The following is a 72,089-nucleotide window of genomic DNA, read 5'->3' as shown; positions in this document are numbered from 1 at the left end:
TTTTGTTAGTTGATATATTGTTTGATTTCAAACAATGAATACTCTTTTTTTGTGTGCTATTGACCATTGATTATTTAGACACTTTACAAATTAATCATAATTATTTTCATAGAGAGTTAAATGAAGTGTTATTCTACATACTAGTAAATATTTATTATTTGATATCGAACTATATATCAATTAACAAAAACATGTATCAAACAACAAATCATGTAACAACTAACCAATTATTTATCAAAAAAATGTATCATTTAACAAATCATATATAAAATTGTGTATCAGTTAACTATCAATGTGTCATCTAACAAACCATGTAACAGTTAAAGAACATATATCATCTACAACGATATGATATTGGAGACCCGTTAACACATTGTTTACCATATAAGTAAAAAGCTCAGAGGTTACTTCATTTTATAACTTGATAAATATATTTTTAATAAAAAGTTATCAGCTAACAATCTATATACTGTTTAAAATCAAAACTTATAAAAATTGTAGATTTCCAATTTATTGAGATACTGTAGTCGCAATCCCTTATTCATTCCTTTGATTTTGATTCTTGAATCATAATAAAATATTCCCAAACTGAATCATGGTGGCAAGAACCAGATGAGAAAGAGAAGTAAATTACAGAAGATTGGTGTTGCAAACATATTTTGCATTGGGGGACATGAAATGAAAAGAAACCTCGACGAAATGAAAAAAAGAGTTTGATGAATTAGTTTAAGGATTGGAGAGAGTTGTACAAAAAACTTGTAAGAATTTGATGTGGAAGATTTCAACAAAAAAGAAAAATATAGGAAGAAATGAATGAGGAAGAAGAGAGTAGGGCTAAAATCGGTAGAGCAGACCAAATATTGAACAGTAAAGAGGAGTTTCCAAGCACATAGGGTAGTTACCTAATTTGATTCACTTTCATGTATATTTAACAAATTAACTCAATAATGAATAATTTTGTATTTTTAGAAAAACATGGTTTCATTTGTAAAAGACGTTTGTTTATATGTAATTTACTATTAAAATATAATATTTTATTAATAAACAGTGTTTATAATATTTTGTTGTATATTTTAATTGTTATAGAAAAATTATGCTTTTATTTATTTTTCTAATGTAAGGACTGTAAAAAGATAAAAATTTGAAGCTTTATTTTAAAGTTTACCATTCGACCTGAATCTATTAAAGACATATACCTAATCTCTGGTGGGAGGTGTATCCCACGGATAAACTCTCTCCATGGTATAAGTAGTAGAATTTGAAGCTTTATTTTAAAGTTTACCATTGGACCTGAATCTATTAAAGACATATACCTAATCTCTGGTGGGAGGTGTATCCCACAGATAAACTCTCTCCATGGTATAAGTAGTAGCCCACATCCGTGTATGGTGACCAAGAAAATGTGCCTTAATTTCACATGACATGTAAATCAAACCTGAAATGTGGTGATATCCCAAACTCTTCCCCTCACCACTTGACCATAAACTTCCGGTCAAAATATAAAGTTGTTCTTAGAGATGCTTTAAAGCTTACACCTCATTTGTATCTTCACATGCCATATTGATTCAATATTCTCCGTGTCTCCAGCAATCGAAACACAATTTTAATTAATAGTTGATATATGACTTATACATAAAAGGCTTAGTCCTTCTAAATAGTAGTATTCATGATAATAAATCTAAATACAGTTGGTTGTACCCTTCTTGGGATAGCTATTACAAGTAGAATTTTTTCTTTCTGATGAAGTTATATCTCGGAGAAATTATATTATACCTCACTTTGCATGTTTACCTTTCTTGTAGAGACTTTTTTTTGTCATCAACTTAAAATACAGACTCATACTGATTATGTAAACCACACATGTACTTCTTCATCTATGTGAACAACAAAAAACGGTTGTTTCCTTATACTTTGTGCCAGACTATCAGCCTCTTTGTTTTGTGTTTTGTGGTATGATATCACTCAAATTATCCTAAAAAGTGAATTACTCTCTCAAATAAGAGGTTCAGATGTAGTACTTAGGGATCGAATCCACAAGGACTCTAGGATTACTTGAAAGTTCAATTAATTAGAAATAAAGATAGACTTAAGGTTTTATATGTTTAAAAGCAGTAAATATTAATGTGAACAAGGAAGTTGTTCAGTAACTGAAATGAAGGTTGTTTCTTAATGAGGAAAATAGCTAGATCTAGGTATTTCTCAGGTATGAATTTATGCAGTTTGAAAGTGACATTAGGGATTTAGTCCTTTGAACTCAATCAATTGGTACGACCAGTAGGGTCTCCTTTACTAGATCCCGGATCTCAACTGTCGTTTGTTGATCTCGGAAAAGAGTCGATCGATACGCCTTTCGTCTAATCGATCGATACACCTTTCAAACAATCGATCGCTACAAAGATGGTTGTATCGATCGATGGTAATTCTAGCAAGCGTTATCGATTTGGTTGAAAACGTTCTCTAATTATCTAGACCACCTTTCGCATGTGTCAAATCAGTTAGATCACTTTAGTTTATTTCAGGGTATTGAGAGTATACAGTTGGTTATCTCTTTAATCCTAAGATCTAGATTTAAGGGTGATCAATCCTAAATCTAGTATTAAGAATAACTAAAGTGAAAGAACTAATTTAATCACCCTAACAATTGTCACAATCTCATCACATGATCCACCCTTATGAGAAACCTAAATCTAACAATTAGGTTTACTCAGAAATATTCATGAGAGACAAAGTCATGATGGTTTGAATAAAACTTAATATGAAATAAGGAACACAAAGAGTAATGAGTAAGATAAAAAAGGGAGTTCAAGATTTTCTCTGTTTTGCAGTCTCAGATCTATCTCTCCAACTCTAACTCTTCTCCTAAGGTAGCCAAATTGCTTATCTTCTCCAATAGGTCTTTAGGCAAGTCTGCCTCTAAAATGATACAAAACCCTAGTATTTAAAGCCTAACAGGCGGCCAGGGATTAATTGTGTAAAATAGCACACTTTGTGATACTTGAAAATCTTCTAAATCGTGATCCATCGAATGGCTTAATGTCGATCGACACTCTTCGATATATGTCGATCGATTGTAATTGACTCTAATCGTCCGATCTCGCATGTTTCCTATCGGTCGATTCTTCATTCGTGAGAATACTCTAAAAATGCCTCAAAAGTATTGCTTTCTTCAATTAGGTACATGTGCCTGAAAATACTCTAAAATACTTTGAAAACGAAGTAAATATGATTGAAAACTCTCATATACCATGGCTAAAAACGGGTGAAATTCATGGTATATCAACTCCCCCAGACTTACTCTTTTGCTTGTCCTCAAGCAAAACAAACGGTAGTCTCTCCGAAGGAGGTTTGAAAACAACAAGACTCTATTTTTGAAAACTTAAAAATCCTCACTTCTTCGTCATAAGAATCTAAACGGTCTCAACCACAAACGCACGTTTACACCTTATCCTAGTCTAGCAACCAAACTCATCTATCCAACAACTTAGCAGATCTTGTCTAAAATTCTCCATTTACTAACCTCATTTCTTTACGTAAGATAAAAGTGCATGCTTTACCTTGGGAGTATCGATCAAAAGACACATGGATTCAACTCAAACAAGTTTTCTGAGTAGGTACTCTTTTCTGATCCTTTTCTCCCCTCTTCTCTGTATCTCTTATTAGTTTCAATTTCAATAGATCTTGATGCCACAAAGGTCATCTAATCTATTTTATTGACATTTGAATTGTAACTCATACATTTTTGACAAAGTGTAGCGAATAATGGGGTCTTTGGTAATTTACCTATCCCTCGTTTCCACAATGTGTGATCATTCTTGAGATTTAGAATACTGGGGTCGCAGGAGACATTCCTACCCCTCTGCCTCTCAAGAAATCATATCAATCTTTTCTTTATAAACTTAGATCTTGAGATGCCGAAGAGAGAAGGAAGGAAACCAGAATTGCACAGACTTGTACCTTTTCAGTCTTGTAGGAGGATTCCGATCCGATGTACACCAAGCCCCAAGACAAGCTAAGCTAGTTAGTATTAGGTTGGAGGTTAGCTTCGGTTCCTTTAAACAATCTGGGCAAGTGTGGCTAACTGACAGGTTGATCCACTTTGGTATCTCTAGTGCAATCTGTGGTTAATAGGTCTAGAGTAGTGCCAAAGAGTGGTTTAGAAAATCATTAATAAAAATTTATATTTCCTTTCTGACTCGAAAAACAATTTTATTTTGAAAAATATATGATAAGAGATAAATGTTAGTAACCTTCTCCCCCCAGACTTAAATTACACCGTCTCGGTGTAATAATAAGTAGGAGAGAAATAAATAGAAAAAGTTAAAAGTGTAGATAAAGAAGCAAAGTGTCGTACCTTTCTGTATTTCCCGTCGATCGATTTACCAGAGACGGTATCGATCGACAGGTGAAGACAGAATGTGTGATAATGTGTTAGCACCGAACCCACTCACTTGTCTAGCTTGTCTCTCAAGTTAGCTCTGTTGTCAGTCCAAACACAAAGAAAATTAAACATACGAAATAGTGCAAAAGCATAAAACATAGATAAGTTTAAAACATAAATCCTGCAAATCCGAAACATAAACATAAAAATAAAAAGTCTGAAAGATAAGGAGAAGAGATAAGAAGGCTAGTCGGTGGCCTCCTCGTCCTCCTCCTGCTGGTACTGGTGAGATGGTCCTGGGTCTGCTGCTCTGACACTCCTCCTGCTCGCACATGGTGGTCGCGTGACTCTAGCCCAGATGGCTCGAAGAGCTCTCACGACCGTCCTCTGAAAGTCTGCCTCAGGCATCGACACGTCAGGTATGTCCGGGAAGTCAGGAAGGGGAGCTGCGGGTGCTGCCTGCGATCCTCCAACACCACGCTCCATCGGTACCTGGCGAGACTCGGTGGTGAGATCCAGTAGGAACTCGTCGTCGGGCCTGAACCGGATCCTCTCGACCTGCTGGTCGAAGTCAGTGAGTGATGCGTGCGGTAGCTGAAGCATACGGTAGCGGCGGTCAATCCTGAAAAACCAGAGAAGGTTCTCCTTGAGCCGGACGCAGTTCATCAGGTGCTGCTCATCCATGAAGAGATGGCGGCGGTCTGCGGTACTCCTGTCCAGACGGACACCACAGAACTCAAAGATCGGTGTGAGAAGACTACCCACACTCTCCTTCTTTCTACTCGAACCTGAGAAGGGTTTCTTCTTCAGTGAGATCAGATGCTCGGCGAAGAGAGCTCCAAGGTTGGGGACTACCAGTCCCGCAGTGTCGAGGTGAGAGAGATCGACCAGTCCGTTCACCGCTGGGAAGAGCAGTGAGAGATCATGTAGGCGCACCTTGTTGGGCTCCATCTTGCACAACAGAGTGTTGGCGATAGCCCGTAGGAAGTAGCGGAGCGTCGGGTGACGAACGTCGGACTGAGTCGCGGAGCCGCTCCAGCTGCTTGTGCCTATGATCTTCCAGAAGTCGCTCGCACCAGGGAGAGGCGAGAACCTGCAAGATGTCGCATCCTCCTCAAAACCGAAGATGCCGCAGAGCTGGGGGATGGTGATAGAGTATCTCTTCCCTCTAGCAAAGAAAGAGAGAACGCCGTCGCCCGCTACTTTAGGACCGTCATGGCGGTAGGTGAGACGGACAGAGGCCATGAACTGGCGCACTAACGAGATGTGGAGGTCGTAGGCGTGTGTGGCTATGGTGCCCAAGCCGAGCTGAGCAATCATCACGTACATATCATCCTGGATCCGCATCTTGTGTGTGACCTCCGGGTCAATGAAGCATGTAGGCTCGATGTCGACGTCGAGCCATGCGTTGTAGTGCAAGCTGTTGTAGTCATCCCACTGCTCGGTGAGCTCTCTCTCGAGACACTCGGTGCTGGAGATGACTGCCCTCGGGTCCGCGAAGTTGCGACCCTCTGTGTACGGGATGGGAGTCCTATCATCACGTGGACATGGAGGCCTCTCGTCGACCCGCGGGACTCGTGGTTGCCGGCGGCTTGAAGGGCCAGCGGGATCACTCCTCCTCTTCGTCCTCCTCTCTCTCTCAGTGTCCGAATCTGTGCTCATCTGAAAAGAAAAGTAGAACGAGTAAGTTAGCGTTGGTTCGCTAAAACGAGTCATATCGACCGATGCACACTCGTGTGTGTCGATCGATAGATTAGATCAGTGTTCATCAGAAAATCAGAAATCGATCGACAGGACAAAGTCTGTGTCGATCGATAACGACTCGCAAAACCTGCAATTCAACAGTCCATACGAAAACGAATCGAAAGAGAGGATTGGAGCAAAACAAACTATCCTAGCACTTAGATAACCAGTTTAAACATCTAAAACGACCTAGAATTGCACCAAATCAACCCGATTTTCCCAAATTCAAAACCCAAACCCTAGGGTTTCAATCCAAAGAGAATTTCGGACCAATACCTTGGAGAATGAGAGAAATGCTAATGGAAACAGATGGAGAACTTGAAATCGAGTGGTTTTGGGCAAAGAAACAATGGAGATCGTCAAGAAACGAGAGAGAAAAGGGAGTTTTAGAATTCGGCTAGGGTTTGCGAAATAAGGGAAGAAGAGGCGAATGTCGAGTTAAATGAGAAGTTGCCTCGACATCTCCTTGTCGATCGATACAATTAGATTGATATCGATCGATTTTATGCAAATGTGAAAGTAAATGCTTAGAAAATAATTTAAATGTTACTAACTAAAAAGTAAAATTTCTAACTAAAAGAATTAAGTAAAAATAAATATAAATAAGAATTAAAATGAAAATAAGAAGAAAAATAAAAGTAAAAATAAAAATTAAAATAAGAATGAAACGATTAAATGAAAAATGAATTAAAAATAAAGAGATAAAAAGAAAAATGGGTTGCCTCCCATTCAGCGCTTAGTTTAAAGTCTTTAGCTCGACTTAGGATAACTGTATTTAGTTATCACCGGGTGGTAGCAGCGGAAGGGGCTTTATATCTGGTGGTTTGGCCCAATAATGTTTTACTCGCTGCCCATTTACTGTGAACTCGTCGCCTTCTTCACTAACGATCGTTAGTGCTCCGGAAGGTTTTACTTCCTTGATGGTAAAAGGTCCTGACCAACGAGATTTTAGTTTTCCAGGGAAAAGGTTTAATCTGGAGTTATATAAGAGAACTTGATCATTCGGTTCAAAGTGTCTAGATATGATCTTTTTATCGTGATAAGCTTTTGTTCGTTCCTTATATAACTTCGAATTTTCATATGCCAAATGTCGTACTTCATCGAGCTCGTTGAGCTGAATTAGACGTCTCTCGGCAGCTGGCTTAATATCAAAATTTAGTAATTTGGTTGCCCAGGCTGCCTTGTCCTCCAGTTCAACTGGTAAATGGCATGATTTTCCATAAAGCAAGTGAAAGGGTGTCGTTCCCAGTGGTGTTTTGTAAGCCGTCCGATATGCCCATAAGGCATTGTCTAGTTTGCGAGACCAATCTTTCCTGTCTATTCGGACAGTCTTCTCCAAGATTTCCTTGATTTTTCGGTTCGAAACTTCCACTTGTCCACTGGTTTGTGGGTGATAGGGTGTAGCCACTCGATGGTGGACACCATTCTTCTCAAGTAGTCGGTCGAAAACTTTGTTGATGAAGTGTGATCCACCGTCACTAATGACTATTCTGGGAACTCCAAATCTTGGGAAGATAACGCTCTTGAAAAGTTTGACAACGACAGATGCATCATTTGTTGGAGAAGCAACTGCCTCAACCAATTTTGAAACGTAATCTACAGCGACCATGATATATTTTTTGCCATAAGAAGATGGGAAAGGACCCATAAAATCTATTCCCCAACAGTCGAAGACTTCTACTTCCAAGATAAAGTTTTGTTCCATCTCATGTCTCTTGCTTATTTTTCCTCTCCTTTGACATCTATCGCATTGTGCTATATGAGCATGAACATCGCGAATTGTTGTTGGCCACCAAAATCCTGCTTGGAGAATTTTGGAAACTGTTTTAAAAGTGGCGAAATGTCCTGCGTAATCAGAGCTATGACATTGGTAAATAATGTTCGGAATTTCAATTTCAGAGACGCATCTTTGATATATGCCGTCAGAACAGTGCTTGTAGAGATAGGGCTCATCCCAAAGGTATCTCTGAACTTCACGAAATAATTTCTTTCTTTCATAGCGTTTTAAATTTTCAGGTTCAAAATCAGCGGCTAAATAGTTGACTATATCGGCATACCAGGGTCGATCTTTGATGTTCCGTCCAATCTCATTTGCTTCTTGTAGAGAGACATCAGATATATTATGATTCAAAGCATTACAAGCAACCTTAACTGGTATGTCAATAAGTTTTGTTGATGTTCTGTCGCTGATAGATATGATTGATCTTGCATCAGTAGTGTCTATTGTCAATTTGTCCTTTGATTCGTCCATTAATCCGTCAGATATGAGCGATATGTGACCTATGAATGACGTGTCCAAAAGAGCGATATTCTCTGTAGGAAAGAAATCGTCTATAGGAACTTTATCCTCAATTCGAATCCTGGAAAGATGATCAGCGACACCGTTGTCTACTCCTCTTTTATCTTTGATCTCGATATCGAATTCTTCGAGTAGTAAGATCCATCTTATGAGTCTTGGTTTAGCATCTTTCTTCTGCATTAAATATTTGATGGCAGCATGATCAGTGTGGACTATAACATGTGTCCAACTAAGTATTGGCGGAATTTTTCGAAAGCATAAACCACTGCTAGTAACTCTTTTTCTGTAGTAGAGTAATTCCGTTGCGCTTCGTCGAGTGTGCGACTCGCATAGTATATAGCGTGCAGCTTCTTATCTTTTCGTTGTCCTAGAACCGCTCCAACTGCGAAATCACTCGCATCACACATAATCTCGAAAGGGAGATTCCAATCTGGGGGTTGTACGACTGGGGCAGTTATAAGAGACTTCTTCAGTGCTTCGAAAGCTTCCTTGCATTCTGGTGTAAAATCGAATTTAACTTCTTTGCACAAAAGATGATTCAGAGGTCTAGCAATTTTACTGAAATCTTGTATGAATCGTCTGTAAAATCCGGCATGTCCAAGGAAACTCCTTATGTCTCTAACGTTTGTGGGTGCCGGTAGACCAGTCATTACTTCAATTTTAGCTCTGTCTACTTCTATTCCAGCTGCGGAAACTTTATGTCCAAGGAGTATACCATCGTTTACCATGAAATGGCATTTTTCCCAGTTTAGGACAAGATTCTTTTCTTCTCATCTTTCCAATACCTTGAACAAGTTGACCAGGCAATCCTTAAAACTTGATCCGTAAACCGAAAAATCGTCCCTAAAGACTTCCATGAAATCTTCGATCATATCTGTGAATATCGACATCATGCAACGTTGGAAAGTGGCTGGTGCGTTACATAGTCCAAATGGCATTCTGCGATATGCAAATGTTCCGTAAGGACAAGTAAAAGTTGTCTTTTCCTGATCTTCAGGATGTATCGGTATCTGGAAGAATCCTGAATGTCCATCAAGAAAACAATAATATTTATGGTTCGCCAGTCTTTCTAGCATTTGATCGATGAAAGGTAAGGGAAAATGGTCTTTCCTAGTAGCAGTATTCAGTTTCCTGTAATCAATACACATTCGATGTCCAGTGACAGTGCGTGTAGGGATAAGTTCATCTTTATCATTTTTAACCACTGTGATCCCACCTTTCTTTGGTACAACATGCACAGGGCTTACCCATTTACTGTCTGAGATAGGATATATAACTCCAGTATCCAGAAGTTTAATTATTTCCTTTTTCACTACCTCTTTTAGGTTTGGATTGAGTCTCCTTTGCTGTTCTATAGATGTTTTTGCATCTTCTTCGAGGTGGATACGGTGCATGCAAAGGTCAGGAGCTATTCCGGGAATATCATCGAGAGAATACCCGATCGCTCTCCGATACTTACGCAATTTGTTCAAAAGGAGAGCAAGCTCTCCATTCGTGAGATTAGCGTTAACAGTGACATGGTATGATTTATCGCAAAGGAATGCGTATTTCAGGCCAGCTGGAAGTGGTTTCAGTTCAACCTTGGGTGCTTTTTCTTTAGTCCAGTTGGTCGATGAAGAAGATGATCGATCAATAGTTTCCCTAAGGTATTGATCCATAATGATTTCAGAATCATCAGTTTCTTTATTTGCGATTCCGATACTTGCGTCCATAAGGTTCACATAATCTTCTGTTATGCTATCTACGTTCAGAATTTCTTGTTCATCAGGAGTGAATGTGTCTTCTGATGAATTGGCAGCACATATATCTATAAGGTATTCTTTTTCTAGCTCAGAAACTTCTTCTGTGTAAAAGGCGTGATCGTCTATCAGAGGACGTTTTACTAGCTTTTCCATGTCGAAGTTCATTGATATATCTCCGACATTTAAGTTAATCTTTCCTCCTTTACAGTCTATGATTGCTCCTGCTGTAGCCAAAAAGGGCCGACCTAATAGAAGGGGGTCTTTCGGCACTTGTTTATACTTTAGTACAACAAAATCTGTTGGTATGAAGCAATCATCAATTTTGACTGGTACATCTACGAGGATTCCCTCAGGTACCCTAATAGAACGATCAGCTAAAACTAGCGTGATAGGCGTTGGAACGAATTTATTATAACCTAGTGAAACTGCCACAGAGTATGGCATGAGGTTTACACTAGAGCCAAGATCACAAAGAGATCGAGGAAAACGTGCGTTTTGTATCTTGCAATCTAGAACAAAACTACCAGGGTCAGTCCTTTTGATTGAAGTTTCTCCTTGTATCATCGCACTTACTTCCTCTGACACCAGCATAACGCTTTGTTCTCCACTCGAGGATATCATATCTTTTACGTATTTTTTCACCGAGGGGGCTATCTTAAGAGCGTCACTGAGAGACATCTCGAGAGTGATTTTGTCGAAGGCCTTTTTGCAGATTGCATGTTCTAATGCCTTCTTAGTTTGTGGTTTGTTTGGAGGAAATGGAGGAGGAGTTCTATAGACTCTTTCAGTTCCGGTAGATTGTGTATTGCAATCGTTGGTGTTGCCAGATGGTCTATCGTTTTCCGTCCCAGAGGATCGATCGATATTTGGTACGTCTAGATGATCGACTTCGATTTCGGCATCGAGATTCTCTTTTTCTAAGTCTACAGTTCTTCCCTGATCCTGTTTATTTGAAAAATTTCTTATTTGTTCTGATGTTCGTGAGTCAGAATCATTGTCAAGAAGCTCTATGGGGTTGGAATTGCTCTTTCCTGCGTTATCGATGATTTTTTTATTGCTGGCATCTTCTCTGGCATTCGTTTCAAGGCGTTTTCCGCTTCGTAACATCACGGCATATGCCTGGCATTTTGCCCCAGGGTTAGCATCGGTCCTTCCAGGAAGACGGCCTGCCTCTCTTTTTAGAGTAGTTGCAAGGTTAGCAATTTGGTCTTCCATTCCCCGTAGGTGTTCAATTAATGAATCCATCTTCTGATTTAGCTCACCGTAAACGCTGTTTATTTTCCCGTTGAATTCGGACTTCATTTTACGGTTTCCTGTAAGAGCTTGTTTTAGATTGTACTTTTCTCTCCCAGTACGAGACTGCATACAGATTTCATAGTCTCGTGTAAAGCTGTCGACGTTAAACACAGAATGAGGATCAGTAGTATCTAATTCTTCTATAAAGTCGAGCTCATCATCTGATATAGGAGGAGTTTTATTGTAGTACTGGCACAGGTTAGGTGAGTTTCGATTTGTCAGAAGGGAGTGAAGCGAATTTATAGAATTTTTTATCTCAGCTAACTCAGTATTTTCTATTGAGACTATAGCTTTTTCTTTTTCTTCATTCATCTCTTCATAGGATCTTCCTGTTGCCATGTTTTTGATTAGGCGTCTTGCTTCCATAGGATTTCTAGTAACGAAATTCCCTTCGCTTGCTGTATCAAGCGTTGTCTTATAGCTCAGAATAACACCTTTGTAAAAGATCTTAAGAAATTGTGGCTCTGGATAACCATGGTGGGGGCATTCGAGTTCATAACTCTTGAATCTTCCCCATGCGTTTTTGAATGATTCCTGAGGATTTTGACGGAAGGTAGAGATTCGCCTCCTCACTTCCCAGTAACGAGTATCGTCGAAGAATTGCTTAAGGAAAACATTTCTAATCTCTTTCCAGCTAGTCAGAGATCCTTTTGGTAGACAGTTTAGCCATCTTAAGGCTCCCCCTTCTAGTGAAAATGGAAAAAGTCTGCAACGAATGTACTCGTCTGAAATTAATTCCTCTAGACCCTCGATGTGGTCCTGTGGATGTTCTAGAGAAGATCCTTTAAAAGGGTTTCGACGCACCATATTATAATAATCAACATTAAACTTGGTTTTCGAAGTGACGTCGTCAGGTATTCTGATAGCGGACCTATTGGAATAGGTCCTATCAGGGTTTAAGTAGTCTTGCAAGGGCAATTTAATTTATTTACCTATGTTTAAGGTAGAGTTTGACTTAACAGGGATTTTAGTCCCCTGTTTTTCATTAGTTTGGCTAGAAGTGTTGCTTGATTGACCTATTGGTTCAGTTTGGACTACTTTCTCATTATCAGCATCGGTAAGAGGGTACTTACCTGCTTCCGGCTGGGCGGTATCGATCGATAAGGTTTCGGATGAAACGATCAATTCTTCTGTATCTGCGTCGCTCGATTGACAATGTTCCGTGTCGATTGATGCTTGGCCGACATCTGTATTCTCCATCCTTTGTGTTGAAAAACAAAAGAATAGAAAATTAGCAAAAGTAACAAAGTCTATGTTAAATCTTAAATTAAATCTAAAAGTAATAAGAAAGAGTCCCCGGCAACGGCGCCAAATTTGATATCATTCAAATTACCCTAAAAAGTGAATTACTCTCTCAAATAAGAGGTTCAGATGTAGTACTTAGGGATCGAATCCACAAGGACTCTAGGATTACTTGAAGGTTCAATTAATTAGAAATAAAGTTAGACTTAAGGTTTATATGTTTTAAAGCAGTAAATATTAATATGAACAAGGAAGTTGTTCAGTAACTGAAATGAAGGTTGTTTCTTAATGAGGAAAATAGCTAGATCTATGTATTTCTCAGGTATGAATTTATGCAGTTTGAAAGTGACATTAGGGCTTTAGTCCTTTGAACTCAATCAATTGGTACGACCAGTAGGGTCTCCTTTACTAGATCCCGGATCTCAACTGTCGTTTGTTGATCTCAGAAAAGAGTCGATCGATACGACTTTAGTCTAATCGATCGATACACCTTTCAAACAATCGATCGCTACAACGATGGTTGTATCGATCGATGGTAATTCTAGCAAGCGTTATCGATTTGGTTGAAAACGTTCTCTAATGATCTAGACCACCTTTCGCATGTGTAATATCACTTTATTTTATTTCAGGGTATTGAGAGTATACAGTTGGTTATCTCTTCAATCCTAAGATCTAGATTTAAGGGTGATCAATCCTAAATCTAGTATTAAGAATAACTAAAGTGAAAGAACTAATTTAATCACCCTAACAATTGTCACAATCTCATCACATGATCCATCCTTATGAGAAACCTAAATCTAACAATTAGGTTTACTCAGACATATTCATGAGAGACAAAGTCATGATGGTTTGAATAAAACTTAATATGAAATAAGGAACACAAAGAGTAATGAGTAAGATAAAAAAGAGAGTTCAAGATCTTCTCTGTTTTGCAGTCTCAGATCTATCTCTCCAACTCTAACTCTTCTCCTAAGGTAGCCAAATTGCTTCTCTTCTCCAATGGGTCTCTAGGCAAGTCTGCCTATAAAATGATACAAAACCCTAGTATATAAAGCCTAACGGGCGGCCAGGGACTAATTGTGTAAAATGCACACTTTGTGATACTTGAAAATCTTCTAAATCGTGATCCATCGAATGGCTTAATGTCGATCGACACTCTTCGATATCAGTCGATCGATTGTAATTGACTCTAATCGTCCGATCTCGCATGTTTCCTATCGGTTGATTCTTCATTCGTGAGAATACTCTAAAAATGCCTCAAAAGTATTGATTTCTTCAATTAGGTACATGTGCCTGAAAATACTCTAAAATACTTTGAAAACAAAGTAAATATGATTGAAAACTCTCATATACCATGGCTAAAAACGGGTGTAATTCATGGTATATCATGGTACATGAATGATCTCCGAGCTGGGGAAACCTTCTTGCAAGATCTTGATATCTTTCAAATAATTTGCAAAAGTAGAAAAATCTTCTGGTTCCGAAACCATCTTCACCAATTCAGAACAATCCGTTGCAATTGTGACTCGATCTTACCGCAAATTTCTCATACACTCCACTTCCCAAAGCAGTGCTTCCACCTCCCAGTGAAGCGGGGAAAGACAAGCCTAACATTTCTTGCTCCCATTAAGCCCTAAAATCCTTTAAGCTTGCTATACCAACCTTGTCCTAAGAAAACCTCAATCTCTTAACATGAACCATCTGTAAAACATCAACGCCCTGGAATGGATGGTAAACTGAAGACCTCTAGAGGTTGTACAGTTCTATGTGTGTTCAACCACATGTACTTCAGCCCAAAGTGTTGATTCAGTTTCTGCCAATTTGAATGTATCTCTAGGATCCATATCCAGATTACTAAATACCTTCTTATTCCTTGTTTTCCATATATACCATAAAATCCATGCGAATTGATGATCATTCATTTTTGGGTGAACTCTCCAGAACAGGTGATCCATATTTGTGAAGAGAGAACTAGAGGGAAAAATAGTTGGGTTCGATGGGATCTTTGAGAGTGCCCAAACCTGACGCACTGGAGGACAATCAACGAACACATGGTTTATTGATTCCTCTGAAACTCTACATCTGGCACACCATATATCCCCTTGTAGTCTTCTTACTAGTAGATATTTCTTAACTGCTATACACTCTGACACCAATTGCCATAGGAAATGCTTCATCTTTGGTGGGCTCCATATTTTCAAGCAGAACGCTTTCAAAATATCAACTGTGGATCCAAACACTACTGGTGGTTTTTTCTTATCTTGATATACCTGTTCTACTTGGTATCCTAATTTAACCGTGTATTTTTCAGTATTTGTAAATGCCATTCATCCCTATCCAACATATTGAATTTTCTCAATGGAATGCTTTCAATGATTTTCACATACTGGGGATCCACTAGAGCCCAAATTGCCTATGAATTCCAAGTTCGCGAAGCTGAATTGATGAGGGATTCAAGTTTAAGGTTTGGTTACATGTTGAGTTGGTTTTTATTTGCTGGTCTCAGGCGAGTGGTTGGGAGCCAAGGATCGTTCCATACAGAGATAGATGATCCTGATCCCACCCTTTAATTAGTTCTTTGCTAACCAGAGATCTAGCTGAAACAATGCTCTGCCAACCATATGATCTGATCGGTTCCAGCGGTGAAGCGTTCCTGTAATACCGACCTTTAAAAACTCGAGAGAATAAGGTGTTTGGTTTTTCAATCAGCCGTCATAGCTGTTTACTAAGCATTGTCGTGTTAAAATCAGTGAGGTCTTTAAAACCCAAACATCCTTCATCCTTATTTATGCATCCATAATTTTTAGTGCATACCTTTTGTGCTACCACTTGGACTCCACCGTACTCGTCAGGTTCTTTATAGTTGCCTTGGGTAGTCGATAACAAGACATTACGTGATTCGGTAAGGCTGTAACCACTGACTTAATAATCACGTCCTTGCCTCCTTTGGGGAAGAATTTAAAAATCCACCCATTAACCATACTACTTAAATGTTCCTGAATAAAACCAAAAACTTGTATTTTGGATCCTCCAATATTCTCCGATAATTCCATATAAGATCATATTTCTCCTACATTTTGTATTCCCAAAATTTTTGGCAGCTCCTAATGGCTTGATTACTCGATCTTATGTCCAAACTGAATCGAAGACTTCAAAAATTTAATTGGCGTGATACCAACTCATATTACTTTAAAATCCTGAGAACGGTTTGACACTCTTCTTTTTGTGCTTTACAGAAAAAGAGATAAAAAATATTGTCATTACTTTATAGATATATAAGTATAAATAATTATATAAATAAATAATAAAAATGAATAATTTTTATTGTATTCGAATTTACATTTTCAAATTCAAAACTTTTTGAAATTCTTTTGAATTTTTTTTCCAGTATGTTTCTTTCAAATTTTCTTATCGAAATTCATTCTTTTTGAAACTATTTAAAAATATATTTTAAATTTTAAGTATTTATTTATATATTAACATCTTAAACTCCACTCTCCAAAAGTCACTCCTCAAATCTAAATCCTAAGTCTGATTAGTTAACCATTGGATATAAGTGTCTATTTAATTCTTTAAAACTAAAAGTAAATGTGGTTAAAGTAAGTATGAAAATTGATACCAAGAATGTGGTAGTTTAATCAAATTTTCATGTATCTTCATCTAAAGTGGTCTCTTTGTTTTAGGAAATTTCACTTTTACACCATTATTGATATTATTATCCTTACTTTATAAATATAAATAATTATTTAAATAAATAATAAGAAACAATTTTTATAGTTTTCAAATTATATATTTTCAAATTCAAACTTTTATATTTTTTTGAATTTGGTTTTCTTTTTTCAATTTTCTTTTTTTTTTGAAATTCAAAGTTCGTTTTGAAATTTTTTATCTATATATTTATTAAAATCATAAACCTCAACTTATAAAACTTCATCTCTCAAATATAAACTCTAAGTCTAAATTAGTTAACCATTGTGTTATAAGTGTCGATTTACATGTTTAAAACTAATGGTAAATATAGTTGAGGTAAAAATGAAAATTTATATTTCGAATGTGGTGGTTTAATCAATTTCTCCTCATTTTTGGTGCAGTGGCGGATCCAGAATGATTTTAGACATGAGTCAAATCTAGATGGGCTTTAAAACTTGGACAAATAGGCCTTAAATTTTAAATAAAAACAAAGAAAAATATGGCTTTTGCTGGTTCAATTCCAGATAAAGGGGTGTCAGCTGTAGTAAAATCACCAACAGAGCTGACGAACTACTTTGTTTTTGTCATGTCCCAGATCCTAGATAGGATCGGCCGGATGGACCATGGTGCGAGGTGATGCACCAAATCAGGTCAAATGACCAATGGCAAGGCGTATCATGGTCCAGGAAGGGGGTTAAGGGTATCAGGAGGCTGAAACTTAACTAAGGCAAGGAAGGTTCAAGCTCAAGAGAGCTGGACAAGGGTTTAGACAGCTGGCCGGAGTGTGAATCAAGCTCGGGCAGCTAAGGTGAAGTGTGTGGAAGCTCACAAGAGTTCAGGTCAGCTCCAGTAGCTGGAGTGTTAGCTAACTCAGCTGGGGACACTAGTGGTCAGCTCATCTCAGCTTGGAGGAGTGTTAGGAGTTGAGATGGTGTGACCGGACCATGGGCGGTTATGGTCCGGTTAGATGGTGGTGCGGTCCGGATGGGACCAGAGGTGTTTGGTGGTGCAGCCAGGCACTTGGCAATGTGCCAAGTGATGAAGTTCGATGTATGGGAGCAGTTGAGAAGCAGTTGAGGGGCGGTTGGACCGAAAGGATGCGATGATTCCCACATGTGTCCATTCGGCCATTCACTCGCACCCATTCGCCCAAAAGAGGTTGTCAAAGCCTTCCTCTATAAATAGAGGGCTCTGGACATAGATTTTCATCATCAGACAAAGAGGGGAAACTCTGCCAAAATTCCCAGAGAATCCAAGAGAGAAAGAGACCGGACGGTTTGCTTGTTGGCCGTGTGAGTGTGGTGTGATTTGTTCTTGACCGGCGACCAAGGAATAGTTGCAGGAAGGAACCAAGTGAAGATGGATACAAGAGGAACCGAGAAGGCTAGTGGGAAGGAACATAACCCATCGTCGGCCACTCCTAAGGTTAGTGATGCTAACCACTTACCATCGCCATGTTCCATGGTCCGGATGGATGGTCCGCATGGACCAAGTGATGTTGGTTGCCTCCGTTCTCCCTCCTATGTCAATCTATCTCTTTTCTTATATATTCTGATGGTGTCCATGAGTTTAGACTCCTTGACAGGCCGCCAGGACATGGTTGGATCAGAGTAATCTCTCCATGGCCTTGGTTGGGCTGGTATGGTCGGATCTCTTACTTCCGGATGAGGTTTGGGGATTCCGATTTGGAATATCTCTTAATGGAGATTTATCATGAATTATCATGATGAAAGGATAATTTTATATCATTGTTTTAGAGGTGGTCAGTTATGGCCATAAGGGCTGTTCTAGGTTGAGATCGGTATGGTCAAGACCTGTTCTGAGAAATCTGACTTGACCATTCTCTTAGTTGTGATTTATCATGATTTATCATGGTTTTTATTTAGTTTTTGGAGACATATCCGAGTGGGTCAGATTTGGGACAGAGAGTTGTTCTAAGTGACCTAACCATGCATTGCTAGACTTGTTGCTAGGATATCGGTTTGATTGTGTATTTGATGGGATTTATATGTTTGCAGGATCTGTTCAGGATCTTGGGAAAGCCAAGGAGCTGTGAAGACTCAAGCCAAGGATGGATGTGTGATGTGTGTGTTTAGATAGTTGAACTTATGATAGCCTATTGTGCAAACTGATTGATAATACTACATTGTATGGATCACATGGTTTATGTTAATAAAATGAATGTTTATCTTAGCTTCCGCATTGTATACTGATTCCATTTCAACCTCAGATCACTTGAAAATGACTTAGAAAAATATGGACTTAAACCGGCCAATTGCACTTAGACCATTAGGTTAAGGCCGCGGACTGGTTGGGTCATGGGATCCAGGTTTGGGTCTTACAAGTTGGTATCAGAGCCTGCTTGATTCTAGGACTTGGGGTTATGGTTTGATCATCACACATCCGGCTGGGGTCTCACAGTATAGGGCTTGTTTTTCTTTTGGTCTTAGGAACTGTTTTGATGGTTCATTGGTTAAGTGTTACTAACATTGATCTTGTGTGTTGTTTTTGATGTTCCTACGGGTGGCAAGAGTCGGACCAAGTCTAAGAAGACTAAGGATGGAGCTGGAGCATCTGGCCAAGGTGGCGCGGATGGAGTCAATCCAAGTGTGGTACTGCCTAACCCAAACATTGGAGTGGACAGTGCAACTGGATTGCCTTTGGCTCGGACCAATCCGACTGAGGTTCTTGGATGTCTAGTGGAACAGCAGCTTAAGGCCGCTGAGGAGACTAGGAAGCATCTGGAGCAAGCTGAGCAAGTTAGGCAACAACAAGAGCTAGCTGATGGAGCTAACAGGCAGCTGCATGACGACATGGAGGTTGAGGGAGAGTCCTCACATGCTGGTGTTCAGGGCGGCCGAGGCATTGGTGCAGCCAATGATGGAGCCAACCAAGGAAACCAGCTGGTGGAACCTTCCATGAAGGAGGTGCTTGATGCAATCAGGCTTATGGGTAGTCAGATGCTGGCTATGACCCAAGTTATCACCCCATTGGTGAATTCATCAGTGGGGCAAGCTCCACAAGTTCAGGTGGTGGTACCAGGAGCTGCTGGACGAGTTGCACCAGATGATGAGGTGATTGAACTTGATCCACCAGCTAGAAGAACTGGCAAGGTGGACTACATGAAGGTGCTGAAGCACATATCTCGCCTAGGGACTAAACACATTGCTGGAAGTGCTGACCCTATGGACGCGGATGAATGGAGGGACAGACTGGCCCGGAACTTCAAGTCTACAAGGTGCCCTGAGGAGTACCAGAGAGACATAGCAGTGCACTTCCTGGAGGGGATGCACACAACTGGTGGCTGTCTGTGGACAAGCGTACCAATGGTTCTATTGAGAAGTTCTCTGACTTTGAGGTTGAGTTCAACCACAAGTACTTTCCAGCTGAGGCATGGGACCTCTTGGAGGCCAAGTTCTTGGACTTGACTTAAGGACGCAGGTCAGTCAGGGAGTATGAAGAAGAGTTCAACCGGCTCAGGAGGTATGTGCGTAAGGAGTTGGAGGATGAGAAGGTTCAGGTCCGCAGGTTCATAAGAGGCCTTAGGGTCGAACTCCGGACCTACTGCTCAGTCCGTACCTTCCGCACTGTCTCTGAGTTGATGGAACGCATGGCAATGCTGGAGACTAACCTTGCAGAGGAGGCTAGGCTCAAGACAAGGAGCCAGGCAAGTGGTACTGGTCATGCTGGTGACCGGAAGAGGAAGAGAGACTCAACTGATGAGGGCAAGACCTCAGGTGGAAGGCCGGAGTGCCAAAAGTGTGGAAGGCGCCATGGTGGTGAGTGCTGGAGAGCTATGGGAGCTTGCACAAGGTGTGGTGAGATGGACCACTCAGTCCGGGACTGTCCTGGACCAGATCAGGGGCGTGGCCAAGCGGCCGGTGGAGATTCCAGGACCTGTTTCCAGTGTGGGAAGGCCGGGCACTTCCGAAAGGACTGCCCAAAGCTTCAGGCTGGATCAGGAAGGATGAAGTCTGAGGTTAGTAAGCCTGAACCAAGTCGTGGCCAGACTTCTACACCAAGGGTCTATGAGTTGTCTAAGGACACTGATGAGGCCAAGCCTTTCATGGGGATCACTGGTAATGATCTGATCTTATTCTTTTAAAAAATTTAGAAATGCATGGTATGAAACCTAGAATGGATTAGATGCTTAGATTGGGTTTCCTGTAGGGACCCTAAGTATTGGTGGTGTGGAAACACATGTACTTTTCGACACTTGAGCTACACATAGTTTTGTGAGTCCATGTTTGGTCGGAAAGGGTTTGTTCCAGATTGGGACAGGGGATGATCCTGGCCTAGTGAGTGCGGCTGGAGGCCAATTGATGCCCTCATTAGGACGAGTGAAGGATATCCCAGTGGTGATCCAGGACAGGGTCATGCCTGTGGATCTTGTTGTGGTCCAACTCAAGAATCATGAGGTGATCTTGGGTATGGACTGGCTTGGAAAGAACCGGGCCACCTTAGACTGTCACCGGGGGAGGGTGCTGTTTGAGAGTGGGTGTGGACCTCCGATCAGGTTCCAAGGTATTCGTCCAACCTCTGGATGCTTAGTGGTATCAGCAATCCAAGCGGAAAGGATGCTTGAGCGGGGTTGTGAGGCTTATATTGCCACAATCACCACTAAGGAGGTTGTTGGGGGTGGTGACCCGGACGGGATTCCGCTGGTCAGTGAGTTCGAGGATGTGTTTAGGTCTCCATAAGGCATTCCCCCTGATAGGTCAGACCCATTCATAATAGAACTGGAACCAGGGACGGCCCCAATGTCAAAAAGTCCCTACCGCATGGCTCCTGCTGAGATGGCCGAGCTAAAGAAACAACTGGAAGAGTTGTTAGATAAGGGTTTCATACGCCCTAGTGTGTCGCCTTGGGGAGCACCAGTCCTCTTTGTGAAGAAGAGGGATGGTAGCTTTAGGAAGTGTATTGACTATCGAGGGCTGAATAGGATTACTATCAAGAATAAGTACCCATTGCCTCGGATAGATGAGCTGTTAGATCAGCTTAAGGGAGCAAAGTGGTTCTCTAAGATTGACTTGGCTTCAGGGTATCATCAGATGCCAATTGAACCAAGTGATATAAAGAAGACAGTACCTATGATCAAGGTAGTGTAGGAGAGCAATGGCAAGGACATTATCACTTGGGAAACCGAGGCAAGGATGAAGGCTGAATATCCTGAGTGGTATGATCAGTATGTTTGTGAGAATACACTTGGTTTGGATTCGAGGACGAATCCCTATCAAGTGGGGGAGACTTGTCATGTCCCCGATCCTAGATAGGATCGGCCGGATGGACCATGGTGCGAGGTGATGCACCAAATCAGGTCAAATGACCTATGGCAAGGCGTATCATGGTCCAGGAAGGGGGTTAAGGGTATCAGGAGGCTGAAACTTAACCAAGGCAAGGAAGGTTCAAGCTCAAGAGAGCTGGACAAGGGTTTAGACAGCTGGCCGGAGTGTGAATCAAGCTCGGGCAGCTAAGGTGAAGTGTGTGGAAGCTCACAAGAGTTCAGGTCAGCTCCAGTAGCTGGAGTGTTAGCTAACTCAGCTGGGGACACTAGTGGTCAGCTCATCTCAGCTTGGAGGAGTGTTAGGAGTTGAGATGGTGTGACCGGACCATGGGCGGTTATGGTCCGGTTAGATGGTGGTGCGGTCCGGATGGGACCAGAGGTGTTTGGTGGTGCAGCCAGGCACTTGGCAATGTGCCAAGTGATGAAGTTCAATGTATGGGAGCAGTTGAGAAGCAGTTGAGGGGCGGTTGGACCGAAAGGATGCGATGATTCCCACATGTGTCCATTCGACCATTCACTCGCACCCATTCGCCCAAAAGAGGTTGTCAAAGCCTTCCTCTATAAATATAGGGCTCTGGACATCGATTTTCATCATCAGACAAAGAGGGGAAACTCTGCCAAAATTGCCAGAGAATCCAAGAGAGAAAGAGACCGGACGGTTTGCTTGTTGGCCGTGTGAGTGTGGTGTGATTTGTGCTTGACCGGCGACCAAGGAAGAGTTTCAGGAAGGAACCAAGTGAAGATGGATACAAGAGGAACCGAGAAGGCTAGTGGGAAGGAACCGAACCCATCGTCGGCCACTCCTAAGGTTAGTGATGCTAACCACTTACCATCGCCATGTTCCATGGTCCGGATGGATGGTCCGCATGGACCAAGTGATGTTGGTTGCATCCGTTCTCCCTCCTATGTCAATCTATCTCTTTTCTTATATATTCTGATGTTGTCCATGAGTTAAGACTCATTGACAGGCCGCCAGGACATGGTTGGATCAGAGTAATCTCTCCATGGCCTTGGTTGGGCTGGTATGGTCGGATCTCTTACTTCCGGTTGAGGTTTGGGGATTCCGACTTGAAATATCTCTTAATGGGGATTTATCATGAATTATCATGATGAAAGGATAATTTTATATCATTGTTTTAGAGGTGGTCAGTTATGGCCATAAGGGCTGTTCTAGGTTGAGATCGGTATGGTCAAGACCTGTTCTGAGAAATCTGACTTGACCATTCTCTTAGTTGTGATTTATCATGATTTATCATGGTTTTTATTTAGTTTTTGGAGACATATCCGAGTGGGTCAGATTTGGGACAGAGAGTTGTTCAAAGTGACCTAACCATGCATTGCTAGACTTGTTGCTAGGATATCGGTTTGATTGTGTATTTGATGGGATTTATATGTTTGCAGGATCTGGTCAGGATCGTGGGAAAGCCAAGGAGCTGTGAAGACTCAAGCCAAGGATGGATGTGTGATGTGTTTGTTTAGATAGTTGAACTTATGATAGCTTATTGTGCAAACTGATTGATAATACTACATTGTATGGATCACATGGTTTATGTTAATAAAATGAATGTTTTATCTTAGCTTCTGCATTGTATACTGATTCCATATGAACCTCAGATCACTTGAACCGGCCAATTGCACTTAGACCATTAGGTTAAGGCCGCGGACTGGTTGGGTCATGGGATCCAGGTTCGGGTCTTACAGTTTTTAACTTAACAATTCATGGTTTTATATTTTAAGGTGTGGCAGTTAAACCCCTTTTATGGTTGTGAGTCCGCCTCTGTTTTGGTGTAGTTTTTTCTTTTGAATTGTTGTTGTTCTTAAGTGGTATATATATATTCTTTCTAATGACTGACTGCCTCTAACTAAACAAAAAAAATATTATGCACTCTTTTTGAATTAGATTATTCTATATATTCATCCTAACTCTTTAAAGTTTAAGTATAACCACCACACTATAAAATTCAAATCTGTTTCCTTCAAAACAAATCCACAAATTTTAGAAAATAAATACTAGTTGACATCTGTACCCACTAGTTGACATCTGACCCACTGTTTCTTTCTTAATACTAGTTGACATCTGTTTCCTTCAACTTGACATCTGTACCCACTGATATGGACGCCTCCCTGCGGTTCATAAAAAATAAAGTTTCGGGGACCACAAATGACTTCCTGACTGCTGAACCGACGGAGCAGGAAATTAAGAAAGCTTTATTTGATATTAATCCGGATAAAGCTCCAGGACCAGATGGCATGACAAGTAGGATTTTTCAAAGATTTTGGAATATTATGCATAAAGATATCATACGACTAGTTCAAGATTTCTTTATTGATGGGAATTTTGATCCGAAACTGAACCAGACCAACATTTGTTTGATTCCGAAGAAGGAGAGGCCAAGAGAGATGACTGAGTTCAGACCCATCAGCCTCTGTAATGTCAGTTATAAGATCATTTCGAAACTGCTATCTAAAAGACTCAAGAGAGTTCTCCCTGACCTGATTTCAGAGACACAATCTGCCTTTGTGGCACGACGTTTGATCACAGATAACATTTTACTAGCGCAAGAAAATTTCCATGCCCTCCGAACAAATACCAGAGCTAGAGAAGACTTTATGGCTATTAAAACGGACATGAGTAAAGCATATGATAGGGTGGAATGGAGCTTTATCCGAACTTTGCTGTTACGATTGGGGTTTGCAGAAAAATTGGTTGTTCTTTTGATGTTTTGTGTTACATCCGTATCCTACCAGGTGCTAATTAATGGAGAACCAAGGGGTAAAATTACACCTACGAGAGGATTGAGGCAGGGAGACCCCTTATCCCCTTTCCTTTTCCTTTTGTGTACTGAAGCCCTGATCTCTCTCCTTAAAGGAGCGGAGGAAGAAAAGCGCATTTTGGGATTACGGGTTGCACGGGCCAGTCCCCGGATATCTCACCTCCTCTTTGCGGATGATAGCCTTTTCTTCTGTAAAGCAGATGTAAAACAATGCAAGGAAATTTTAGACATCTTGTTTTGCTATGGAAATGCTTCGGGACAGCAGCTAAATGCGGCAAAGTCCTCCATCATTTTTGGAAATAAAGTGGACCAACTTGTGAAGCAAAATATAAAAGGAGTGCTTGGGATTACTACTGAAGGAGGGATGGGAAAATATCTCGGACTCCCCGAGCAGATTTGTGGTTCCAAGATGAAAGTTTTCTCCTATGTACAAGATCGCCTTAATGGTTGAGTCACCTCATGGTCGGCTAGATTACTATCGAAAGGGGGTAAAGAGGTACAAATAAAATATGTGGCGCAAGTTGTGCCGACATACAGTATGTCGTGCTACTTGATTCCACAAGGTATTGTGGACAAATTAAAGAGTGCTATCTCAAACTTTTGGTGGAGCTCGAGCTAAGATAACCGAGGATTACACTGGATTGCATGGGACAAGATATGTGTCCCACACGACCAGGGTGGTCTTGGCTTTTTGGAATTACATGATTTCAATATTGCTTTATTAGCAAAACAACTTTGGCGTCTGATACAATTCCCAAATTCTCTCCTGGCCCGAGTTTTACGAGGGAGATATTATAATAGATCAAGCCCTTTGGAGGATCGCAAGGTATATTCACCTTCATATGGTTGGCGTAGTATTATGGCAGCAAGACCGCTTCTGATATCAGGCCTCCGAAAGACTATCGGGGCAGGTCAAAACACATGTGTTTGGACGGAGCCGTGGATTCCAGATATTGATGCCCGCCCGCCGAGACCGGCAGAACGAGTTACTTATAGAGACCCAAAACTCCTTGTCCACTCCTTCATTAGGCGGGATATAAGGGATTGGGATACTAACCTTTTACTTGATTATTTTCACCCAGAGGACATCCCACTGATACTCAAACTGCGACCTAGCAATACATGGTCAATGGATGGGTATGCATGGAACTATACGAAATCGGGCGTGTACTCGGTGAAATCAGGATACGCTCGACTACAGAAGATTAAAATGTGTGAAGCTGAAGATCAGGTTTTACAACCAAGCATCACTGGTTTACAGAGCCATGAGTGGAGTATCCCGGCTCCGGGAAAAATGAAACACTTTATGTGGCAAGCTTTGACAGGATGTATTGCTACGACTGAAAGGCTTGCATGTAGACACCTGAGCACTGATAGGAGCTGTCCTAGATGCGGTGACTCTGAGGAAACTATTAATCACTTGCTTTTTGAATGCCCCCCGGCACTTCAGGTGTGGGCTCTATCGGACTATCCGTCCCTTCCAGGTTACTTCCCGAGTACTTCTGTTTATCAAAACATGAACCTCCTGTTTAGGAGGAAGAGAAACGTGGCCTATATGGAACCACTTATTGAGACCTTCCCATGGATCTTATGGTACATTTGGAAGGCACGCAACGAGAAAGTTTTCAATGGAAAGGAAATCTCACCAGGTGACACCTTGCAGCTAGCTTCTATAGAAGCTGAATGCTGGAGAAAGGCAAATTTACCGGAGGATGGAGAGGAGGATGAGCTACAACCAGCACCGTCGCGAGTTTCGACTCTCCCTGTGAACCCTCAATGCCCGACCTGTCAAATTGATGCCTCATGGGTTGATAATGGCACGGTTAGTGGGCTAGGGTGGTTCTATAAGGATCAAATGGGAGTCGAAAGATTTGGTTTACAAGGATGCCGGAAGAGCTTATCAGCTCTCCATGCAGAGATGGAAGGACTCATATGGGCCTTATTTTGTCTACGAGAAGTACAATGTACTGTGATCCATATGGAGACGGACTGCTCCGACCTGGTGGATATGATTGCCAACCCGACTGATTGGCCGGCCTTTGCCTCCGAGTTAGCCTCCTTCCGTCTTCTACGAGCCGGCTTCCAGGATTTCAGCATCGCCCATATACCCAGGGCTAGGAATGTGCGTGCAGACTCTCTCGCTGAGGCGAGAAACAGCGGTGTTCTTTTTTCCCATATAGATCAGATCCAGCCGGACAGAGCGTCTCTTAGGAACGCCTCAAGACCGACTACCACTTGATCTAAGAAGTTGGGAGCCGACCAAAAAAAAAAAAAATACTAGTTGATGTTTTATACATTTTTAATACCTTTTGGAAATAGAGAAGAGAAATGAACTTATTTTTTCATACACTTTTATTTGTTGTACTTGAAATTTTTGTATAAATCCGTTTACTAATCGGGCATAAGTGGATAAACCAGACTAGAACCTTCTAAATTTGTTACATAAACAGGTTTTTAACGTGATATAATATTACACAGGACCCGTTTATAAAAAAAACCACCGTAATTAACATCCCTAGATTGAAGACAAAGAAGAAACATACTTGAAAGAGAAGAAATTAAGAAATTTGTGAGAAACCTTTAGTTGTTGCAAAGAAGAAAACTGAAAACACAAAGATATGTGAAAGGTAAAAGATGCACAAGATGATACTGGAAATATTATTTGTTAGACAAAGGGTGAATATGAATTTGATGGGCGACTCGGATCATAATTTGGGTGGATGATTTAGATATAAAATTGATCATATATCATCTGGATAGGATCTTAGAGCACCATTAGTGGTGAGCTCTCAAAGAGTTTCTTACCACTATTAATAAAGAAAATTCTTGAAAAGAATGAGAGAGAATGTATAAAATATCTATATAAATAAACTTCTTTACAAATTTGAGAACCAATTCTACATGTGAAAATTATTTAGTGTAACAGCACATATAAAAGATAATTTATAAGAAAAATGAAATAAGTTTATTTTGTCTTTTGTGAGAAACTTAATGGATTTCTACCACTAATCAGAATTATTAAAATAGTAACATGTCTAACTGATAAAAGTTGTGTCCAATTATAAAAATAATCTATTTATATATAAAAAATCACTTTTATACGCTTTCTATATTTTCTAACCACTTTTAGTTCCGACATATTCGGGACCACGCCTCTCTTTATATATAAAAACTGTGAGTGTTTGGTGGAAAATTATATGAAAGTAGATCGTGATGCAATTTCACGGCTCTTTGTAACAACAGTCAAAATTCAGTTCTATTTCTAACATCTAAACCTATAATAATTATTACTGAAAATAAAATTATATTTTTGTATAAGACTTATATGTTCTGCAATGAATTTAATTCGTTTCCTTGCTAAATATCTTTTTTTTACAAAGGGCTTTTTAACTTCCTCACTAAATATCACCTGCATAACAATACAAATATTATCAAATCACTCATGAATGATGCGCCGATATAGCATATAATAGGTTACAGATTGAAGTAGAGTTTTAGTTTTGAGTTCAGAGTTCAACTATTTTTTAATAAAATCTAATAATTTATAGAATTTGGCTTGATTACTATGGGCCTTTTAAAATGCTATTGTTTTTAAAAATACATTTTGATTAAGATTGACTGCCTAATCGACCTTTAATTAGATAATATTAAACTACATTTTATACTGAAAACTAGAATTATAATAATTTTTAAATGATTAATAAGATGTTTCAATGATTATATTAAAACAATTGGATCACACCTATATAAATAGTTCATGTTCATGTTTTAATAGTATTGATTAAAATCTCTTTTTAATCATTTAAAAAATATTATACAACAAAAACGAAAATGTGACTTAAACACACAAATATGAATTAAAAGATAAATATAAAAAATTAAATTTATAACAAAAATATGAAACAAAACATATAGTGTTGCTCTTATATTAAAACATTAGACACGATTACAACCTGACCAAGCTCCAACATGTGTGAAGGAGAAACAAAGTGCTCCAGAACACCACAGCGTGAGACATGTTTCAAAATTTTACTTGACTAAATCCCTGCAAAAAATTCAATCACCTTGTGGATTAATTAGTCCAAACTCTAAGTGGGCCTTATTTACATCTGGCCCAATATCAAAGTCTCCGAAACTTAAAGAGAGAGAAAACCCAAATCTCAGTCCAATGATTTGTTAATTGGAACGACTGCGTTTTGGAAACGCAAATGGGGAAATTTGTTATAACAAACTTCTTTGAATCTCATCGTCTTCACAGCGTGAGAGAAAAATCAGATCGAGACAATAAGAGAAAGCAGAAGAGATAAAACTTTGCTCAAGTCGTGAGGTTGACGTCGACGGAGCCACGAAAGTAGTACACGGTTGGATCTTATATATTAAAAAAGAAGTCACAACTTTGATTCATGTGTGATTTTTTTTTTAAAAAATGGACTCTTAACTAGAAATCATTTATCCTTCAATAATTATATCACATCTAAGTAAATCTATATATATATCATTAATCAAAAATCAGTGGGTCCCTTCGGTGCAGCTCACGCAGCAATGTTTCTCACCGTAGGACGTTCTTTTTATCAATAGTTTTTGTCTTGACTAAATACAGTTGCTTAAACAATGCTGATTCATTATCACCCCAAGTACTCTCTGTCACTCGAGATAATGTATGGTACACATTTTTAAATGCTAAAAAAAAAGAGGATACGGCAAGTGAGCTTGTTCTTTCTTCTTTGTTACTTGTGCGATTGATTCGCCATTATTGTACTCTGTAAAAGCTCGAATCATAATGAATCTGTTGAGGGATACCGACTCCCTCCCCGGTGAGTAGATCAGAGAACACCGGGTGAACAAATTTCTTGTATCCCTCTTGATTTTGAACTTGAACCTGAAACGAGTTGAAATCAATTATAAACATCACAAACAAGAACTAGCTAAACCTAATCGAATCAGACTTATAACTCTACAAGTGGTATCAGAGCACAAGGTTCAGTGCTAGGTCTAAGAGGAGGTCAGATCTGATAGAGATGTTTACTTATCTGTGATTATGGTATTGTTGGTAGTGATCTTGGTGCAGTGAATCAGCGAAATACTCAAAGGCTCAAGATGGAACCAACACACGGGAAATTTCAGATAGACCAGTTTGATGGTATTAATTTATTAATTTTTAACACTTTTTTTTGTTGCTGGTTGTGAGTGATCTTGGTGCAGTGAATCGGCAAATATTCAAAGGCTCAAGATGAAACCAACACACGGGAAATTTCAGAAAGACAAGTTTGATGGTAAAGGGGATTTCGGTCTATGGAAGTTCAAGATGATGGGACAACTCGAGATCTAGGGGCTTCTGCAAGCGATCGTGGATGGTTACACCATATACTCTAAATCAGAAAAGCAACTAGATGGTGAAGAACCTGTAATAGATCAAAAGAAAGAAGAGAAGGATCTAAGAGTACGGAGCTTACTTGGTGCCAGCTTGAGCGATTTTATCTTAAGGAAGGTTATGAACGAAACTACTTCTCTTGGAATGTGGAAGGCACTAGAGAGGCAGTTCCAGCTCAAGTCACTCCCTAACAGGATCTATCTGAAAAAAACAGTTTTCCTGTTACAAAATGGAGGAAAACAAGTCGATAGAAGAGAATGTGGACGTATTTCTAAAACTGATAGCTGATCTGGAAAGTCTGAAAATTACCATATCAGATGAAGATCAAGCAATCCAGTTACTCTCTGGTCTTCCCGCTGCGTATGAGCAACCCGTCCACACTCTTCAGTATGGTTTGGGTAAAGACACTCTTACAGTCTCTGAAGTTGTTAACTCTGCATATTCAAAATAAGCAGAACTTAGACAAAAGGGGGTATTAAACAAAAAGAAGTCTAACTCTGAAGGCTTATATGTTGAGTCTAGAGGAAGGTCGTCTAAGCGACAAGAAAATGGTAACAACAGTAAGAAAAACTACGGATCAAAGAGCAGAGGTGACAGGTCAAAGTCTAGAGGCAGGTCAAACAAAACAAAGAAAGGTGCTTGCTTTAAATGCGGCAAAGAAGGTCACTGGAAGCGTGAATGTCCAAACAGAGATCAAAGGAATAATGGTGAACATGAAGTCAATGCAGTAACAGAAGTAAGACAACCACTGATTCTAACAGCTAGTACTCATGATTCAAGAAAAGATTGGATTCTAGACTCTGGATGCACAATTCATATTACTCCAGACAAAGAAGTTTTGTTTGATCTACAACAAGGAGATGGAAGCACGGTTCTAATGGCAAACAATACTCAATGTGAAGTAAAAGGCATTGGCAAAATCAGTATCATAAATGATGATGGTGATGTGATTATTCTAAAAGATGTACGCTATATGCCGGACATGAGTAGGAACCTAATCTCCTATGGTATGCTTGAAAAGTCAGGATGCAACTATGAAGGTGGAGACTTCAAAATAACTTTCTACAAAGATGGGCAGAAGGTTATCTCAGGCAAGTATGCAAATGGACTCTATTACCTAAAAGGATCAGTGACTAAGGGTGAAGCGAATATTACCGAAATGTCAAAGTCTACAACAGAGATATGGCATTCAAGGCTAGGTCACATGAGATCTAAAAATATGAAGGTCTTAACCAAAGAAGGCTACTTGCCTAAGGCTGAGGTAGGGGAACTAGAGTTTTGTGAGGGTTGTGTACTGGGGAAATCTCACAAACAAAGCTTTCCTACGGCTAAGCACACTACAAAGGGCATTCTAGAGTATGTTCACACTGATCTATGGGGATCACCGTCTACACCTGAGAGCCTAGGAGGTTGCAAATACTTTATCAGTTTCATAGATGATTACTCTAAGAAAGTGTGGGTCTATTTTCTAAGGACTAAGGATGAGGCTTTCTCGACATTCAAGGAATGGAAGGAAAACTGTGGAAAACCACACACAGAAGAAGATCAAGTGTCTTTGTACTGATAACGGGTTGGAATATTGCAACAATCGGTTTGATGAGTTGTGCAGTAAAGCTGGGATTAAGAGGCACATGACGTGCACTTACACTACCTCAACAAAATGGGGTTTCAGAACGTATGAACCGCACCATTATGGATAAGGTAAGAAACACGCTGGCAGAGACAGGTCTAGGACAAGAGTTCTGGGCAGAGGCTACTTCAACTGCAGTGTATTTGATAAACAGGACTCCAAATTCTACCATTGATTTCAAACTACCAGAGGAAGTTTGGTCAGGGAACAGGCCTGATTTAGCACACTTAAGGAGATTTGGATTCACAGCCTATGTGCATGTTATGCAGGAGAAGACTAGCCATAGAGCCGTAAAGGGAGTGTTTCTTGGTTACCCGTTTGGGGTTAAAGGCTACAGGGTGTGGATTCCTGAGGATCTAAAGTGTACCACGAGCATAAATGTTGTGTTCAGGGAAGAGGAAGTATACAAGGATACTCAGAGCCAGAATACTACAGAAGGTACTAAGGGTTCATGAACTACACATGAAGAAACTAATAAATCTAAGAAGAGGGTCTCTTTCAGTCCTAGTCTGATTAGAGGTCCTAGCAGTCCTGACTATGAGCATGGGGAATCCTCTGGCTTCGGAGACACAAAATTATCTCAACAAGACACTGAAGAACAAGAAAGTTCAGAGGATTCGAGCAGTGAGGATGATACAGAGGGTTTAACATTTGAAGAAGACATTGATGCTAATATTCCTACTGATAACTACATGCTAGCCAGAGATAAGGTTCGAAGACAAAACATCAGGCCACCATCTAGATATGAGGATGCAAATTTGGTTGCCTATGCTCTATCGGTAGCAGATGATATCGAGAAGGAAGAGCTTAAGTCCTATCAGGAAGGTCAACGAAGCAGAGATAAGAGACTGTGGAACAACGCATCAGATGATGAGATGGATTCCCTAAGGAGGAATCATACTTGGGATCTAATTGAGAAACCTAAGCGGCAGAAGACAGTGGGTTGTAAGTGGCTCTACAAGTACAAACTAGGCATTCCAGGGGTTGAGGACAGACGTCACAAGACTAGACTCGTTGCTAAAGGTTATTCTCAAAAGGAAGGCATTTACTACAATGAGATATTTTCTCCTGTGGTAAAACATGTTTCTATCAGGATAATGATATATATTGTGGTTAACCGAGACTACGAGCTAGAATAGTTGGATGTTAAGACAACTTTCCTACACGTAAATCTAGAGGAAATAATTCTAATGGATCAACCTGAAGGGTACATTAAACCAGGAGATGAGAACAATGTGTGTCTGCTAAGAAAGTGTCTATACGGTTTAAAACAGTCTCCAAGACAGTGGAATCTACGGTTTGACAGTTTCATGAAAAAGCAAAAGTTTCTGAAGAGCAGCTATGACTCATGTGTCTACCTAAAGAATATTAACACTCCTAAGGATATCTACCTACTGCTATATGTTGATGATATGTGAATTGCATCAGGGGATATGGGTGAGATACAGAGAACTAAGGACAGCCTAAGCAGAGAGTTTGAGATGAAGGATTTGGGAAAAGCTCCTAGAATCTTGGGTATGGACATTATCCGAGACAGGAATAAGGGAACTATTATTCTATCTCAAGAGAACTACATCAAAAAGGTTCTTAAGACTATTGGGATGGAAGCGGCAAAGCCAACCTCAACTCCATTGGTGCCTCAATTCAAATTGAAGAGTCTAACCAAGGTGGAAGCTATAGCAGAAGCTCCTAGAATGGAGAACATACCATATGCGAGTGCTGTGGGGAGCCTAATGTATGCCATGATAGGCTCCCGACCAGACTTGGCTCATGCAGTAGGCGTTGTGAGTATGTTTATGGGTAAACCGGGAAGAGATCACTGGCAGGAAGTGAAGTGGATCCTAAGGTTTCTACGGGGAGAATCTAAAACATGTCTAGCTTTCATCAAACATTCAGAATGCAAAATAGAAGGGTTTTCACATTCAGACTACTCAGCAGACTTAGACAGAAGGCGTTCAATTACAGGATATGTTTTCAAAGTCTGGGGAAACACAATATCATGGAGGTCTAATCTACAATCAGTTGTTGCTCTTTTGACTACTGAAGCAGAGTATATGGCACTCTCCTCAGCAACCAAGGAAGCTATTTGGTTAAAGGGTATTTGCAAAGAACTAGGTCTACAAACAGGCAGTGTTAAACTGCATTGTGATTCTCAAAGTGTCCTAGCTCTAGCAAAATATACAGTGTTTCACGAAAGGACTAAACACATTGCAAACAAGTATCACTTCATCCGTGATATTGTTGCTTAGGGTGATGTTGTTTTATACAAAGTTCACACAAGCAAGAACCCAACAGATTTTCTGACAAAGGTGTTACCTGGTCCAAAGTTCAGGCTGTGTTCTGAGCTGGTGAATTTGTTCTGAGTCCAAATTTGGCTACGGGTAATGACACGGCTGAGGTGTTGATAGTTTACCTCAAGACAGAATGAAGAAAGTTAGCTAATGTCATTCAGATATGGTTATTTCTTCAAGTTCTGAAAATCAACACAAACTTAAAAAGAGAGAAAAGTCATTACCCGAGTACTGGAAGCGAGGTGGAGCAGTTACGTATCTTCAGTTTCAGGTGGAGTCTCTCTGGTTTTCCTGGAACAGAATTGAAAATCAGGGTCAATAAGGTATCAGCGACCTATCAGTTTAAGCTAAAAGGATTTCTGAGTACTTCGACAACAGAAAAAGGATCTGAGAAACTTATCTGGCTGTGTTGCGGTTAAAGGTGAGAACTTTTGGTGGCTGAGTGATAGATCGACTGATTCTTGGCTAAGGTCTTGTATTTGCAGAAGGTTGAGGGTTTTTTTTCGATTCAGATCAGGGTCATGCCGAGTCATCGCTGGGGTGTCTGAGTCTGAAGTCTTCAGAATCTGCAGAGAAAATACAAAGTGAGTTGTCAGTGAAAGGCTTTACAAGGTTAGATCGTAAAGGAGAGATCTTGACAGAGAAAAGAGAAGAGATATATAGATTACCTTGAGTTCTGGTTACTCTCAGAGGAAGAGGGAGACGGAGAAGAGGTTGGGGAGACGACGGAGCTATCTCTGGTTGAAGGAGACGGTGAATCGCCGTAAGAGAGAAGGCAGCGGGACGAGTCAGCTAAGGTTTCGTAGAGAGAGAGACATCACTTGGTGTTGTGTCCGAAAGGTGGAGTTTGTGGGTTAATTCATCCAAACTCCAAGTGGGCCTTATTCACGTCTGGCCCAATATCAAAGTCTCCGAAACCTGCAGAGAGAGCAAGCCCAAGTCTCAGCCCAGTGATCTGTTAATTGGAACGACTGTGTTTTGGAAACGCAAGTGGGGAAGTTTGTTATAACAAACTTCTTTGAATCTCATCGTCTTCACAACGTGAGAGAAAAAACAGATCGAGAGAAACAGAGAAAGCAGAAGAGAGAAAACTTAGCTCAAATCGTGAGGTTGACGTCGACGGAGCCACGAAAGCGGTACACGGTTGGATTGAACCATTCCGGCGGTGGTTTACCAGCGTCATAGAGGATATGACAAGTGAGCTTGTTCTTTCTTCTTTGTTACTTGTGTTGATTCGCCATTATTGTACTTTATAACAGCTCGAATCATAGTGAATCTGTTGAGGGATACTAACTCTCTCCCCGGTGAGTAGATCAGCGAACACCGGGTGAACAAATTGCTTGGGTCTCTCTTGATTTTGAACTTGAACCTGAAACGAGTTAAATCAATCATAAACATCACAAACAAGTAGCTAAACCTAATCGAATCAGACTTATAACTCTACACCAAAATTCAGTAACTAAAATTTCAGATATCCCCTATATATTATTTGAAGATCTTTTACAAAATTAGAACCTTAATTTTATAATAATTAAAAAAGCTTCATCCTATGTGTCAATCAATTAGGACCTTAATTAATCCTATGTGGCATCATTACATTCAATTGGAAAATTGGTTGGTCCATATTAGAATTTCATTTGTCGCTAGATACATTCAGTATTAAACTATATGATATTACATAATGCAATGAATTATATTATAGGGGATAGGAGCGTATGATTCTCTTTTATGTGTAAGAGATAAAAACGCAAGCTATGAACCATGATAGAATAACAAAGCATTAAGAAAACCCGAAACTTAAAAACTATAAGTTATCGATTTAACCATAAGCAGTCAGAACTTGAGATGATCGTTAATAGGGGATGTTGCAGTTTTGTGATTGAAAATATATGTTAACCGTTAATGTGAGTTTTGCTTTCCTAAAAAGACCATTGTTGCCATATGTATCTTTAGTTGGTATGTTAATTATTCAGTATCCACATTAGTTGGAACGTAACCATTCATAACCATCAAAGAACATGTAAACCAAGTTACATATCGATGTACAGAAGAATGTAGATGAAAGTGGCCGTTTTGTTTATTGTGTTATGTTTGGTTTGATGATAAGTCATGGGTTTCAATTGAACCGAAAAATTGACCGTTGAATATGTTCGGTTTAAGGAGTAGTTAATGTCGATGATAGTGATTTAATTCATAAATGAGAGTTACCCAAATACGCATAAGAAGATTTACATTCATGGATATTTATGTTATGTATTCTTTTTATTAGTAGAAAAAATATTTTTACTTGATACAGAGTTCGAATTAATTGTAGCACGGTAAGTCCATATGTAAAATGGAAAAACGTGGTCACCAAGGTAAAACATTATAATATTTAGATGTGAATTAAGGTAAGTTTTAATAAGTGCAAATATCCCTTATATTTTAATTGAAAAACTTTATAACATTATATTATAGCCACGTGTCACATAAGAATGAAATTCGTAATTCTTATAAAAATAGGTTCGTCCATCTTAATTTATAGTATACTTTTTGTTAGACTAACTATCAAATTGATAAATAGTGTACAAATGAATATTCTCACACTTTCCTTAAATAAAAGATACAGAATCACTTTATGTGATTAACGTATATATGACAATTAATGATTATGAATAATAAATATTTGATAACAATTTTTGTATTCTTCTTCATTTTTGTCTAATTTTATATTATTAAAAAAATTAAAAAATCACATTAACCATATAATAAAAAATGTTATATTTTGAATTTTTTAAAACGACTATATATTAGAAATTTTAAAATCTCACTTTGAAAAATTTGTGACCAATGGCTTAATCTGTTTTGTTGTAACAAGATACAAATGATCATAAAATTGTATTAATATGAATTTTTATTTAATAAATATTTAAATTAAATAATATAGTCATTCAGTTGAAACTCTTCAAAAAACTTTGTGGAAGACAAAGGTCAAAGTAATTTGATTTTGGAAACAATACTAAGTTGATGACTCTAAAACCATAAAAATGGTTTTTAGTGATACTAAAGTAAAGTATTAAAAAATTGTAGGACCTGTTTTTGTAATAAATATTCACTTGATAACTACATTACGGTTTTAATAGGTACTAGATTTTGACCCGCACGCCCGTGCGGGTGTATGTTCAATTTGTAATATTAAAAAAGTGTTATTAGGTTAAGCATTTGAAATTAGTTTTTTTCTAGTTAGAAGAGTAGTCGTCGGTTTTCTCTCTCTTACTCCGGTGGTTGGTGGTTTTCACCGCCACCGGGAGCGGCTAAGACTCTGGAGAAAGAGGTTTTCAAAGTTCTTTACCGCCGGCTTTCTGTCTCCGGAAGAGGATGACTCCTCTAGCATATCTATCGCCGGCTTTTTGTCATTGGGAAGGATGGTTTTTTTTAGCGTCTCGATCACCGGAACTTATATTCTTGTGTGGTGAATTGGTATTAGCTTGAAGTCGTGGGAATACTGCTTTTGTTTGGTTCTTGCGTTTTCAGTCACTTCGCCGCATCCTAAGTTGGCTTTTTGGGTTCGTTTTTTGTGATTTATGTTCGCTGTGGAGGTATCTACTAAACCTTATCTTGGTCCTTTGTGGTTTTGAGAGATGGTTTCTAGACGAAGCAGTTAACTTGACTTAAGTTCTTCTCTTGCGAGAAGGTGTGAAGTCTTTGTTCTGTAGGTCACTTGGCTGTCTTGCTAATGTTCGCGTGTAAGAGCTGGTGGTCTTCTTTGATGTTTTCCCAAGTAGTGTTTCAAGGTCTTTTGTCCTTGTATCTTAGTTATAGTGGTGGTTTCTGATCATGCAAGTTTCACATGGATATCAACTGCTGGAATTGGTGTAGATTTGACCTCTTGATTGTTTCTAATGTTGTTGGTTCTAGTATGGTTTGGTGACGTTCCTTTCAGGGTTGAGACCGATCAAGACATTTATTCCTTAGGTCAGTTCCATTGATATCAATTTTTTTTGGAAATATGAAAAGAATAGACTTGTGAACATAGATGAGTTTTAGGCTCTGTTTATGTCTTTGTTTTATTTTGTTTGGTTTATGTTCTTTGATTTTGGTTTTTATCGATATCTCAACTTTCTTCGAGTTAAAAAAAAAGTTAAGCATTTGAAAGGATTTTTTTTAAATCAATACCATTAAAAGGGGACCGTTCCCATTTTATGCCCTTAATGAAATGTTAAAATTTTCCAAAAATGTCTTTAATGATATGACTAACTAAAAAATTCATTAATGACATTATTGTCTTTTGTTTTTTGGGCCTATATTACATTTAAGTGAGTTCTATTTATATCTAATCTATTTCATAGCTCATAAACGTTTTTGATAATAACAATAAATTATAATCTGTAATAATTTAAAAAGGTAATATTACATATTGATTTTGTTACTAAATGATTTTACGACTTTATCGCATAACTAAAAAAAATTGTGCCACTTTATATGTTTTGAAATATTTTATAGAAAATATAATTTTTAAATTTAAAATCTTACTCAAGTACAAATTTCAAATGCAACCATTGTTTAATCTTACTCATGCTTTCTTGTTTATAAAAAAAAAACATGATTTCTTTCTTGAAGCTAAGAAACCAAAACAAACACACACACACACAAAACTGAGTCCCAAAAAAGTTGTCTTGAAACAAACACCATTTAGTAAAGGCATCCCTTTAGTAAATATAAAGTTAAACCAGCTACAAAGACAAAACGATTGAGATTTGATGAAATGAAAAATGAAGACATACTAATTAATATGGACCATCGAATTTTAAATATAATATGGTTTAGTCAAATTTTAAATTAAACCGAGTTTTGTATGTTATTAAACCAAGCTATATTCGCAAAGTCAAACAATGATAAGTGGTAATTAACTCCCGGCGGTTCATTCATCTGACCGAGTTTTCTAATGTTGTTGGTTCTAGTATGGTTTGGTGACGTTCCTTTCAGGGTTGGGACCGATCAAGACATTTATTCCTTAGGTCAGTTCCATTGATATCAATTTTTTTTGGAAATATGAAAAGAATAGACTTGTGAACATAGATGAGTTTTAGGCTCTGTTTATGTCTTTGTTTTATTTTGTTTGGTTTATGTTCTTTGATTTTGGTTTTTATCGATATCTCAACTTTCTTCGAGTTAAAAAAAAAGTTAAGCATTTGAAAGGATTTTTTTTAAATCAATACCATTAAAAGGGGACCGTTCCCATTTTATGCCCTTAATGAAATGTTAAAATTTTCCAAAAATGTCTTTAATGATATGACTAACTAAAAAATTCATTAATGACATTATTGTCTTTTGTTTTTTGGGCCTATATTACATTTAAGTGAGTTCTATTTATATCTAATCTATTTCATAGCTCATAAACGTTTTTGATAATAACAATAAATTATAATCTGTAATAATTTAAAAAGGTAATATTACATATTGATTTTGTTACTAAATGATTTTACGACTTTATCGCATAACTAAAAAAAATTGTGCCACTTTATATGTTTTGAAATATTTTATAGAAAATATAATTTTTAAATTTAAAATCTTACTCAAGTACAAATTTCAAATGCAACCATTGTTTAATCTTACTCATGCTTTCTTGTTTATAAAAAAAAAACATGATTTCTTTCTTGAAGCTAAGAAACCAAAACAAACACACACACACACAAAACTGAGTCCCAAAAAAGTTGTCTTGAAACAAACACCATTTAGTAAAGGCATCCCTTTAGTAAATATAAAGTTAAACCAGCTACAAAGACAAAACGATTGAGATTTGATGAAATGAAAAATGAAGACATACTAATTAATATGGACCATCGAATTTTAAATATAATATGGTTTAGTCAAATTTTAAATTAAACCGAGTTTTGTATGTTATTAAACCAAGCTATATTCGCAAAGTCAAACAATGATAAGTGGTAATTAACTCCACCACAATCCAACGTAATGGGCTTTTTATATTAGCAGTCAAATTAGAGTAGACCTTTTAGTTAGACAAATTAGCTAGGTCCAATAATCTCAGCTTAGAAAATAACCAAAACACTGAGTTTTAATGCCAGTGGCATATGTTAGTAAATATTGTGGAAAACTTAGGGTTAAGTTCTTTTTGTACTTCACTTTTAATAGATTAGATTAACAAAGTGATAAAAGATTTAAACCCAAATCTATCAAGCTCACTATAAATTCAAAATAAATTTCAGTCCACAACCTATATATCCTATTAAAAGTGAAGTACAAATGAGAAATAACCCTTATTTTTTTCTTAATATTTACAGTAGAATGCCACTGATTTAAATTAAGGAAATTTTGTTAGATTAATTAAGTTATTTTTTACGCCAGCTTTATTAGCATAGCCCATTATTTGTTTGTTTACAAATGTTAATGGGTCTACGTTTTTGACAATAACTCTGCTCATACAACTCTAATCTGACCCATTCCTAATCTCTAACCATTAATATTAGACTCATACTCATATTTTGTGGAACCACAAATTCAATATACACAGAAATGTTTTTAAAACAAAACTGAAACAAGAATTTGTATAATCAATTGCCATATTCACATATGAATAACCTAAAAACCAAAAGTAATATATGTCTGTAGTTTTTTAAATTTTAAGAATTTCTCTAAACCGGTTATTATGTATTACATTAAATATTTTGAGGTCAAACCAGTCAGTTTGTTTAATCTATTGGTAATTTCACTTCCAATTAAAAACCATTCGGTTTGCCTATTTAATTATTTATATTATTGATCAAGATTATTCCATATTTAGATAAAATTGACTAATTTCAAACATAAAATCGAGATTATATAGATTCTACGCAATAAATTTTGCACCTATAATTATAAACTGTTAAGATATCAAGTAACCTATACTTAATTTAACATGAAAAAAGTAAATTATAATAAGCAGACAATGTAATACGATCAACTATTCAAATAAATCATTTACGATTAACAAAAAAAAACAGAAAATTCATTAAATATTCTAATTTCACACACTACCATAGACGAACTATATGATTAACAAAAATATGTTTCAACCATTTATATATAAATAAATAATGCAATTCATCATTTACAGTTTTAATATCACAATTACATAAGCTAAAATAATAATATCATAACATTTCAAACCGAAAACGAACACCCGTGCGGGCGCACGGGTCAAAGTCTAGTTACAATTACAAATGCGGTCAAACATATATATAATTATATAAAAAACATAATTGTATACATATTAAAAAGTTCAAATATATATACATATTTAATTTGTCAATACTATATATTTTAAATCTTATACTATATAAAAGTTAAGGCTATAAGCCATTGAGGGCGTCCACATAGGATTTAACACGACCATTTAAAATATGACACATCATCCTTTTAATTTGTTATTTTAAAAAATGTTAGTATTTCCAATTTTTAAACGAAATTGATAATATATATAATTAAACTAACAAAATAAATAGTAATATTTTACAGCTTAATTAAATAAATGGTAAATGTTAGAGAAAATTGGAAAATCAACATAGTTAAATTAAAAAATTAAGAAACTCGACAAATCAGCAACATAATTTATTGATTTTTAAAATGTCAATATTTCCAAAAAATATTTAAAAACGAAATTAATTTACATATATAGCTTAAACTTAAAAATTAACAGTTCACATCTTACTTACATATGCTAATTATTACAGTAAAAAGGAAAATAAAAAGAAAATATTAATATTAGCAAAATAAATATTTATTTTTAGGTATAACAAATACTTTTAGATTTTTGTGTTAGTTAATGTATTATTTTAAGTTAATTTACCATTTTTTGTTATAATTTAATTTGATATTTTAAAAGTATCATTTATACAAGAAAATAGAAAACTAAATTATTAAAAATGGAAAACTAAATTTAAAGTCAATGAATAACAAAAAGTTAAACATCTGAAAAGGGAAAATCACTTAAATACAAATAAGAAAATTTCCAATATATGAAATATTTGGTAACTATAAATAATTGTCTAAAGCTTGAAAAAGTTTTCAAGTTTAACTTGAGGGGAGAGATATTGAAAGAAAACGAGAGATTTACACAATGGTTGCTTCTTTGTTGATTTTTGATGAACTTAGAAAAAGTTTTACTAATAATGAAGTTCTTACTAGAGTGGTTTACTTTTAGGAAGGATGTAACAAAAGTTTTTCTGAGATCATCTACCTTTGGATACAATCACCCTTTTGTTACAAATAAGGTATAAGGAATTTTATTTATAAATTATCAATCCAAAACTTTATAAGCATTGTATATTGTTTGACACAAATTTTTACAGAGAGGAACAATCCTCACTTTCATACCAACTAATTGAATAGTATGAAGGAGATTTAAGGACTGATGTAATCTATATGATAAAGAACTTTTTGGTCATCAACAACAAAACAAGTTACAAGGTGACTTCTCACAAATTCTTAATTCAAATCATATTTTTAATTTGTTATTTCTAAAATTGTAAATATTACAAGAAAATCGTTGAATATAAAATAAAATATAATTTGATATCAAATAAGGTAAATTTATAAAAATATAAATACTATATATAAGTTAACATAATCTATACTATTATTTTCGAAAAGTAACAAATAAATAACAAAATAATAATAAATTAAAAAAAAAAGATTTTCAAACAATTATAACTATATAAATTTAAATTTAAACTCATAATTTTCAAAGTTTCGGTTAAAGACTACATCACTGAAAAAATTCATAAATAACATATACTCTATATAATTTGATTATATAAACCATTGAGAATTTCCATGCATTATTGCCAGACTACCAATCAAAATATGATAAATAGTTATTTTCGTTTATTAATTTTAAAAATATCAATACTACCAAAAATCATTTATTTCAAAATAAAATATAAATCAATATAAAATAAGATGAATTTACAAAAATATAAATACTAAATATTAGTTAACATAGTATAATAGTTTTTTCAAAATTAATAAAAAATAAAAAAAATATTAGTTTAAAAATGCAAAACTTTCAAACAATTATAACTATATAAATCTAAATTTTAAACTCATGATTTTCAAAGTTTAGGTTATATACTGTTTTAAATATTCATAATAAATAACATGTACAATATATAATTTGATATTATAAATCATTGAGAATGTCTACATATTAAAAAAAAAGAATGTCTACATATTATTTTAAAGCACCAAACAATGCCAAGATCGTTTTTATAATTTTTTTATTTCTAAAAAGTTAATATTACGAAAACTTTTTATTTCAAAATAAAATAAAAATAAATGTCAAATAAGTTATATTATAAAATTAAAAACATCATGTATTATTTAACTTAATATAAAAAGTGTTCCAACATTAACATAAAAATAACAAACAAAATTAATAATTAATTTTAAAATGCAATACTTTCGAACAACTATACCTATATAAAACTAAAAACATGATCTTTTAAAGTATAGGTTATATGCTACTGACAATATTCAAAAAATATATATTATATATAATTTGTTGCACAAAATAATTGAGAATGTCCACATATTATTTTAAAGCACCAAAAATATGCCAAATTACCTTTTAGATATCATCTTACAAAATTTCAAGACTTTCAAAAATGTTTCTTTCAACATAAAAAATGAAATCAATATCAGATTTAGTAAAAAGAAAAATAATTAAAATCAGTTTGATTTTAATTATTTTAAATGATAAAAAATAAGAATCTAAAGCAATTTTAATTACTTACTGAAAAACATATGATTTAAAAATTGATGCTATTTCCTAAAAAAGAAGTCAATATTAAATTTAGTAAAAATGAAAAATAATGAAATAATAGAAAGTAAATCTTAAGATATATATTATTTATAGTGTTCACATATAATTAAAAAAATTCATGGCAATAATATACAATATCAGCATTTTAATTTTATATTTAAATATTAAATGTTTATTTATCTCAAAGTAAAATAAAAATAAGATAAGTATAATTTTTAAAACAAAAGAAATGAAATTAAACAAAAAAACTTATGTAAGGCTTAAACATGTAGTTTATCTATGTGTTTTCAAATCGTTTATCTATGTTGTTTCAAACTGACTTTTATCAATCAAATGAATTAACATATTTATTTACTAATCAACACTTAAAATTTGAATAAAATTTCTTACATAAATATTTTCATGAATAATAATCAAAATATTCATTAAGCTAATAAAAAAACATTTTTATGGAACAACCCTAAATATAATACTACCAGTTATGCATTCAATGTAATTAAAAAATGAATATTTCAATTACATATGCACAAAATATATAATAATTATAATCTTATTGTAAAAATTTGGTAAGTACAAAGTAAATTAATATGAATATAACAGTTAAATATAATTTTTTAAAAATATTATTAAAAAAATTTAAACACATTTATAAATATACAACAAATTTACATACACAAAATAAGATATTTTTTGGGTCAACAAAAAGATATCTAAATATTAGTTATTAAAGAATATAACTGTATAAAAGTCTAAATATGAAAAATAATAAAACACACATTGAATAAAGTTTCATATAAAATGCATATCTATATATATAAAAAAATGTTCTTTCTCTCACAGCATGACACGTCACCGCCACATAGATAAGTCGTGCGATCTCGTGTTGACACGTCACCGCCAAAGCTCTGCGTTTCATTAAACACAAATCGTGTTGGGCTTTGTTCGGTAATTGCATAATGGGCTCTGCATTTGGTCACCGTGTCTGGCCCGGGAACGTGGGAATCGCCCTCTGACCCTAACTGATCGAACAACGCTCTGAAGACTGTCTCTTCCTTTCTGCGGCGGCGGCGACCTCTGTGCTACCTTTCACTTGCTGAAACGGCCGAGAAGTAACTTCGTCTTTAATCCAGTCAATTCAATCACTCACTACGATGTATTCAATGCGTCGTTTGTTGCTCATAGGCGGTGTCTCATCTGTATAAATATGTGAGTTCTTCTCATCACGAACTCATCCTCTCTTTCAATCTCTTGCGATAAAATGAATCATGTTGTAATGGCTAATTCTAGGGTTTTCTCCTCCGACTTGAAGTCCGGCAGTTGCTCCTCCGTCGTCGAGGCAAGGCTGCTGCGGTTCTGGAAGGCGAGAAGCGTCAAACGTGGTGGCATGCTCCTGGTGGACGTCAACGTAAGTTCTTTTTCTATTTCTTTTTAGATCTGAGTTTGATCATTCCGGCGAGTTAATTTTGTTTACTGATGAAGAGTTAACTCTTTTCTGTTCTCAGTCGACATTGATGCAAAGCCACCATCAATGCTCACCGGCTTTCGAAATTCCGGGAGAGGCTCGCCGTGGGAACGATGTATTCCATATACGGCTTTGATGATACACGATCATTTTCTCATTGTTTACTCACAGAGTCATGTGGCTGCAACACTGAATGCAAAAGTCAAAGAAAATGGTGAAGCATCTCCAAAGCCGCATCATCCGGACCTAAAATATTTGGATCAGATACTCACTGTTCCGAAAAGAGATCTGTTTGTGGAGGTTGATAATGACGAAGAATGGCTATATGGTCCGCTGGGTGTCAAGTTAAGAAAGGCAAGAACGTGGTATGTGAGTTTTGAGTTTCTTTGTGATCTTGCATTGATTGTTATGGTTTATGAAAAGATCAATGCAAAATTTAAAAACTTTCTTCTCTTTAAATGCATTGTTGTTTGATGTACTTTGTGTTCAGAGATTCCAAGAGACACGTGTTTTGATGTGTGTGTCAATCTCTTAGTCTTTGAACGTGGCTGATTATATTCTCTACGCAAGGTCAAAACAGAAGTCACTGTGCCACCACCAATTCCATAGAAATATGACTGGTAAATTGAACCTGCTGAGCTGGATTTCCTAAATGGTGCCATGATTGGAAAGGTTTGTATATTCTTCTGAAGGCAAGTTTTGATCTTAGTTATTGATAGTTATAGTATAGTATCATCCTGTTTAGTTCAATGCAACATAGTTTGTGTATTGGGTTTCATTTTGGCTAATTTGAAAGTTGTTCACATTTTCTCAGATAATTGATTGGTGATGTAACCTCTCTCTTTAGATAGTCTCTCCTAGGATTTCTGTGTTTCATAAGTTCCATACGTGCAGTGATGCAGTCAGCGTCTACCAATCCCAGATTTAGTTGGGAAATAAGCTACTCAATACTTAAAATGCAAGCCTTCTTTGCCACCCATGGAGATGACAATGTGTTTGTTTATGATTACAGGATGACAATGGTGGCTCTGGTAATGATATGCCAGGAATAAACACACTCAACCAAGATCAGCGTCGGTGTTGGTAATGATATGCCAGGAATAAACACACTCAACCAAGATCAGCGTCGGTGTTGATGAAAATGAGAAGGAACCATTTGCTGAAACAACCACTGGTGGTCCGTCCGACAAAAAAACTCTGTTTTTAACGTCTTCCACCGCAGGAAGAAGCAACTTATATCGACAACTTATAGGATTTCCATAGCTTTGCAGTGCATAGTCACTTTCATTATATTTGTCATATATAAAATAATTGTCTATTATAATGATTTAACTATTCACTTTTTCCTTATTTATAATTTTAAAAATAATACAATTTATAATAATAAAAGTACCAAGGAATTCAAACAGTAGTTTGAGACTGAGTTATTCTTGGGTTCACCCCCTAGGGTGAACCTTTAGATTCACCAACCAATAGGATTCAAGTATTTTACATTTAATATATTTTCAAAAAGTAAATAAAATATTGTTAAATTATATTATGTTTTCAAATAAATAGCTAAAAATAAATAAAAATAGTTGTAGTTGCAAATTTTTTTTTTAATAAAAACTCTAAACCCAAAATACTAAACCCTAAACCCTAAATACTAAACCCTAAACCCTTGGAAAACCCTAAACCCTTGGGTAAATACTAAACCGTTAGATGAATCATAGTTTTAAAAATTAAAAAAAACTTTTTTTTCAATTATTACTGTTTTTGTTTATTTTTAGTTATTTATTTTAAAAACATAATATAATTTAACAAGATTTTGTTTCTTTTTTTTAAAGATATTAAATAAGAAATACTTGAATCCTATTGGTTGGTGAATCTAAAGGTTCACCCTAGGGGGTGAACCCAAGAATAAGTCTTTGAGACTAAAGACTCCGTGAGCAATAAGAACTATACTATGCTTACTATATATAATCCAATAAACATTTTAAAATTGTATAACCATCACAACTATATATAAAAATAGTTTTGAATTATTATATAAATTTATGATCTAAGAAGAATAACAAAAAAAATTAATATTTATTGTGACAAAAAAAAGAAGAACAACAAAAATATTTTTGAATATATTTCATAGAATTTAAAATCACAACAGAAAGAGAAATAATAATTAAAATAGTACAATGTCTCAAAATATTTAACAGTAAATAAAAAAACATATCAAAATAATAAAAATACTAAAGAACAACTTGAATACAAAATACCTTCTCACGGACTTAGAAGATTTGACAATATAGTTTATTTTACCATTGATTGTATTATTTTACTTACGCCAAAACATTGACGTTTGAGTAATTTGAAAAAATGATATATTATATGTTCTTCATATAGAATAATTGCTAACCGCTAACAGTTAACAATTGATATAAACTAAATAAATAATCAAAACATAAAAGTTCTTTAAAAATATAAAATAAAATAACATATAAACAGATAACCATCTACAGTATAGGTAAATACGTAATAGAAACAAAGATGGACAAAAGATGGTGTTACATTTTCTGCTCTAGATGCACAATAAGCTCTAAAAAACTGTTTTTCTTTTTGTCAACTCTCCAAAGAACTCTCATCTTTTACTTGCGTGTCCTGCAACAACACAAGCGTTCTTGGAGTGCTCCGGTATATTAGATCATATGTTTTTTCTGTTTCAAAAATCCTCATATACAATCAACATTTTTTACATCCCGCCCGTAGGGCGGGCCGGTCCTAGTTATCTTAATATTAGTATACAATGATACTAATTATTAATATAGATTCGCGCGTATCGCGAATTGAAAATCTAGTTTTTATTATATAAATTCACTTTTTGCTCAGGTCATATCCTAATTTCTAAAGTAAAAGACAGATTTGAGCCGCTCTGGAAAGCTTGATGCCACATAAGATTGAACTATGTTAAAACCAAATAACATTCTAAGTGATAAAAGTAACCTTTAGGTTTGTGTGCAATATTAAAATATATTTCCACACGTTTGTAACAACTTTGAAGCATGATATAGAGAGGATGACTCTTTTTTTTTTTTTTGAGACAACTTTTTGGTATATATCTTCCATAGAAGAAAACAAAACCTTAAAATGTTGTACATTATCGTTTTTAGCTCAAAATCTAATCGCTTCCAATTTCTATGTCTCTTCTGCTCCACCCATTGACTCCTCATGTTCTACCTCCAACGTCCACCCCTAACCGACCTCTGTCATTCTCCGCGGCCGGTAACCATCACCCACATATTCTCTCCTTGTCTGAAACATGCACAAGCATGTCCCAGCTCAAACAGCTCCACGCCTTCACTCTGCGTACAACCTTCCCCGAGGAAACCGCCACTCTGTTTCTCTACGGCAGAATCCTCCAGCTCTCGTCTTCATTCTCCGATGTCAGTTACGCATTCCGTGTCTTCGATTCGATCCCACAAGAAAACCGTAGCTCCTTCATGTGGAACACACTCATCAGAGCATGCGCACATGACGTTACCAGGAAGGAAGAAGCCTTTCTGCTTTACAGGAAAATGTTAGAGAGAGGAAAGTCTGCGCCGGATAAGCACACGTTCCCGTTTGTCTTGAAAGCTTGCGCTTATATCTTCGGGTTGTCGGAAGGGAAACAGGTTCATTGTCAGGTTGTGAAACGTGGGCTTAGTGGAGATGTGTATGTGAACAACGGTTTGATTCATTTGTATGGTTCGTGTGGGTGTTTAGATTTAGCACAGAAAGTTTTTAACGATATGCCTGAGAGAAGTCTTGTTTCGTGGAACTCAATGATTGATGCTCTGGTTCGGGCCGGGGAGTATGAATCTGCGTTAGAGCTGTTTAGACAAATGCAGAGATCGTTTGAGCCAGATGGTTATACGATGCAGAGTGTTCTGAGTGCGTGTGCTGGTCTAGGATCTTTGTCGCTAGGTACTTGGGTACATGCGTTTCTGTTGCAGAGATGGGGCTTTGATGTTGGTATGGATGTTCTGATCAAGAACTCGTTGATCGAAATGTATTGCAAATGCGGGTCGTTAAGAATGGGAGAGCAAGTGTTCAAGGGGATGATGCAAAAGCGTGACTTAGCTTCATGGAACGCTATGATTCTGGGGTTTGCTACACATGGAAGAGCTGATAAAGCTCTTGATTGCTTCGACAGTATGGTGAGAAAAGGCGAACATTATGTTCGACCGAACTCGGTCACGTTTGTTGCCCTCGTTACTGCCTGCAACCATGGAGGGATGGTACACAAAGGGCGCCACTATTTTGACATGATGGTCAGAGATTATGGCATCGAACCTGCACTGGAGCATTACGGTTGCATCATAGATCTTGTAGCCCGTGCAGGCTACATTACCGAAGCTATTGACATGGTGACAAGAATGCCGATGAAACCAGATGCAGTGATCTGGAGAAGTCTCCTTGATGCTTGTTGCAAAAAGGGTGCTAGTGTGGAGCTAAGTGAAGAAATTGCAACACGTTTAATTGAAACAAGGGATGATAATCAAAGTTCCAGTGGCGCATACGTCTTGCTGTCTAGAGTCTATGCATCGGCTAGCTGGTGGAGCGATGTTGGGATTGTGAGAAAACTAATGACTGAGCAAGGAATTAGAAAAGAGCCTGGATGCAGTTCCATTGAGATAAATGGAACCTCCCATGAGTTTTTCGCTGGAGACACGTCGCATCCTCAGACAAAACAGATATACCAACAGTTAAAAGTGATCGATGACAAGCTGAGATCAATTGATTATTTACCGGATCCGTCTCAAGCACCCTTAGTCGATTCAACTAACGATGGAAGCAAAGAGTATTCCCTCAGGCTGCACAGCGAGAGACTCGCCATTGCTTTTGGTCTGATAAGCTTACCACCTCGGACTCCAATCCGTGTGTTCAAGAATCTACGCGTCTGCAGCGATTGCCACGAGGTTACTAAACTAATCTCAAATGTCTTCAACACTGAGATCATTGTGAGAGATCGTGTTCGGTTCCATCACTTTAAAGACGGATTCTGCTCTTGTTCAGACTACTGGTAACAACAACAAAAACTAGTCACAGAGCAGTATAGCGTTTTAAAATACACAAACCGCTGCAAGCAATTTTGTGTAATTCATAAGTTTGGTAAAAATATCATACGATCTCGAAGGTAAATCAATGCTTATAGCTGAGCTAACATAACAACAAATCATTTACACAGCTTAGCTTCACTTGATGAATTCTTCTCCTACATCAAAGAAAACAGTTGTTAGGAAAACTCACCACACAAACTCGCTGAAGCACTCTCTGATGCACTTGTCGTAGTACGTTAGAAAGTATGAGTTTGTAGATCTATGGAGAACAGAAGAAGAACACGGAATTATAGAAGATAGACACAAGAAATTGATATCCCAGGGTTCACCTAAACGTGGTTACGTCTCTGGGCCTGGCAATGAGTCAATTCACAATAATCTCAAGTACAAAGACATAGCACCTCTCTCTCTCTCACACAAGCCACAAGGCGGCTTGCTTGGTCACGTCTGGATCTTTTGGACTTTGCCAGGTTCTAAGAGAAGAGTGCACACGAGTTCCTCTTATATAGTAGGAGTCTATTACATTAACCTAGTTGGATTAGGGTATTCGCCCCTTTCCATAAACCTATTAGGAAATATTCCAAAATACTTGCAACTTCCATAACTCCATGAGAAGTAATATTTCCAGGAACCTATCACCTTGAATAAAGTGATATTTCCTTTTCCTAATATGACGTCCTTGTCTTGGTTTAAGTTATGCGATCTTGTTTGATTTCCATCACCAAATCCTGACGAAGTCCCTGAAGTATTCGCTGACGTAGTTCTTGAGGTAGTCTCTGAAGTAGTCTCGAATCCCAACAAACTCCACCTTGATGACATCAAACATGATCCACTACTTAGGTTAAGCAAACTCGTGCTTTACCAGATGAAGTCGATGCTCTCGACCATCCCAAGAAATTTAACAGCTTCCTCAAACTCAGGAACCACCTTGGTTACAATATCAGCAGGATCTCTTGAAGTATTTAACTTCCACACACTTGCATCACCCTTGAGCGATATCCTTGATGAAGTGCATCTTTCTGCTGATGTGATTAGTCCTCTCATGATACACATTGTTCTTGGCTAGACACAATGCACTTTGAGAGTCACACGATATCACCACCGTGTTTTGCTTGAATCCAAGCTCTTACACTAAGCCACTTTTAACCACATTCCTTCCATGACACCTCCTACCAGCGCCACTTCTATGACACCTTCAACCAGCGCCATACACTCTGCTTTAGTCGTTGACAGAGTCATTACAGTTTGTAGTCTTGATCTCCAGCTGATTGTATCACCACCAGCCATGTAAACATAATCCAAGATCAACAATCTTTTGTCCAAAACAGGAAGCAAAGATCCGAATCACAAAATCCTTCAACTATAAACACTTCATTCTTCTCTGAAGCATAGTCTGATCTTGTGTTCCCGTGAGATATCTCAACTCCCACGCAGTCCAATGAACCATCCTAGGCTTACTCATAAACCTTCTAACCAACCCATACAACAGATCACACCTCGTACATGGAATGTCATCCATTCATCTCTGCTTCATCATCTACTACAGCAGACGCTCTGAAGTGTACACCAGTAGGTGTTGACACACTCCTCTTATGAAGTAGACACACGTGATCTTCTCTTCCATCAAGCTGAAATCCTTCTGGTTGCTTCATGTAAATCCATTCTTCAAATACTCCATGAAGAAAGGCCGGTTTACACCAAGTTGCTCAAAGTCAAAGTTCTCTGTAGCAGAAAACCTCACAGATACATGTCTCACGATGGGTGAGAACACATCTTGATAATCAATTCCCTTTCTCTGAGAATATCCCTTTGCAATTTAACCAAGCCTCGAATCTAGGCTTCTCAACACCAGTTGTACCAGACTTCAGTTTAACACATCCACTTGCAGCCAATCGCTTCACGCTTCTCAGGCCTTCTCACAAGCTTCCAGGTTTGGTTCTTATCCAGTGAAGTCATCTCTTCACCACATGATTCATCCCATTGACCAATTTATTTTGCTGCTCATCGCTCCATGATTGTCTCGAGGTTCTTCAGCACATACCTCATCAGCTACATATAGCATAAAACCTGCTACATCCTTGGATACAGAGTACCGTGCAGGTGGCACTAATCTTCTTCATACTCTGTCCATTCCTAGCCGACATCCTTCAAGACTTTCACCTTATTCAACATCTGCATCAACAGCTATGTCACCTGTTTCGTCAACAGCTCCACCTGAAGTCTCAACTTTCGGTCTGATGCAGCGTCACCTTGAACAACATCTACGTCAACAACTATATCAGCCGTTTCGTCAACAGCTCCACCTGAAGTCTCAACTTCTGGTCTGACGTAGTGTCCTCATCAATAATATAAAACCGTGGATTACAGTATTATAACCACCCTCCTAAAACAAGGACCACCTAAACAAGTGATTCTTCAACCTTCCAGCAAAAAATACTACATACCCATCTTGCACCGCCGTCTGTACCAACGGAACACGCCGCTTAACTCCCTTGGTTAAGAAGACTTTCGACAACAAGACCACATGGTACCATTCGCAAGGTCACCTTGAGGGTAACATCCACACCAGACTTGAAGTTACATTTGGAGATCCACACACAAAACCGCATGTACATACCTGAGAGCTTTACATGTATCATATTTCCCAAAACTCTCACAGAACTCCAAAACTCCAATCGTCCTCCTTATCGATCACCCCCTTCCGGGGCAAGAATCTGTAGATTCTTCATACTCATGTGCTCAAGACGTCTATGCCACAAGATTGTCTCATCCATAGATGGTTTCTTTCTGCCACTGCTATATATATTCCACCTGATGCAGTTTCTCCATCTAACAGGTACAATGACTGAGACACAGTTCCATGAAGAGCTAGCTTACCATGCTTGTAAAACTTAGTCTTCCCACGTCTGTCACTATGCTCAAAGCCTAATACAACCAAGGTTCCAGAAGATACCAGGTTCCTTCTTAATTCCGGAATATACCTGACATCTATGAGTGTCTTGACCGAACCTTCATAAGCTTTGTTGATTGTACCAATCCATTGCACTCCAACCGCGCAATCATTACCAAGAAGTACTTTCTCCGAAGTCAGCTCGTGAACCATGTGAAAACAATCCCTCCTACACGTCCCGTAGTAAGAACATCCAGAACAAATCACCCACTTATCATGACGCTGCGTATCTGTTACCGATAGTGCATCACCCTCTGGACCAGGATCTATCACACCCACTACTTCAGCTTCTTTGTCATACTTCTTCTTTGTAACATAACAGTTATTCCTGGTGTTCCTCTGCTTCTCACAGAACCAGCAGGTAATTCTAGACCCTGAGCTTGATCTAGAACCGACCATATCCTTCCTCACAAGATCCTTTTTCTCAGACTCGCCTCTAGCATAATATCCTTCACCATCATCATGTGAAACCCTAGAGGTTTAAAGATCTTGATCTTTAGACCTTGCAGCACCGTCACCTCTTACAACGACAAAACATCCTTGCCGTACTTAAGCGTTTCCCTGAGAGAGCCGAACTGTGAAGGTAGCAAATTCAAACAACAGAATCGTCTTTGCACCTCCTCTGACACAGTTACATTCACGCTTGACAGGTAAGACACCATCTTCCAGAAGCCATTGATCTTCTCATACTCCGAGTATCAACCATCTTGAAGATATAGAATATGTGATGCAAGTGAATTATATCCAGTAGAGTCTTGGAAAGAAATAACATCTCCAGCATAGACCATGAAAAAGCCGTTGAAGTACACAACTCGTTATTCCTTAACACATGATCTCCCACACTGAGACTGATCAGATTCATCACCGTCTCTGATCTTCCAAGCCTTTCAGCTTCCTCTTTCACCAACCGCTCCCTGTAAACATCCTCGTCTTCATCCTTCTTCATCGCTGAGACAGAAGGTGACCCGGACTCTTCTAATACATCCTTTAGACCAAGGACAGACAGATGCACAAGCATCCTCTTCTTCCACAACGAGAAGTCTCCCTTCCCATCGAACCGCTCCACCTCAATCCTTACTTTAGTAGACATTGAGAACACCACCTAAGGCTCTGATACCAATTTGTTGGAAAAACTCACCACACAAACTCGCTGAAGCACTCTCTGATGCACTTGTCGTAGTACGTTAGAAAGTATGAGTTTGTAGATCTATGGAGAACAGAAGAAGAACACGGAATTATAGAAGATAGACACAAGAAATTGATATCCCAGGGTTCACCTAAACGTGGTTACGTCCCTGGGGCCTTGCAATGAGGCAATTCACTATAATCTCAAGTACAAAGACATAGCACCTCTCTCTCTCTCTCACACAAGCCACAAGCCGGCTTGCTTGGTCACGTCTGGACCTTTTGGACCTTGCCAGGTTCTAAGAGAAGAGTGCACACGAGCTCCTCTTATATAGTAGGAGTTTATTACATTAACCTAGTTGGATTAGGGCATTCGCCCCTCTCCATAAACCTATTAGGAAATATTCCAAAATACTTGCAACTTCCATAACTCCATGAGAAGTAATATTTCCAGGAACCTATCACCTTGAATAAAGTGATATTTCATTTTCCTAATATGACGTCCTTGTCTTGGTTTAAGTTATGCGATCTTGTTTGATTTCCATCACCAAATCCTGACGAAGTTTCTGAAGTATTCGCTGACGTAGTTCTTGAGGTAGTCTCTGAAGTAGTCTCGAATCCCAACAACAGTGAACAATCTTAGCATCAGTGACTTCAGTTTAGGACCAACTTTTTGAAGAGATTGATACTAAGACGATAGTCTTGTCAGCATTGTTCGACGCAAGTTGAAGACGTAACGGGAAAACTTCCTGTTCATAGGACCACGAGTACAAAAATAACATCTACGATGTTTCTCTCTTCTTTCAATATCTTAGTCAGCTTTTCAACACCATTGCCTTTGAATATAAATAACTTTGCCTCAAAGGTATCATCTTCCACTTTGCCCTCATCGTCCGAAAGGATCTATGAAGAATATCGTGAGTGCGAGTTTCTCCCCAGAGGTAAACCACCGAAGGTAGTGACCTTAATGAGTCATGAGCTTCACTAGAGCCCGGCTATGATCTGTTCTCAAGCCAGAGACGAATCGAGGGAACAAATTCTGGACACATATTTTTCTAATATGACCCATGTTTATTTTTGTTATATAAGCTCCAATGAAAGACAGGAGAAGGAAAAAAAAGGAAAAATAGGAAAGAACTCATCCCTATATATTAATCATGGAGCATTGCAATATTTTTGGTAGTCATGTGTCATCACTAGAATGATTCTTAGAAATCGAGGGAACAAATTCTGGACACATATTTTTCTAATGAATCAAACGTTCAGGTGCTCCTGCCCGAAAAAATGACCTGAGATACTCCTGTCCGAAACTGACCGGATTTGGAATTAAATATATTTTTAATTAAATCAGAAAATTATTAAGAGACCACAGAGTCAACAAAAACTTGCTAATTACAACCCAACCAGGACCATTTCGCGGACCATCCATGCCCGATCCATGAATTCGGATATCTTTCTCCATAACTTCCGAAACCTTTGTAAGAGTTGGTGTAATTGTCAATATTGGTAAAACTGTACATCGTAATAAATCTTCAACAAACATACACACAATCTAATACCAAGTTATTCTAAATTGAACTAAACACTTTTAGATTTGGAATATTTTATTATGTTATTGTTTGGACACAATTGTTGTTCTTGATATATTTATTGAATTTCAAATAAAAAATAGTTTATATAAATAGAGTTTGGTCATAATGTGAAAATGAAGAGTCAGTTACAGAAATTTAATAAGATTTATAACTATGTATAAGTAGGTGAATTTTTTTTTTTTTTTTGGCATCGAAAGACTATTCTATTACTCAAACTTGAGGTGGTCTGGGTAACCAGACCGGAATAGTACAACCAAAGTAGCAAAGTGATCTATGAAAGGTACGAGCAGTCCTAGCTAATGAATCAGCTATCACATTTTCAGTTCTTGGCACATAACAAATCTTGAAGTCCGAATAGCACATCTTGATCGTTTGAATCATCTTCAGTTCAGTTGAGAAGCTTGGCCATGCTTTCGGTTCCATCAACATTGCAATCAGGTCCTTGCAATCCGTGCCAAATCTCTGACAATCCGAATGTTGTAGCATTGTTTCCATTACCCATTTCAAAGCTTCCAGTTCCGAGTGTAGCGCTGATTCCTGTCTCCTTAAGTTCCTTGTCCCCATTAACTGATTCTTCCCCCTACTGTCTTTCCAAACCCATCCAATTCCACTGAACTGATCCGTAGAGGTCCATGAACCATCTACCAAACATATGTCACCCAAGCTTAAGACTTGAGGCTCTTGAGTAACTTGAGGCGTAGTTGTGCTCTCTCTCGCATTATGCCAAGCCTGGCATTCACTCTCTGCATGCCTCACAAGCTCCCCTGGATCCCTGTCTATCCCCCTGAATAACTTATCATTCCGAGCTTTCCAAATATACCAGATAATCCATGGATATGGATCCCTATCATTTTCCGGCTCTAAAATATTGTTTTTCCTCCAAAACAAGTAATCCATATTATTATATATGCTCGTAGACGGGAATATTTGAGGACTGGATGGTGTAGAGGATAACGCCCATGTCTGAAGAGCTGGAGGACATTCAAATATTGCATGGGTAGCAGTCTCATCTGGCTCTCCACATCTTGGATAGTAATTATCACATCTCATGTTTCTTCGTACAAGGTTCCTTGTTACCGCTACCTGTCCTGTGATTAACTGCCATAAGAGATGTCGAATCTTTTGTGGGGCACTTACCTTCCAAGCAAAGGCTTGAAGTTTAGTAATGCTAGGTTCCAGGACTTGGTTATCATCGTCATCCCTCATGATGTTTGTAGCTACCCAGTATCCAGATTTCACCGTGTATTGTCCATTTTTGGTATAACTCCAGCAGAACGTATCTGGTCGATGAGTTGGTCTTATGGCCATACTCTGTATACTTGGTATATCCTCATGGTTAACATACTGTTCCAGCATACATAGATCCCATTCTTTGGTCTGAGGATCAATGAGATTACTCACTAGCATTCCTGGGTGCACCACTGGAGCACTAGCTCGAGCTGGCCTCGCTGGAACGGATGGAATCCAAGGGTCATGCCACACTTTGATCTCTTACCCTGAGTGTACTTTGTTCCTAATCCCCAACAGCAGTAATTTCCTTGCTGCGATGATACTTGTCCACACATAGGAAGGAGAATCGACTGAGCATACTCGCAAAGGTGAACTCAACCGATAATATCTGCCTCTTAGTACCCGTTGTGAGGGGTAAAACTCACACCTAGATTTTAGATCAGGTTTAATGTTTAGGAAAGGTTAGGGAAAGATTATCGCGGGCTGAATCCCGTAAGAACTTGTAGAATGAACTGCGATTTGTATTGATATAATAGAAATAGGATGATTACAAAAGGTGATCTTTGATGAATACAAAGATTATAAGAGTGTTACAATGAGAATGTTTTGATGAATGTTGAATAAAAAATATCAGCTCCCTCGGATCCTCCTTTCAGTCCTCGACCTCCTCTTTAAATAGCCTTGGGCTTCTTTAGGTTGTCTTCAACTGATCTCCGAGATCTTCTCCGCTTGAGGTGGAATCCGCAACAGCTTCCCCTTGACCGGGTCCTGCGCTTCTTCTTGTTATGACATGAGCTTCCTCTTCGTCGTGACCTCTTTAGTTAGGATCCTTAGCTTTCAGCCTCCGGCTCTAGCTTGGCTCTCTTTAGGCTTTGAACTCGTGATGGGCCTGTCGCGGCCCATCATCATTTTTGTTATTTGATAATCAGCTACCGGGCCATATTCGGGCCCAACAGTTGCCCCCAGCTCTCGAGATGAGGTTTCGTTATTCTCGAGAGCTAGACCTAGCCGCCCAAGCTAGATTCTCTCGTTGAGATCATGATTACGAGCTATCTCAACCATATTTATTTTTATCTGATCGAACGGCTGTAGATTCCCTTCGATTAAATCGACGGTTTGGATTAATAGGAATTTGAAATATAGTTTCCGATTTTCGAGACATGATGGGATATAAAGCTGCGAGTATTAACTACATGTCTCTCCACTTTCTCCACGCCTCCGACGGTTTCCAAGGTAACTTCTCCTTCTTCCTCTATTTTACAGCACGTTTTTTTCTTTTTTTCTTTTTTTATCTCTGTTTCGAATTCGATTTTCATCCCTAAGTTCCTTAGAGATTTCATTCTTGCTCATCTCAACCCGATCCTTCCTCTTTCGCTTCTCCTCTCTTTTCCTTTTACTTACAATGAGTAAAAAAGATAGCTCCGGCGCAATTCAAATCTCCACTTCCGGTGCTCGTCTTATGAAGGTCAAACAAGAAACCGGAGAAAAGATGAAGGACACCGGGAAGAAGAAAGTTAAAGACTCGATCGGGGCAAGAGTCAAAAGGATGAAGAAGAAAGGTGGCAAGAGCGCCTCCTCTGGGCCTCACTTTCCGTCGCTCTTAAAGAGCCAAGATGTTACCAACCTCATCGTTCAAGCCCACAGCAAGAGTGACCTAGCTAGGGCTTGTAACGACGACGAAACCCCCGAAACTGTCCCGGAGGGTTGGTTCTGCGTTCATGAGAAGTACATCGCTAAGTGCCATCTTCGGTTTCCCCTCCCCACCCTCTTGCTTGACCTCCTAGATCACTATCAGCTGGCTCTTCCTCAACTTTGTCCCTCGGTTATCCGAGTGATAAACGGATTCATCACTAGGGCCAAAGAGGAATGAGTCATTGTGGGTTTGACCGAGCTGATGAGTCTCTTTTCGATAAAGGAGAGTACTTCCAAGGATGGTGGAAGCGGTACCTACTACCTCCCCTGTCGTCCAGGGCTAGGCGTATTCAAGTTCTCGGCCAGTGACGATGACTGGCGCAAGAAATACTTTTATGTCAAGATTGATCCCTCGACGGTTCCTGTTGGCTGTGACCTTAGGAACTCGTGGTCTGATATTTCCGGTTAGGATTTTAGGGGTATGTTCGCATGTTTATCTTTGTTTATCATGCTATGCTAATTGTCTTTTGACTCTTTTTGCAGAAATCAAAGATCCTGTCAAGTTGTCTTGTAAACTCACTAGAGCTCTCTTCAGGAAGCTTCAGCATAGCCCTAACACTTGGGTAGCTTACACCACTTCGAGAGTTGGATCAGCTAGGTTCCCTGAACGATACCAGACGTCCTTCCCTGATTCAGTGACGGTTGCTGGTTTAGAAGGTAACCTTCTATTTTTAATTCATGATTTTTAATATCTGAATTTGTCTTATGTGATTAATGAATCTTTTTCATGATTTAGTTTCTGAGGGTGATTCGGTTTTCGAGGTTTCATCCGGAGCAAGTACTTCCGAGAAGACTCAATCACAGAAGATGCCTATTCAACCTTCCTTCCGTTCCAGGGGTAGATCAACCAAGGCTGCCAGCTCCTCTAGAGGGAGTGACAAGAACCAGGGAGGATCCTTCCTTGATTCAGTGAAGGAGGCTCTTGACGAAGGAGGCTCTGCTCCTGCTAAAGGTGTTGGCTCTTCGGAGCCTAAAGTTCAGGATGTTGGCCTTCCCTCTGAGGTCCCGATGACCGAAGCTGATCCTCAAATGGTGAGGGATCTTCCGGAGTTTGAGCCCCCGACGAACAAGAGGTCCCGAACTGACCAGGTTGACAGACCTTCGAGGTCTTCCTCCTCCTCCTCTAGAGGAGGAACCGTTGGCTGGAACTTTGCTCATTCGAAGCCTGGATCGATTTTCGATGATCCGTGGGGTTTGGCTACTCTGATGAGGCATATGAAGAGTCCCGGGTGTTCCCTCCCCTCGATCTCCAACCTCACGCACAAGGATGTGTACGTCAATATTGCTCATCACATGGGTCAGGTATGAAGTCTATTTCATCTTTTAGCTTTTTCTTTGGAAGATTTTCGCTAAATCGTTTTCCGTTTTATGTAGCTGGCTGGTGCTATCAACAGGGCTCAGTTCAAATTTGAGGACGTTGTACACAATGCCCCCAGTGCTGAGGAATTAGCCCAGGTCACTGAATTGGTCAAGGCCAACAAGACTGAGCTCAATCAGACTCGGGCTCTGATCTCGGATCTCCAAGCTGAGGTAAAGAGACTTGGCTCCAACTGTGATGCTCAGCAAGGGACGATCGAGAGCCAGCTGATTGACCTCCAGGTGAAAAATAGGAAGATTGGGGATTTGGATGCCGCTCGGAAGATAGCCGAGTATCAAGTCAAGGAGCTGATTGCCACATCTTAGAGCAGCCAGAAGAACAAGGAAGCTGAGGTCAGGCTAGCCGTCCGGAGAGGAAAGAAGGAGGTAGCCGAAGCCTACAACAAAATTCTGGTTGTTGTCAAGGAGAAGTTCTCCAAAAAGAAGGACGAAGTCGACCTCCTGGTTCATGCTCAAGAGATTCAAGCCAACACCGAGCTCCTGAAAGACATGCTGGATGGCGAGATTAAGAGTACTCAAGACGAGTATGATCGCTTGGTGGCAATAATGCCGGAGGCTGTTGCAGCATACGAGAAGGCTCAGGTCTCGGACTTCTCGATCGGAAAGCTCCCTCTTCCCCAACTCTCCGAGAGCTCAGGTACTTTTGAGGTTAATATGTTTAATCTCTCCTTTTCTGGAGAGTTCGGTTCTAATTTGGGATTGGTGGGTTCTTACTCAGCCCCAGTCGAAGCCGCCTCTGGAGGTAGCGACAAGGAGATGGAGGAGGAGGTTCCTGAGGAGGAAGATCCAGCTGGTAAGGGAGCTGAGAAGAGCTCGGATGACAAGGAAGTTTAAGAGCTGAGGCTCTTTCATGTTTTCTAGGATTTCTGCCCGATGGGCTTTGTTTCATTTGTTTCTAAGACTTATAGCCTGAGGAGGCTTTTAAACCTTTATCTGTTTGTACTTTGAATCCTTGTTAGCCTGGGGAGGCTTTTAAACCCTTGTTTAATTTCAAACTTGGTTTTCGTTTCATTTTGAGTTTTTGGCTTTAGTCATGAAATATGACAACTTGATCGTAATCGAATCTTATGATAAGTCTGGAAAACTTTGGTCGTTTTTAGTTCCTTAAGAGGAATTCTTGGAGTATCGGGATTAGCTTAAGGTTTTTTAGGAACCTAAATTTAATTTGGGCACCTTAGGTGGGGGTTTATGGGAACCTGAATTTGTTTGTGGGATTTTAAGACCCGTTGAGACTTGCTTAGGATTTTAAGACCTATTGAGATTTGCTAAGGATTTTAAGACCTTTGTGATTTGATGAGGATTTTAAGACCTTGGAGATTTGATAAGGATTTTAAGACCTTGGAGATTTGATAAGGATTTTAAGACCTTGGAGATTTGGTAAGGATTTTAAGACCTTAGGTCCAGGTTCGTCGAGACCTGGTATTGCTTGAAGGATTTTAAGACCTTTAAGATTGTTAAGGATTTTAAGACCTTAGGTCCAGGTTTGTAGAGACCTAAACTAATCCGAAGGGTTTTTAGGACCCTAGGTCCATGTTTGCAGGGACCTGTTTTGTTAAAGAATTGAGATATCGAGAATAATTTCTTTATTGATAATTGGATACATGGTATCATAGTAATCATACAATTGCTGTATTATAACGATCATACATTTGCTGCGTGGGCTATGTGATTTTAATCAGACATATGCCCCCTTTGATTGTGGTGAACGAAGTGTTGAAATGAGGTTGGGGCTGCACTCATGACGGAGTTGCCTACGTACCCAGTCAAGGGATCAAGCCTAACGTAGTTCAGGAATTTTAGGTACCTAATGATAATATCTCTTAAGATTCGTGGCGTTCCACGATCTGATTTCAGGTACCCCGGTTCGCACCTTTCGGAGCTTGTAAACGCCAGGTCGTACCACGTGGATGATCTGGTAGGGACCTTCCCAGTTGGTTCCTAACTTCCCAGCATCTGGTTCCTTGGTTCCTTCGAAAACTTTCCTAAGTACTAGGTCACCTACAGCAAACTGTCGGAGCCTGACTTTGGAATTGTACTGTCGTGCCATTGCTTGCTGATAGTTCTGAATGCGAATCAGAGCTCGGTCCCGTCTTTCCTCGATTAGATCGAGGCTGTCAGTTAGGAGCTGATCATTAGCTGCGGGATTGGACGTACAGAGTTCCCGGCGGAGGCTACCAGCAATGGTTTCAGCTGGAACGACAGCTTCCATCCCATATGCTAAGGAGAAAGGAGTTTCTTCTGTAGCTTTTCGTGGGGTGGTTCGACATGCCCAAAGTACTTCAAGTAACTTTTCTGACCAGAGTTCCTTCTGGGTTCCGAGGCGTTTCTTGAGGTTTGCTAATACTGATTTATTAGCAGCCTCCGCCTGTCCGTTTCCTTGAGGTCGGCGAGGTGATGAGAAGGTCAGGCGAATATTCCACTTGTCACAAAATATTTTGAAATCGTGGGATATGAATTGTCCTCCATTGTCAGTTACGATTTCGTATGGGACGCCGTGTCTACACACGATTTCTTTCCACACAAATTGCTCGACCTCGACCCTGGTTACCTGCTGGAAAGCTTCAGCCTCTATCCATTTCGTGAAGTAGTCTGTTAGGACTAAGAGGAAGCGTAGCTTCTTCTTTCCACTTCCTGATGCTACTAGTGGTCCCACGATATCCATGGACCATCTCATAAATGGATAAGGGGCGGATATGTTAGACAGCTTTTCCGCAGGTTGGTGTATAATCGGTGCATGCCTCTGGCATTTGTCGCATGAAGAGGAATAGGCCTCACAATCTGCAATAATGGTAGGCCAGAAATATCCTTGTCTTTTGATTCTGATGGCTAGAGCTCTTCCTCCAGAGTGGTTCCCGCAGGAACCATCGTGCATTTCTTTCATGAGTCTCATAGCAACGAGGCCATGGACGCATTTTAGGTAAGGTCCGGAAATGCTTCGTTTGAGGAGGACAGATTCAGTTACGCAATATCTCGCGCTTAATGCTTTGAGCTTTCGAGCCTCCCATTTATTGGGTGGAGTCTTTCCTTCTAGGATGTATTGCGTGATTGGAATTCTCCAATCCTCTCTCCCTACAACTTTGTTATGAAGAGACGAGGGAGGTTCCTGTTCGGGACCTGGTGTCGTGGTGCCCCCGGAGGTATTGGTAGGATTGGGCTCCAGGGAGTCTGAATTCCGAGGAATACCTCCAGATGAATTTTGGAGAGCTGAACGGCTTCTGGTTTTAACTCTGCAGACGAGTGGGTCTGAGTTGGTGCCCCCGGGGGTATTCTTGAGATCAGGCTCCAGGGAGTCTGAATTTCGAGGAATACCTTCCGTGATTTGGATTGTGTTCCCGGAGGTATGCTTTTTAGAGCTGCATATTCTGGTTTTTGGGAACCAAAATGTTGTGAAAACTTGGGTAGCTACCGTTTCAGGGCAGGTACCCTCGGGTTGCTCTGTTAGTTTGCTCTCTTTCTCAGCTTTAGTAGCTATGTCGATGCTTGGTTTTTCGATTCCTTCTACGGGTATGATCCGTTTTACGAGGGGGTCTGACGTGGAAGCTAAAGCAGCCAACGCATCTGCTGAGGAGTTCTCTCCTCGTGGGATCCTTGTTAGCTCGAATTTGTCGAACTGTTTGGTGAGGTTCTGGACGACTTCGAGATATGCCCCCATTCTTTCGTCCCTCGTTTCATATTCTCCGTGAAACTGGCTAGCTACTAGCTGTGAATCACTATAAGCGTTTAGTTCTCGAATTCCGAGACTTAGGGCGAGTTTCAACCCTGCGATTAGTGCTTCATATTCAGCTTCGTTGTTTGAGGCGCTGAATCCGAGCCTATATGACTGCTCAATGGTTTCTCCTGCTGAAGAAGTTAGCCTTAGACCGACGCCGGAGCCCTGTTTTGACGAGGCTCCGTCGACATACAGGCTCCACTTCGGAGATTCCATTTCGGAGTCTAATTGCTCGGATGCTAGTTCAATGATAAAGTCGGCAAGGACCTGAGCTTTCGCTGCTGCTCGAGGTCTATACTCAATATCGTATTCACTGAGCTCTATGGCCCATTTGGCCAATCGCCCGGACTGGCTAGGGCTGTGCAATATCATTCGTAATGGTTGTGAGGTCATTACGACGATTGAATGCGATTGGAAGTAAGGTCGCAGCTTTCTAGCAGCTGTTACGACTGCTAGAGCTAGCTTTTCCATTGCAGGGTACCTTGTTTCGGCATCTATCAAACTCTTACTGGTGTAATAGACAGGTCTTTGTTCGTTTTGTTCCTCTCGTACCAGAACGCCGCTAACTGCAGCAGTCGACACAGCGAGGTACAGGTACAATGGCTCTCCTACTACTGGTTTAGATAGGATCGGAGGTTCGGAGAGGTAAGCTTTCAATTGCTTGAAGGCTTCCTCGCATTTCTCGTCCCATAAGAACTTCTTATTATTTCTTAGAAGCTTGTAGAACGGGAGACATTTATCGGTGGACTTGGATATGAATCGATTTAATGCCGCGATTCGTCCAGTCAATCTCTGTACCTCTCTAGTTGTCCTAGGTGACGGCATTTCTAGGAAGGTTGCTATCTGCTGCGGATTGGCTTCAATGCCTCTTTCGGTTACGAGGTAGCCTAGGAACTCGCCCGAGGGTACCCCAAAGGTACATTTAGTGGGATTGAGCTTCATATCGTACTTGTTAAGGATATCGAAGCATTCTCTTAAATGGGCGATATGGTCTTCTCCAGCTGAGGACTTGACTAGCATATCGTCAATATAGACCTCCATGGTTTTTCCAAGTTGCCCAGCAAACATCTTATTTACTAGCCTCTGGTAGGTAGCTCCCGCATTCTTTAATCCGAATGGCATAACCTTGTAACAATAGGTTCCTCGTTCGGTTATGAATGCAGTTTTCTCCTGGTCATCAGGATCCATCATGATTTGGTTGTATCCTGAGAAGGCATCCATAAAGGATAGGAGTCGATGGCCAGCTGTTGCTTCAACCAGGCGGTCGATGTGAGGTAACGGGAAGCTGTCTTTAGGACAAGCTTTGTTCAGGTCTGTGAAGTCTACACAGATTCTCCATTTCCCGTTTTTCTTCTTTACCACTACTGGGTTAGCTAACCAGTCGGGGTAATGTACTTCTCGAATGGACCCAGCTTTCGTAAGTCGGTCAACTTCATCGTTAACAGCTTGAGCCTTCTCGAGGCCTAGCTTGCGACGCTTTTGTTTGATCGGTTTGAAAGTAGGGTCTACTTTTAGCTTATGGGTGGTGACGTTCGGATCTATGCCCTTCATGTCGCTGGTGGACCATGCAAAGGTTTTGACATTGCTTTTCAGAAAATCAATGAGCTCCTTTTTTGTTTCAGGAGGTAGCTCGGATCCGATGCTCACCTGTCTTTCAGGATCTGAGTCATCAATGCAAACTTTTTCAGTGAGGTTCTTGGGGGGACCTCGGATATTTTGTTGCATTTCGCGACCCTCCTGGATCTGTAATTGCTATTGGGGGGATTTTTTGAGGATTTCGAATCCTCCCAAATAGCAGATCCTGGATATCTTCTGGCTACCGTGTATGGTAGCTATCCCTTCGGGTGTTGGGAATTTTACGCATTGATGGTACGTTGAGGCTACTGCCTTCATTTTGTGAATCCAGGGTCTTCCCAGGATCGCATGGAACGGGGAAGGTCTGTCGATGACTACTAAGTTGGTCATTTTCATTATTCCGCCAGCTATGACTGGGAGCTTGATAGTTCCCAATGAGGTAGCTGTTTCTCCGGAGAAGCCTACGAGGTTAGCTTTTTGGCCAATAATTTCGTAGTCGTCTATTTCCATCCCTTTTAGGGTGTTATAGAAAATGAGGTCGACAGAGCTTCCTGTGTCTATCATGAGCTTAGGGACCTCGTATCCTGCGATGTTCAGTGTGACGATCAACGCATCATCGTGAGGTCTGTCAAGGTTTGAGGTCTCGCTCTCCCAGAAAGAAATCTTAGTATTGGATTCAGGGTTAGGAGGTTTAGGTCCAGTGTTAGACACAGCCTTCCGCACGTGATTCTTAATGGAATTGACGGAGTCTTGACATATGTCTGATCCTCCAAGGATACAGTCCACCCTCGAGTCGGGGCTCGATTGAGGGGACGGTTTGCTCAAGAGAGCTTCGACTTGTAAACTTTTTCCTTGGGGGAATTTCCCAAGAATCATGTCGACTCTTTTCTTGGGAGCTGGAGGTGGCGAATCGGTCTCCTTCTCAGGTGACCTCTCGCGTTTCGGGGAAGTGTCCCTGGAACCTCTTTTCTGATAAGGTGATGGCTTTTTAAGGTCCACGCCCTTTATTTCTCCGGCTGCGAATTTAGCTGCCAGCTGACGTTGGAGGTCCCAACATTCCTCGGTTGAGTGCCCTTCGCGATCGTGATAAGAGCAACGTTTGCCTTTATCAAAGCCTTTTGACCAGGGAGTTTTGTTTGCTGCTGCAACAGGTTTCTCTTCCTTGTCTTCCTCGATTGCGTAGGAATGTTCTCCCTGAGTCTGATTATTTCGGGGGTTACCCTTTTTATGAGGTCCCTTAGTCTCAGAGGATTCACCTTTCGAGTGATTCTGAGGTTTCTTGTGGAGTTTATCCAGTGCAGCTGTCTCCTCCTCCAGAGTAATATATTTGGTGGCTCTATGAAGAGCGTCATCGATAGTTGGAGGAGTATTGAGTGTTAGCTCTGACCAGAATTTCGATTTATAGATCAGACCTCTCCTAAGAGCCTCGATGGCGACTAGGTCGTTAGGATTCGAGAGCTTAGTTCTTATTGCCCTGAATTTCTCGATGTAGACTCGTAGTGAGTCCCCCATTCCTTGACTGACCTTCCAAAGGTCGGCCTCAGAGGCTTGCTTCAGGATATGGGTTGAGTACTGCTTCATGAAGGCGTTAGTTAATTGATCGAAATTGTCTATCGAGGCTGGCTCGAGACCGGAGAACCACTCAAGGGCTGTTCCGACCAAATTTTCGGCGAATGTCCTGCAGTAACCTGCTTCACATTCTTCCTGTGTGAAATGGGCTTTAACGATTGCCAATCGGAAAGCTCTCAAATAGGCCTTTGGGTCGGAGGTCCCATCATACTCGGGAATTCTGATTTTTCGGGTATCTCTTATGTGAGAGCTGGCAATTCTGTCCGTGAATGGAGTTCCACGAGTTTCCTCGATCAAGCTATCGATTTCGGGAGCTGAGCTCGTAGCTTTATGGACTTGAGCTCCCAATTTTTGGAGAGCTGCGTGAGTTCGTTCCATATATCTACGGATAGCTTCAGGTCCCTCTAAAGGAAGGATGTTTGGGTCGTTAGCAGGTACCCGACGGGCAGGTTCCTGACGGAATCGAGTTGGCTCATCCTCCCATGCGGTTGGAGGGCTAGATCGCTCACCAGCTCTAGGGTTATCGGAATCTATCCTTTGATAACTGTCCCCATTCGGGATCGAGCTTCTGGTTTGATAAACCGAAGCTGACGCTCTGCCCCCAGGTGGGAAGGATATTCCTGCTCCGGACCTAAGATCAGGCGGCGGAGGAGGTAAGCGAGTACTCCTGTCAGTAACCTGACCGGGTGTGGAACTAGTTGTCGCTATGTTACTTCCCATAGCACTGGTGTTAGGTGGATTAAACACGGGGGCTGTCCCAGTATGAGGTGTCTGGAAAGCAGATCCGCGTCCTTCCGGAGCAGTGCTATCAGGGGAAAAGTTTAAACGTCCTCGGGGGAATGAGGGATCGGTTAATCGATCATGAAAAATGGCCCCCGGAGCTTGACGTTGCGGTGGTTGGGTTGTTGAGTTTAGAGATCTAGTTATCTCTTCGAATCGTTGCTGACGAACAGTCAGCTGATGCATCGTGCGCTCACTTTCCTGAGCTCTGTTCACTAACTGCATCATCATCTGGCGAATCTCAGAGAGCTGAGCCTCCGTTTGATTCGGAATGGCTTGCTGCTGAGGATTCTCGGTGATCGGGAGCCCGGAGGCGGTTCCACCTGATGATCTCGGGTTAATACCCCCGGTTGTAGTTTGGCTCGTTCGAGCGCCAGCCGGAAGCTGTTGCCCAGATCGGTGGTCGCCACGTCGAGGCTCTGTGATTACAGGACTAGAGCCTCCGTCGTTCGGTGAGCCATCGCTCTGAATCGGGAGGTTAAGGTCAGACGGGTTTGTTGTCTGATCGGTAGGATTCATCCTCAAGTTAGAGTAAGGGATTCGATTGTTTCTTCCCCACAGTCGGCGCCAATTGTGAGGGGTAAAACTCACACCTAGATTTTAGATCAGGTTTAATGTTTAGGAAAGGTTAGGGAAAGATTATCGCGGGCTGAATCCCGTAAGAACTTGTAGAATGAACTGCGATTTGTATTGATATAATAGAAATAGGATGATTACAAAAGGTGATCTTTGATGAATACAAAGATTATAAGAGTGTTACAATGAGAATGTTTTGATGAATGTTGAATAAAAAATATCAGCTCCCTCGGATCCTCCTTTCAGTCCTCGACCTCCTCTTTAAATAGCCTTGGGCTTCTTTAGGTTGTCTTCAACTGATCTCCGAGATCTTCTCCGCTTGAGGTGGAATCCGCAACAGCTTCCCCTTGACCGGGTCCTGCGCTTCTTCTTGTTATGACGTGAGCTTCCTCTTCGTCGTGACCTCTTTAGTTAGGATCCTTAGCTTTCAGCCTCCGGCTCTAGCTTGGCTCTCTTTAGGCTTTGAACTCGTGATGGGCCTGTCGCGGCCCATCATCATTTTTGTTATTTGATAATCAGCTACCGGGCCATATTCGGGCCCAACACCCGTGCCACTAGAGAATCTTGAAATTGAGCAAGACGCCATAGCTGTTTAGCCAAAAGAGCTAGATTAAACTCGTGGATCATGCGAAAACCAATGCCACCTTCCTCTCTAGGTTTACACATCTTATCCCATGTGGTCCAATGGATCCCTCTCTTTGGAGGGTTTGAACTCCACCAGAACTTTGCAATGGCACTAGCAAGACTTTCACAAATTTCGAGAGAGAGTAAGAAACTAGACATCACATACGTCGGGAGAGCTAGAAGGATAGATTTAATTAGCACTTCCTTTCCACCCTTCGATAGCCATCTACCTGTCCACCCATTAACTCTGTGTAACAGCTTCTCTTTGAGAAATGCAAATAGCTTGCATTTAGACCCACTGATATCTTCTGGTATTCCTAAGTAGGATCCCATTCCTCCTTCATTTTGTATGCCTAGTATATCTTTAATCTATTGACGATCACTTGCTGGTATCCTTTTGCCAAAGAGCAAAGAAGATTTGTCGGAATTTATACATTGTCCAGATGCATGTCCGTATCTCCTGACTACTTTCATAACTTCTTCACATTCACGGGGCTCCGCCTTACAGAAGAAAAGGCAATCGTCAGCAAAGAGAAGATGGGAAACCGAGGGGCTAGCACGAGCGGCTCGCATCCCCGTAATTTTTCCTTGATTCTCTGCTTGACTAAGAAGACTAACGAGCGCTTCCGTGCATAGAATAAATATGAAAGGAGACAAAGGATCTCCTTGACGTAGGCCTCTCTCTGGAACTATGTGTCCCCTAGGCTCTCCATTCATTAAAACTTGGTACTTAACCGAGGTAACACATCGCATGATCCATTCTATCCATACCTCGGAGAAGCCCATCTTCCTCATAACTGCCTCTATAAAAGACCACTCCATCCTATCATAGGCTTTGCTCATGTCTGTCTTAATGGCCATTCTCTTAACCCGTCCTCCTGGTTTTGTTCTCAGAGTGTGGAACATTTCCTGAGCTATCATCACATTATCTGTTATTTGCCTCCCCGCTACAAAAGCCGACTGAGTTTCAGATATCAAGTTTGGAAGAAACTTCTTTAATCTTTGGCATAAGACCTTAGATATTATTTTGTAGCTGACATTGCATAGACTGATAGGCCTAAACTGTGTCATCTCATTCGGCTTTGTCGTCTTATGTATAAGACAGATATTCGTATCATTTAATCTCTGCGCCATTGTACCATGAAAGAGAAATTGATTAACCATATGAGTTAAATCATCTTTCACAATATCCCAAAACTTCTGATAGAAAAGAGCTGTCATTCCGTCTGGTCCAGGCGCCTTTTCCGGATGCATAGCAAAAAGTGCTAGTTTAACCTCCCATTCTGTTACTGGTGCAGTGAGTGTGAGGGATTAAACTCACCTCCTGATTTTTAGGTCAGGTTAAAGTTTAGGAAAAGGTTAGGGAAAGATAACGTGGGCTGAATCCCGTAAGAACTTGTAGAATGAATGATGATTTTATTGATTCTTGATAAGAATTGTTTACAAGGAATGTTTTTGAGATTACAAAGAGATAATACTGTTTAAGAGCTAATGTGTATGAATCGTAGAGAATGTGTATCCCCTGATTATTGTTTGATGTCTTCTTTAAATAGCCTCAGGCCCCCTTTGGTCGCTACCAACTGGTTCCCGAGATCTCCTCCGTGATTTGAGGGATTTGTAACAGCTCCCCTTTGACCGGGTCCTGCGCTTATTTATTTGTCCACGAGCTACCTCTTTGACCGGGTCCTGCGCCTGTTTACTTGTCAACGAGCTGCCTCTTTTCCTTGACCTCTCTGATGAACATCTCCAGCTCACAGCCTCCGGATCTGACTTAGCTGTTTTTGAAGATTGAATTCATGATGGGCCTTTCGCGGCCCGTTATCATTTCTTATTGTCTATCACTAGCTAGGGGGTCATATTTGGGCCCAACAGTTACCCCCAACTTTCGAGATAAGATTCCTTATCTCGGAAGCTAGACCTAGCAGCCGAGCATCAATCTTTTTGTTGATATCTCGAGCAACAGTTATCTTTATTGAAGATTTCCTTTGCTTAATCTGATGGCTACGATTGCGTATAAAGAGGCGCAAGTATCCGACTTCTCGGCCAGCAAGCTTCCCATTCCTCAATTCTCAGAGAGTTCAGGTACTTTCGAGATTAACATGTTTAATCTATCCTTTTCCGGAGAGTATGGTTCTAACTCAGGTTTGGTGGGCCCTGATTCAGCTCCAGTCGCGACGTCCCAGATGAGCGATGACAAGGAGGCAGATGAGGGAGATCCAGCCAAAGAAAGTGATCCAGTCGAGGGAGACAAGGATGTCGGGATGAGCCCCCGTGATAATGATGTCTAAGAGCTGCGGCTCTTTTTGAATTGTAATGTTGCTTTTCATGACTTCTGTCCAATGGGCTTTGTTTACGTTTCAGACTTATAGCCTGAGGAGGCTTTTAAACTTTGACTTGTTTTAGGGTCCTCTGAACCCTCGTTAGCCTGGGGAGGCTTTTAAACCCTTTTATTCAAATTTCGGTTTTGTTTTTCGTATTAAGTCATTTGACTTGGTTTGATCGTTTCTTGGATGAGATTGACTTTTGTCAAGTGGTAGTTTCGGTTAGGACATGTATCATGATTATTAGATACAATGTCCAATGACTTATCAGGTCTCGAAGATTTCGAGTATATTCGATTACAAGGATCCTTAGAAGGAGTTCCTGAAACATTAAGATTAGCTCCGGGTTTTTAGGAACCTGAGCTACTCTGAAGACCTTAGGAGGGGGTTCATGGGAACCTGAATTCGTTTGTGGGATTTTAAGACCCATTGAAGTTTGCTTAGGATTTTAAGACCTTTTGAGGTTTGATAAGGATTTTAAGACCTTTGTGATTTGATGAGGATTTTAAGACCTTGGAGATTTGATAAGGATTTTAAGACCTTGGAGATTTGATAAGGATTTTAAGACCTTTTAGAGATTTCTAAGGATTTTAAGACCTTAGGTTTGTAGACGTTTGATTTCGCCTGAAGGATTTTAAGACCTTCGAGGTTACTAAGGATTTTAAGACCTTAGGTCCAGGTTCGTGGAGACCTGAGTTTGTTGGAAGGATTTTAAGACCTTCGAGATTACTGAGGATTTTAAGACCTTAGGTTCAGGTTGACGGAGACCTGAATTTGTTCGAAGGGTTTTAAGACCTTAGGTTCAGGTTCACGAAGACCTGAATTTATTCGAAGGGTTTTAAGACCTTAGGTTCAGGTTCATTGAGACCTGAATTTGTTAAAAAGTCAAGGTATCG

At 39.3% G+C, this 72,089-nt stretch overlaps 5 protein-coding genes and 1 non-coding gene across 6 annotated transcripts; 4 read left to right on the top strand and 2 right to left on the bottom strand.

The window, feature by feature from the left end:
- Positions 1 to 11,927: 11,927 nt before the first annotated feature.
- Positions 11,928 to 12,034, top strand: LOC130512147 (small nucleolar RNA R71). The gene has a single exon (XR_008945708.1). It is a non-coding gene; the product is annotated as a small nucleolar RNA R71 (small nucleolar RNA).
- A 7,966-nt stretch (positions 12,035 to 20,000) lies between these two features.
- LOC130511212 (uncharacterized) lies at positions 20,001 to 20,495 on the top strand. The gene has a single exon (XM_057008095.1). The coding sequence runs from the start codon at positions 20,001 to 20,003 to the stop codon at positions 20,493 to 20,495; it is 495 nt and encodes a 164-aa protein (XP_056864075.1).
- Positions 20,496 to 25,307: 4,812 nt separating this feature from the next.
- On the top strand, positions 25,308 to 26,687 carry LOC108815655 (uncharacterized). The gene has a single exon (XM_018588189.1). It carries the CDS (start codon positions 25,308 to 25,310, stop codon positions 26,685 to 26,687), a length of 1,380 nt encoding a protein of 459 aa, XP_018443691.1.
- Positions 26,688 to 48,118: 21,431 nt separating this feature from the next.
- LOC108833048 (pentatricopeptide repeat-containing protein At1g59720, chloroplastic/mitochondrial) lies at positions 48,119 to 50,211 on the top strand. Its single transcript, XM_018606494.2, has one exon. The coding sequence runs from the start codon at positions 48,172 to 48,174 to the stop codon at positions 50,038 to 50,040; it is 1,869 nt and encodes a 622-aa protein (XP_018461996.2). The 5' UTR covers positions 48,119 to 48,171; the 3' UTR covers positions 50,041 to 50,211.
- Positions 50,212 to 61,355: 11,144 nt separating this feature from the next.
- Positions 61,356 to 65,485, bottom strand: LOC130511617 (uncharacterized). The gene has a single exon (XM_057008844.1). The coding sequence runs from the start codon at positions 65,471 to 65,473 to the stop codon at positions 61,844 to 61,846; it is 3,630 nt and encodes a 1,209-aa protein (XP_056864824.1). The 5' UTR covers positions 65,474 to 65,485; the 3' UTR covers positions 61,356 to 61,843.
- Positions 65,486 to 68,767: 3,282 nt separating this feature from the next.
- LOC130511211 (uncharacterized mitochondrial protein AtMg00310-like) lies at positions 68,768 to 69,205 on the bottom strand. Its single transcript, XM_057008094.1, has one exon. The coding sequence runs from the start codon at positions 69,203 to 69,205 to the stop codon at positions 68,768 to 68,770; it is 438 nt and encodes a 145-aa protein (XP_056864074.1).
- Between the last annotated feature and the right edge of the window lie 2,884 nt (positions 69,206 to 72,089).

The sequence above is a fragment of the Raphanus sativus genome, chromosome 4 (assembly GCF_000801105.2).
Source record: "Raphanus sativus cultivar WK10039 chromosome 4, ASM80110v3, whole genome shotgun sequence".
Taxonomy (NCBI): Eukaryota; Viridiplantae; Streptophyta; class Magnoliopsida; order Brassicales; family Brassicaceae; genus Raphanus; species Raphanus sativus.
Note: the sequence above shows the minus strand (reverse complement) of the source record. Positions and strands in the feature narration are given on the sequence as shown.

What these genes read in the sequence shown, in the direction of transcription:
- LOC130511212 (XM_057008095.1), top strand. Translation starts at nt 20,001, where the DNA reads ATGGCAATGCTGGAGACTAACCTTGCAGAGGAGGCTAGGCTCAAGACA.
- LOC108815655 (XM_018588189.1), top strand. Translation starts at nt 25,308, where the DNA reads ATGGCAGCAAGACCGCTTCTGATATCAGGCCTCCGAAAGACTATCGGG.
- LOC108833048 (XM_018606494.2), top strand. Translation starts at nt 48,172, where the DNA reads ATGTCTCTTCTGCTCCACCCATTGACTCCTCATGTTCTACCTCCAACG.
- LOC130511617 (XM_057008844.1), bottom strand. Translation starts at nt 65,473, where the DNA reads ATGCAACAAAATATCCGAGGTCCCCCCAAGAACCTCACTGAAAAAGTT.
- LOC130511211 (XM_057008094.1), bottom strand. Translation starts at nt 69,205, where the DNA reads ATGGGATCCTACTTAGGAATACCAGAAGATATCAGTGGGTCTAAATGC.